The sequence below is a fragment of the Tachypleus tridentatus genome, chromosome 11, assembly GCF_004210375.1.
Source record: "Tachypleus tridentatus isolate NWPU-2018 chromosome 11, ASM421037v1, whole genome shotgun sequence".
NCBI lineage: Eukaryota > Metazoa > Arthropoda > Merostomata > Xiphosura > Limulidae > Tachypleus > Tachypleus tridentatus.
Genome location: NC_134835.1, coordinates 96302967 through 96375055, shown reverse-complemented (window position 1 = coordinate 96375055; position 72089 = coordinate 96302967). Strand labels below are relative to the sequence as shown.

General features: G+C 34.2%; 1 protein-coding gene across 5 annotated transcripts; it reads left to right on the top strand.

The window, feature by feature from the left end:
• Positions 1-21044: 21044 nt before the first annotated feature.
• Positions 21045-63997, top strand: LOC143232847 (protein Tob1-like). 5 transcript variants are annotated; one of them, XM_076468801.1, is made up of 3 exons: positions 21045-21184; positions 35557-35769; positions 61570-63997. In XM_076468801.1, exon 3 carries the CDS (start codon positions 61737-61739, stop codon positions 62997-62999), a length of 1263 nt encoding a protein of 420 aa, XP_076324916.1. In that variant the 5' UTR covers positions 21045-21184; positions 35557-35769; positions 61570-61736; the 3' UTR covers positions 63000-63997. The 5 variants fall into 5 exon arrangements, with proteins under 5 accessions (XP_076324916.1, XP_076324915.1, XP_076324914.1 ...); XM_076468800.1 differs by lacking the exons at positions 21045-21184; positions 35557-35769 and adding exons at positions 46117-46444; positions 48277-48982; XM_076468799.1 differs by lacking the exons at positions 21045-21184; positions 35557-35769 and adding an exon at positions 46117-46444.
• Positions 63998-72089: the final 8092 nt, after the last annotated feature.

The window sequence follows — 72089 nt, the reverse complement described above, 5'->3', positions numbered from 1 at the left end:
ATATTCGGCTTTTGAACATGTTATCTCATTCATTTGTGTAAAAAAATGAACAGAATAAGAAATAAGATTTATAGCACATAGTGATAGATACAGCTTAATTATCCTTTCGTTTTTAGTACACGTTTTTATGTTGTCAATTATCTTTCGGTATAATAATATAAGCATGAACCTTGGCTTTATTTTGTCACTTTACTTAAAATAATTATTTGTTTCATATAATATTTTAAGTCATTCTCATGCTTGTATCTACTTTTCTAAAAATTCTGACAAAAGCATAAAAAGGATAAATCAGACTGAATATCTTGATGGTATTAGGGATTTGTTTTGTAAAATTTATGTTGTTGTATCTAACTAAAGTTCAAACTATTAACTAAATATTTCAACACTAATAAATTGTCTAATTTGTAAAGGAAATAATTAATCAAAGTAGTTTAAATGCGACTATTCTAAAATTTCAGTTTATCATAAATTAATTATTTTATTTTTACTCATCAAGAGAAAAACTATGGCTTAATTTTTATAAGAAATAAAATTATTTTAATTTTTGAAGGGTTTTACCACTTTACATTTGTAAAATTAGTAAGATCATCACTGCTTTTCTTCAAAGACTCGACAAACTGTCGATTCCACTTCTAATATAATTCATAACTTTTACAACAATGTCTATCAAATTTTTCAATTCATCACTTTTAGACATCTGAGCATACATTTTCCTGATGCAATATGCAATAGATAGATGGCAGCGTGGGCTTCACATTATTTTCAATTAAAAGCTGCTTCAAAAGAGAAACAAATCCTAATTTCGCCCCAGTCATGGCGGGTGGACCGTCTGTTGTGACAGAAACCAGTTGTTGTTTTTTTAATTCAGATTGAATTTTTCTGACATTTCAAGAAATTTTTCAAAGATGTTTTTCCACATGTTCGATCTCGTAATCCATAAAGGCGAAACATTTCTTCCCTCACTTTAGGATCTGAAGTTACACATCGAATCCAAAATATCAACTCTGAAGTGTCACTAACATCTGTTGACTATCTAGTGCTAGAGAAAAATACAAACAGTCTTTTAGTTGTTTAAGCAATTGATTTTCTTTGTCTTTCGCTAACTCCAGCATCTGTGGACAATTGATCTTCGAATTAATTGCAAATTATTTACCTTTTGAAGAATATCATCTTTTATTTTTGAATCATAATTCTCCAACAGAGTTTCAATGACCATAATCAGTATTTCTTTTACTAATTCAGAATCAGAAAATGGCTTCTTTTTTTTTAGCTAGGATACAAACTACTTCATGGCTAGCTAACGTAACTAGTTCTATTGATAATAAAAATATTTTGGGCCTCTCTTTTTGTTCATGAAGTTGTGCTTTCAGACGGGTAATTTCATTCATACGATTTTTGCTATGAACTGGAAATTTTACATCAAATTCGTTATGAAAATTATTAAAATGTTGCTTAAGGTTGTATACTGTATTATTCCTAAAAACTTTGCTTCAAACTCCCAACTTTCATCAAATTCTTCTTGTTTCATGTTTTTCCAGTCACGCGCCATTTTCTTTTCTGCAGTAATGCCAGAATCAATTAAATTATCTTTATTATCTGAGTGTTCACCATCACCTGGATTCTTTCGTTTTCGAATTATCCACTTGCCCATATTATGGAATTAAAAACAAAATGTATTTAAACACTTAAAAGTTGCATAATAAAAATGTGTTTGCAAACACATACAAAACAATGCACAAACGATAATAAACATCTAAACCAGACCGACGTTACAAAATGGGCGGAGTTTGTGGCAGTGATGAAGCGTGCGACATTAGCAATGACGTAAGGCAGTGCAGTTGCTGATTACCAAATTTGCGATAAAAAGTAAATGATGGAAAAAGCTGATTCCTAAACTTGAGTTGACCACATGTGACCAGTGACCATGGAATTGCCCACAACTGGTATAAAACAAGCATTACATTAAATTTAATAGACGAGAATCCAACTCGCGATTGCCATCTAGTAGAGCTAAAAACATATCACCTAGATATAAAAGTTGAGGTATAAAAACAGTTCTATTACTTGATTTTATAAACTTATAATTTACATTATTTTCTCTTTCGAATATTTTTGATCTGTTATTATAAGTATTGTCATGGGACATAATATTAACTCTAAATGTACTTAGAAAGCATTTATTAAAATATATTTCTCTTTACATGTTTATGTTCACAGTTTTTGTTCAAATGCTATTTGTAGCTGTTGTTTACGAAATATCGACCTTTAGATTTATAACATCTAAGCTTCATAGTTCATAAAATAATAATATAAACAGTGTTTCTACCAAGATTATAAATGTAGTAGCCAGGTGAGTTTGATAAGTTCTGGTACTTAAGCAAAATGCATCGCCAGCAGCGGAATACAACAGGTAATGCAAATGTTATTTTACAAATGCCTGAAAATAGGAAAGGAAAATAAGATAAATTTATTACAGGACTTATTGGGATGTGATGCTATATCTGTTATCAGATAATCAATGTGATTGTATGAAGAGAGTTTACTATACTTCAACAAAATAAGAGTAACACAACAAGCGTGCACTTGGCTACCTTCATAATGATCATAAATAGGTATTCCATTTGTTTTTAATTTTCTATAATCATTGTTCCTTTGCTTTCAGAATTTATAATGATAATATAAATCATGAATTCATTACTCACTAATTTAAAGGTAATAATCAAACTTATGTTCTCGTATCTCTCTCTTTTACATCATAACTTTACCAATGTTGTCTTTCCTTCAAACCTCATCATGATAATGTAACCGGTGAAATTTGTACTCATTGGCTTGATACTGCAAAAGTAACAGATGTCATTTTAACTTTGAGACTTTATAATGGCAAGGTGGGGTAACAAATTTCGTCTTGCTATCAGTAACGTTCTTTTTCAGCGATGTCGAGAAAACCCACTTGTAGAGAAAAATATATGTGTAAAAACGGCTCGTTTGGGTTCAGAAAATAGAAAGGAACAACTAACCCCTAATTTTGTAAAGGTAAAACTATCAAAACATTTTAATAAATACACAAACATTATCCAAAATTTACAGATAAAACTACTTAAAGCCATGTTGAACACGAAATACAAAGAACTACATGACTTACAAAAACAAAAAATTAACATAGACCATCAACTGGCATGCTGCATTAAACCAGGGATTTACGGACTTATACAACGAAACATAAATCAAATTAACACTAGGAATGACAGAGACAGAAAGACCTGCCACAACAAAAAACCTAGAGAAACTAAGATGCAAACAAGAAAAAAGACACCACGCAAATCGTTGACTAACCTCATAATTAACAGATCCGACCGACAATTAAACACAGACGAGATACATCTACTTAACAAATCACTCAACTTCGCAATAGCACCTAGGTACATTCCAACCTTAGAAATCAAAACATGTTTAGAAGATTTAGCCAGGAGACTTGTGATACTTTCCACAAAAAAAAAAACAACAAGAAAACAACCAAAAACAACCAACTGAAAGAAGACAAACTTAGACAATTTTATTGACATCCAACAGCCAAACTTCCGAGGAAAATTTAAAAATTTATATTTTGAAAACACCTAAAAACAACATCTTAAACGATTTTTTCAAAGAATTTTTTCACAAAACCATCAACATAATTTCACAAAATAGAAAGCTGAAAGTCAATCTTACAAAAAGAGACATTAATTCCATAAAAACCTAAAACAAGACAAAAACATAAAAATTCCAGAAGCAGATAAAGGTAACGCTATAGTGATAATGAACACGAATGAATACGTGCAAAAAATTAAGAACATCTATCAGACACTAACAAATTTAAACCAATACACACAAACCTACCAAAGACACACGAAACACAACTAAACAAAACACTACTAAAAATAAAAAAAGCCAACACAATTTCACAAACACTTTATTCCTACCTACGTAAAACCGACTCACGCACGCCACAAATATACGGCATCCCCAAGCCTCATAAACCAGATTGTCCATTACGACCAAAAATGTCCACATGTGAATCGTTTAATTACAATCTTGGTAAATTCATAGCATGGGCATTCTCCAAATATGTAACATCAGCCAGCTCATTCAACAAAGACTATTTTAATTTCAAGTCTAATCTGAATCAACTTAATCATAAAGCTTTAATGGTCAGTCGCAATGTTATATCCCTCTTTACAGAAGTCCCAACCGCTGAAGCCTGCAAGATAGCCTTAGAACTCTATATCCGAGACCCTAACCCATCTATAGACATTCCCAGCAACCAATTAGCAACCCTCATAGAATTCACCACGATGAAGACAAACTTCATGTTCAACAACCACAACTATATACAAACAAATGGCCTAAGCATGAGCAACCTAGTATCACCAGTTCTAGCCAATATTTTTATGACACAAGTTGAAACGCAAGCAATTAACACAGCATTACATCCACCACTATACTGGTACAGATATGTAGATGACACGGTTGCGGGATTCACATCTACAGAACACACACTTAATTTTTTCAATCACATTAACGCTATACATCCCAACATCAACTTTACATGTGAACAAGAAGAAAGCAATCAAATATCATTTCTTAACCTCAAAATTACAAGAACCGACACACAATTTAAAACAGAAATCCACCGAAAAAATCACGAATACTGGACTATACATTCTTTGGGACTCAGCACAAAACAAAACCTCAACATACTAAGAAACCAAATAAACACAGCCATAAAACTATGCTCACCAGATAAAATTAACGATGAATTAGAGAAAATAAAACAATACTTCATCAACATCAATAAGTTTTCTCCACAAACCGTAGAAAACATTATACGCACACACCTAGACAGAAAGCAAAATCAACCAACTAAAGTAAATATACCTCACGAATCAAAAAATCACGAAACCATATACTGCTGCATACCATATATTCCCGACATCAGCAAAAAAATAACCAACATTTGGCAAAAACTAGTAACAAAATATGACATTCCAGTTAATACCAAATTTATTCAAAAGCCAGGCACAAAACTGAGGTCAATACTATGTAAAAACTATGATGACAATCACCACACCAACATTATTCATAAAATGCGATGTGATAACTGCCACGACTTCTATATTGGAGAAACAAGTAGAAAAATGGAAACCAGATTCAAAGAACATAAAAAAGTCACCTTCACACGTTTTCGAACACTGCAAATCAAATAAACACAATATTACCATAAAAAACACTCAAATACTAAATAAAGAAACAAACATAAACAAACGCAAAATTAAAGAAGTCTTACTTATACAACAACTTAAGCCCAAAATAAACCAATACAAACGAACACCTTTATACCTATATTAAAATTAATAAAATAAATAATATAAAATTATATATTGAAATATCTAAGCACGCCCTCTACGTTCCGACACTCAGATACACAACCCCTTTCAAACATGCGGTCAGCTTCCGGTCAGTTACCTCTTTCTTTCTTTGTGAACCTGACGATGACCGAAGGTCGAAACGTTGTTCGCTCCTCTACGTAAAATATTTTCTCAACCCAAACGAGCCGTTTTTACATATATATATATAACGTTCTTGTTGTTCTATCAGTAAATAATAATATCAATGTAACCAGTGACAACACCTCTTCTTATCTGTCTGTCTGGAGTCACAAGGTTTTATGAGAAACTCATTGAACCACTTTCAACAACAATTTGGTAGGTCACCCAACTCAGTCGAATCACCTAAAGACCAAGGTTAAAATTATAAGCAATCGAATCTACTACATTACCGCCTTAATATCGCGAATGAGGACTGCTACGTACTATAATTTATCCCGGATGAGTATCAGATTTACGATTTAAAATAACCGGAAATTGTAATTTTAATTCAGAAGTTAATTGAATGTCAATATGTAACCAGTTTATGACACTTTCCAACAAGATTGATACACACAATTTTATTTATTAACACAGATATATTTCAATATACAAACAGCAATATAATTTATAATAACGGTTGTTACAAATAGTTACTATAAATAAAAATTTATATTTCAAAGTTTTACAAACTTACTAATAATACTGAGTTTTCTATCTGATCTGGAATTGAATATTCAGAGAGAACGAATTAATTATGTGTTGATAAGCCAGTACACTTCTCTTAACGACAATATCTAATGTCCTTGTAGAAATACTAATATCCAAAATTAATTCACGGAAGTTAAAACGGTTTGTAAAGTTCAAAAGCTAGAAACGTTTCTGTGAAATATCTGTAGTTTTCCGATTAATAAGCGTTTATCACAATTATCTAGCTGCCTTCCCTCTAGTCTTACACTACTAAATTAGGGACAGCTCGGTGCAGTGGGCTAACAACCTACTCACTTGAAGAATCCGCAAGCGATTGCGGCCCTATGTTCCTTGATGAAATCTAATGGTGATAACTATCACAATTATAGTTTCTGCGGTTTATAGTATAGTGACTGTAGCTGACCAGCAATATTCTACATTCTGTCTTTTGGCGCGTCAATTTATAATCTGTAGGCGAAGTTCTAGAAAATTCAATCAGCCCAACAATATTCGAAGATACGGATATATTGTTGATTTTTACTCTTACTCTTAAAAGAGTAGCCCAAGAGTTGGCGGTGGGTGGTGATGACTAGCTGCCTTCCCTCTAGTCTTACACTACTAAATTAGGGACGGCTAGCACAGATAGCCCTCGAGTAGCTTTGTGCGAAATTCCAAAACAAAGAAACAAACAAACTCTCTTTCTCTACAAATTTATAGAACAGGCGAGACTTTCGGAACAAGCATTTAAGAATATAAGTTACATACATTTCTAAATATATATATTAATAAGTAACAAACATAAATATTAAAATAATATTAAATCCGTTGCAACAGTGTTGAAATTACTTTACAAACAACTTCAACAGTGTGTAAGTCCTGGTTGGGCCTCAGAACAATATACTATACTCTAACTTTCATATAACACATTTTACAAGTAACTAAAACAGTTTGTTCATTGTGATTGGGTTTTATAGCAATATACACTTTTATATGAAAAAGTGGAATATTTTCGACTATTATTAAATATAATACTTTTTATACTGGGAAATATTCAACGGAAGTGCCCTCTTTCGATATTAGTATACTTGTTTCGTGTGATATTTGTTGATTCTTTTTTTCTGTTTCTTGTTTTATTTTTCATCATGCTGGTGATACCAAATTGATTTAACACCCTTTCAATTTTGAAGGTGAATGGTGTATGGTAGCCTTATTTTTTGTTTTGGGTAGTAAAGTATGATAAAAGTAAAGCAGGGTGGATAGAAGAACGGGCTGGAGACGAGGAATAATTTGACAAGCATCTATATATCTGCATAAAATTCTGGGTATATACTTTCACGCTAACTGATAGGAAATGTATATATTGAACTGATATAAGATGGAAAGACGTTTCTTACTTAATTTGACTTCTTTGGGATACAGAATTCTAAAATTAAATGCTAAGTTGCGAGCTGTTGTAATTTCGTTGTGTTTTATTACGGTACCTGTTAAAGGAATATCCTTTAAATACTTCATGTATCATTGATTACGTAAAGATATCTTTACTTTTGTGTTGAATGGGGTATCTATAAGGTCAGTTATGAGGCATAATTGATACATCCCCAAAACTGCAAATGATTTTGACTCAATTGATATACACCTTTGTAAGTATAGTTTTCGTTTAAATATATGACCCCCGCTAGTACAGCGGTATGTCTCTGGATTTACAACGCTAAAATCAGGGGTTCGATTCCCCTCGGTGGGCTGAGCAGATAGCCTTTGTGGCTTTGCTAAAAGAAAAACACACACTGTTTAAATATATTGCTGTATAGCTAGTAAAGGACATATGGTTTTATGCTTATTACTGAAATGTTTTAGTAAACGTAATGATTTGGGATAAGATCTTTGAGATGATAATTTTTCGTTAAGATTATTTAGTATGTCTGAACTTAGATAGCTTACGTATTAAAGAAATTTTATGACTGGAATATTTTGACCAAAGGGCACTTTGGGCTCTTGATAAACCAAGGCATCCTGACGTTTTCATGTTTAACTAAAAATCGTTTCCACGATAAATTTACCAAATCTGACATATCTGGAAACGTTAACATTAAAAAAATATTTCTTAAAGGCACTATTGGTTATTTTCATTGATTTGTTTGAAATGTTACGTTGTTTACATTTTTATACACAAATTATAATTAATAAACATGTAATTAAACTCAAACAAAAGGCAAAACATCGTTGGCATGTATACTATCAAGTTTTAATAAAACATGAAAATAAAAACTACTCAATAGCGTCAAATCCTTCTATTTCTCTAGGTAATTAATCAATCAGATTAAGTGCACCACACAAATACCACAATTTATGCTGTTCTAGTTTAAACTGGTATATATGTTTAGTAAACATTGGTTTGTCAACACAATGTTTATGTTCGTGAGGAAAAGAAAATGTATATAAAATGATTTAAGTGTACTTAAGATACTAATTTGTTTTTAAAAATTCAAGATATTTACAAAAATAAATCGGTTATCTATATAATCCGTGATGAGAAAGCATTTATAAATGAAAATTAAGTTTCACTTCACAAAAAATATATAACATGTGATAAATCCTCTAAGGGGCAAATCATTACTTATTTCATTATAACATCATACTAAAATTACATATTATATAATAATAAAAAAATTTCATATATTATAAATTAAGCATTTCTCAGATAAAATCACAATAAATAAATTACATTAAACTAAAACGATGTGAAAACCTTGTTTGTTTGTTTTTGAATTTCGCGCAAAGCTACGCGAAGGCTATCTGTGCTAACCGTCCCTAATTTAGCAGTGTAGAAGAAAGACGGCTAGTTATCACCACCCACCGTCAACTCTTGGGCTCATATTTTACCAACGAATATTGGGATTAAGCGTAACATTATAACGCCCCCATGGTTAAAAGTGCGACTGGGATTCGAACCCGCGCCCCTCAGACTACGAGCCGAACGCCTTAACCACCTGGCCATGCCAGACCGATGCGGATGGGAGAAGATGTTCTATAAAGTACATACTCATATTTTACAATATTTCTCTCTTTAATAACGATTTTTACAGTTATTTTTATGCACGTAGTTACTATTTTACTGCTACTTATTTCTTTATTTGCTCCCCTTCCTTTTCTCTCATTTTTCTAGGGGGTTGACAGTGACCCATGGGGCAGTGATCATTTTCCTATAATTTTGAGGGAGACTGGCCATGGGTCATGCCACCCGACTCTTTTTAATGAACTGACGATTCCAAGTCCGTGTGGCGGGACGCCTTACCGTTTTTTTCACAATAACTTGGAATCCCTTAGAGCCGTGTCTCGAGTGTCACACTTTTCATTTTGAAGATTAATGCTATCACTGCACAATGTTTCTCCTACTGTTGCAATTGGGCTCGATGTCGACAACTTCCACATCTCATATCAGTAGTCGATCATGAGGTTTATTAAACGACAGGTTCAAACTAACCTAAAACGTTTGTTGAAGTGGACCAAAGTAAATGGTTTTACCTTTTCTTTCTATTAAACTATTTTCATGCACTTTTGCCTCCGACGAGGTGTTCGCCCTGATTCATATTGGTGATGTTGTTTTTCCCGTGGTCCATCAGGAAAAGTTTTTGGTACTTATCTTTGACCTTAAGGTGATCCTGACCTTTATTTCACATATCAAGCAGCTATGTGTCAAGTATACAAGGGCACTTAACAGTCTCGTGTTCTCTCTTCCACCTCTTGAGAAGTAGATCAATATTCTATGCAAAAAATCTATCATGTTCTCATTTGATCCAAACTGGACAATGGATCTACCAAGACCTAAGCCTTGAAGATGTTGGACCCTGTTCACCATTTGGGGATCTTGGCTCTGTACAGGAATTTCTGCACTTCTACAGCCAAGAGTTTGTACACTGAGTCCCACAAACCTCCTTTTCACCTCCACCACTAGCAGCTTTCTTTACAGTGTGCTTTAAAACTGCGATCCTTTCCACAGCATCCCAGCTGGGGTTGTTTCTTCCTTCATCAGTGAGCTATGTCCTTTCGGAATAGATGGTCTGCCATTTTTCCTTTTTACCTTCGTATCCAGATGCAGCTTACTGAATTAGGTCTGTACTTGGATGGCATTGCTTTCTACACTGATCAGTCCATCCCACCATGACTTATTATTATCCTCACTGTGAATTTCTCTGAGTCATCTAAGGAAGACGGATACTCCTCATTGGAAGTACCATCTTATATTTGCCATCTTTCAAACAATTTTTTTATTCCAGTTTATACGGATGGCTCGAAACGAGGTGTCTCTGTAGGCTCTGTCATGGATTGTTATGGTTCAACGATTGCTCATAAGATCCCCTCTACAGTTTTCTTGTGCATTGTCGAGTTGTGCGCTATTTCTCTTGCCGTGGATTACCTAGAAGCTATGGTGTACACCAACTGCACAATTTATACTATTTATTCTCTTAGCTCTCTATTGGCCCTGGAATCGCTTCGCGTTAGATCTCGCCTTGTTCTCGTCGATATTCAAAACGATTGACCCATTTTTCTTTATCTTCCATTTCTATCCAGTTTTTCTGGATACCAGGTCACGTCGGTGTTCGCGGAAACGAGCTTACTGACATAGCAGGTAAGCCCGTCTGCTCTGTTGCTATCACTGCCGTGACTGTCTCATATATGGACTACAGTCCTGTATTCAAAGCTTGGTTCCGTGCCACTTGACAGTCGACTTGGGGTAAACAATATGATAACAAATGTTTCTAGATCAAACTTTATGTTGGTGTTTGACTGTCTTGTTTCCTTAAGGCTCGAAATAATAAAGTTGTCCTGGCTAGTATACGCACTGGTCACAGTTTTTTAACTCATCATCTTTTTTCTTGGAATGATGCACCAATGAGTGGCCTTTGTGACATTAAAGTAACAATAGCCCTCATTTTACTGCCATGCCGTCGATGCGACATGTTTCTTTACACTGATTTACCCCTGACCAGGACATTGTCATTGGCGATGGTGACACTGTCCACCTTACTTGTGTTTTTAATTTTTTAAGAGTCATTGGCCTATTTAAGTTTTTACATGCTTTTTTGAAGTTTCTTTAATTTTACCTTGATTATTTTTTACATTTACAACGCTTTTACTTTTACATTTTGTTTTGTTTTTTACCGGTTATTTTGCGCAGATAGCCAAGCTACTTTGCGCCAATAAGCGCCAAACAACAACATGTGCATGAAATCAATTCAAAGGTTGTCAGTGTTTTCCTACAGAGCATCATACATCAATTACATGTCATTAATCTAAATTGTTTGAAATACTACAGTGTTGTTATTATAGAGATTTGCGTCTATGATAGACATTAAAACTAAAGAAACAGGATTATTAAAAATGTTAATTTAAAAAGAGTATATGTGTGTTTTCTTATAGAAAAGCCACATCAGGCTATCTGCTGAATCCACCGAGGGGAATCAAACCCCTAATTTTAGCATTGTAAGTTCACAGACTTACCGCCGTACTTTGAAAAGAAGAATATATGCTTGCTCAAGTTCTTATCTCAGTCTATGCACTCGTGTTAGTGAAATTTTCAAAATAAACAGAGAAATCTACAAGTTAATCTTGAATTACTTTTAATTCTTTAATATTTCTAATCGAATTAACCTTAATAATTTAACTATAATGAATGATTTCAAATCATTTGAAATAGTCTATGTTTGAAGTAAATTTAGCACGTTTCAAATATTTTTTCTCTAATTATTTCTTTCCTATATTTATAAAGTCATCACCTTCTTTAATTAGGGCACTCCGGTCAATGTTGTTCACCGAGACCAGTGGTTCTTAACCTGGGTTCGTTGAGTCAGTCTCAGGAGTTCGGCGGAAGTCAAAACACACACTCTGTGTATGTGTCCGTTTCGTTCACCCCACTCGTATGATTCGTGACGTTATGCTCCACTTGGCCATCATTGGCTGCGGCTGATCACGTCACATCACTTGGCCTTTAATATCTGTGCTGCAGGGAACTTCGTGCGCTTAGCAGTCGACTTGTGACTGTTGTAATGGTGCGTCATTTGTGATTTTTTTCCTAATCCTTCAATCCCTTCATACTAACTATGTCGAGCAAAAAGAAAAAGTGGTCGGACGAATACGTACAATATGGACTCACGTGTATAACGGAACATGATGGGAGTCAGCGTCCTCAATGCATGATATGCAATGCCAAGCTGAGCAATTCCAGTCTAGCACAGACAAAACTAAGAGAACACTCCCTAAAGCTGCATGGAGATGGGAAATATAAGAACACAACGCTTGCTGAATTCGAGGTAAAGAGAGCCAGTTTCGATGAAAAGGCTACTTTGCCTGTTCTCGGCTTTGTACCCATCGACAAACCGATTCTCACAGCATCGTACGAAATTGCGTACTTGATCACAAAGCAGGGCAAACCACACACTATTGGTGAAGCACTCGTAAAACCAGCTGTGTTGAAGATGGCGAATATCATGCTGGAAAAAGCTTTTGAAAATAAGTTATCACAAATTCCTCTTTCAAATGACACCATCAGCAGCAGAAAAGATGACATGAGCGATGACATCTTGGCTCAAGTAGTTGCAGATATGGTTTCAAGCCTAGCAAAATTCAGCCTTCAACTCGACGAGACCACCGACGTTTCCAATCTAAGCCAGCTTGTTGTATTCGTGCGCTATGTGAAGAACGTCGAGATAAAAGAAGTTTTTTATTTTGTAAGCCTCTTACAGCAACAACTAAGGCAGCTGACGTGAAGAAACTTGTGGATGACTTTTTCAAAGACAACGATCTTTCGTGGGATATGGTTTCTGCAGATTGTTCAGACGGAGCTCCAGTCATGCTGAGACGAAACTCAGGTTTTGGTGTGCTGGCGAAAGCCGATTCATCGCACATCATTGTAACGCACTGTGTTCTGCACAGTCATGCGTTGGCAACAAAAACTTTGACTTCAAAACTGGTAGAAGTATTAAAAATTGTAGTGGAATGTGTGAACTTTGTGCGAAATAGTGCCCTGAAGAACCGCATCTTCAAAGCGCTGTGTAATGAAATGGGCTCTGAATTCGAGGTATTTTTGTACCATTCTAACGTTCGGTGGTTATCCCGGGGAAAGGTGCTGAATCGTGTTTTTGCCTTGCGTGTGGAATTAGCCCTGTTTTAGCGAGAGCACCAACATTGTCATGCAGATTGCTTCGAAAAATCTGAGTTCATTCTCATTTTGGCTTACATGGCCGATATCTTCAATGCTCTCAATCATCTCAATCAACAGATGCAAGGCGGTGGAGTCAACATCATCGAAGCAGAAGAAAACCTGAAGGTTTTTCCAAAAAAAGCTACCGTTATGAAAACGACGAACAGAGAATGATAACTTCGCAAACTTCCCCTGCTGGACGACTGTGTAAGTAAGATCAAAGATGTATCTGAAATCGGAGACATTTCTGTACCCGTGGAACTAAGTAAGCAATTGCCATGCACTTAGATGATCTCGCAAAGTCTCTCGACGGATACTTCCCCACCAGAGAGTCATATCCAGCATGGGTGACACAACCGTTCATGTTTAGTGTTGTGACAGCAGATGTCAATGATGAATACCTCGACGAAATCATTGAACTTCAACAGAGCCAGGTTCAACAGCAGCTTTTCAGAACAACAACACTCCCAACGTTTTGGTGTCACCAAATCGTAGTGTATCCTTTTATTGCTAAGAAAGCCCTTGAGATACTCATACCGTTTGTTACAATGTATTTTTGCGATCAATCCTTTTCGAGGATGGTAGGCATAAAAACAAAGAAAAGGAATAGACTTTGTTGCGAAAATGATATGAGAGTGGCACTTGCCAAGGTGAAGCCGCGCATTTCTGAACTTGTCTCTGAAAGGCGACAGCAAAAGTCACATTGATTTGCAGTAAATATTCATTGAGTTATGTTTTTGTTTTTGTGTGAAATTCATGTTTTGTTGGTTTTGTTCTTTGAACACAGTGACATGTGTGCAACTGATGCATGGTTCATTTTGTGCACTAATAAAATATCTACTTATGTTTTGAATTTGAAAAACATCATATTTTATTTTTCCAATTCCGAAAGGCTCAGTGAATGCAAGTACGAAACTTCCGGGGTTCATTACCTCCAACAAGGTTAAGGACCACTGACCTGGACTTTCAGTTTGTTTGTTTTAAACTTCGTGCACAATTACTTGAAGACTAGCTGCATCATTCGTTCTTAATTTAGTAGTGATAAGCTAGAGAAAAGGCAGCTAATTAGCACCACCCACAGCCAACTTTTGGGCTATTATTTTATCAACGAATAAAGGGGCTTGACCATCACATAAACGCCTTCCACGGAGAAAAGGGAGAGTATGTTCGATAACGGTGATTCGAACCCGCGATCCACAGATTTCGAGTCGAATTTAAGTATGCTTTAGCGCAATGTTATATAGCAGGCTATTTACAATTTGTCCACCACTAGAAATCATGCTATGGATTTTAGCGTTTTAAGTCCGTACACCTACTGCCAATCTGTGAGGGTTTGTTTGCTTGTTTTTTTATAGCAAAGGAGAATCGAATTCCTGATTATAGCGTCGTAAATCCGTAAACTTACCTCTGTACCAGGGGGGGACATCTGGGAGGAACTTTAAAGAATCCTTTGAAGCTCCCAGTGGCACAGTGCAGACTTACAACGCCTGAAACAGAGTTTGGATACCTATGGTAGGCAGAGCAAGATAACCCATTGTGTAGCTTTTTAACTACAAACAAACAAGGAAAAGACTTTAATAAAGTATTACACGAGAGAATATATTTGTTAGTTAAATAAGCAAGAATGGTCAGTTGTTTTTTCAGTAGATTAAAAAGTAAATAAAAATAATAATTTAATGGTAGAAAGCAAAGCATGGTAATAAGTTATTATTTTTCTAAATGAGCAAATGTAACACCAGGCCTGTCTCAACCACACAGGCAATCTAAGTATTTACTGTGGGCGGCTCATTTTGCTTATTTGTTTCTTGTCACTTAATTATAGAGCGGCAGGGTTTTTGTCTCGCACCCCAGCACAGGTGCAACTCACACAGAGAAAAAAATAACAAAAAACGAATGATAATTTTATACTATCCAATGGTTTCATGCCATAAACTCAAGTTCTCATAGATGATCATGAAATAAATCTAAAATCAAAATCGTGTGCAAAATTTACATAACCTTACATTAAAACTTTTGAAAAAGTTTTCTTCATCTGACCGACTGTACATTCTATTCACACGGTAACCAGAACACTTTAAACTTCTAAATTCTATAACAACTTATCAGGCGACTTTAAAAATATAAACTACATTATATTGTAATCAAATGATCACTAAATTAAGGAGTTATGATGTGAAGACTAAAATTTTAATATTTACTGGGACAATAAATTACCTTGAGCCCACCCTGGTGAGTAGTGAAGTTCTTCAAATACTTGTTTTAATACCTCTATATCTATATAACACTAGTTTATATTAATGACTTGTATGACGTATACGATAGTAGGGTTTTTAAATTCACGAAGATGAAAAACATTTGAATAAAAGGTGTGATTTGAGCTCACACGTCTGAAACCTTCACCCTGTTACCGCTACAAAAATATATAAATCGCGCTTTTAACTTTGATACTGTATATGCGTTATAAGAGTGACGGTCGAATCCCATTATCCTGTTGAAATGGTCCACAAGTTGGCGGAAGGTGTGGTTAACTAGCTGCCTTCTCTCTCGTCTATCACTTCAAAAATATGGGTCCTCCGCTGGTAAAGCGGTAAGTCTAGGGATTTACAACGCTAAAATCAGGGGTTCCATTCCCTCGGTGGACTCAACAGATAGCCCAATGTGGCTTTGCTGTAAGAAAAACACACACACACAAATATGGATAGCTAACGGAAGTAAGCCAAGAGTAGCTTTTCGCGAAAGTCAAAAAACAGTAATTAAGTAAGTAATATCGTTATAATCCGTAACTTTCTAGTACTTTATAGAATGTTGTAATACACGCCATTGCATTTGACGCTCAAATGCCAAGTTATTTTATTGACTAAACATATGTGGTCCTAGAAAAAAAAAGAAGTTTCAAGTTGATTTTATGGTAGGGCTTTGAAATTTGGAACCATGAAGCCAGATTTGAAACCATGTGATACCACTAAATATTTTCAATATACATTATGCTGTGGATGCGTTATAAGTGTAAAACTCAAAATTTATCATGAGCAAGTGTCAAACTCACAATGTACGACAATGAATCCAAACCATTAGATTCTCTTAACAATGTTCCAGGGCTTGTACTGTTCTTAGAACTATTTCATCTATTCTCAGTTGTTTACAGTATATAAACAGTATATATATGTTTTTTGTTATTATACTCCGATACTACTAAATTATCAGGGTCAGGCGTCACTGCATTAGCCTTCTTTAAATTAAACACATCAAATCTAGGAAATTTAAGTATGGTATTTGTTGTAGACGATGTATTTGTAGTATAAATTGTTTGTTTGTTGTTTTTTGTCATCATTTTCCAGCTGTAAGTTGCATCAGTACATTGTATATAGGCCCAGCATGGCCGGGTAGATTAAAGTGTTAGACTTGTAATCCGAAGGTCGCGGGTTCGAATTCCCGTCGCACCAAACATGTTCGCCGTTTCAGCCGTGGGGGCGTTATAAAGTTACGGTCAATCCCACTATTCGTTGGTAAAAGAGTAGCCCAAAAGTTGGCGGTGGGTAGTGATGTCTAGCTACCTTCCCTCTTGTCTTACACTGCTAAATTAGGGACGGCTAGCGCAGATAGCCCTCGTGTAGCTTTGCGCGAAAGTCAAAACAAACAATATATTGTATAATTGGCCCAGCATAACCTGGTGGTCATCGCATTCAACTGGCAATCTAAGGGCTACGAATTTGAATGCCGTTTTCTGAATGTGTTCGCATTTCCAGCTATGAAGGCGTTATAATGTAGCAGTTCATGTCAATTTTCGTTGGTAAAGAGCTGGTAGTGGGTAGTGTTGAATAACAGTCTTCACTTTAAACTTAAGGATAGCTAGTACATAATTAAAAACAAATATTATATAACATGTTTACTCCTTCATTTTCATTAATACATACTAATGTAACTTAAAAAGGTCATATGTGGCCATAAACTATGAGCATTCATCACCATAACATGGTATAAGAGAAACAGGTTTCTATCATATCATGTTAAAGAGTGATGACAATAGTAGAAGAGACCTAAAACAATAATGATTTGAAGTAATAAAAAAGGTTGAGTTCATTATATTAAAAGGATTTTGGAGCCTTACCGTATCATTAGAGTTTATGTCGCCATGTACAGTAACGCACCTTAACAATAGTCTTGCAGCATAGTTTCCATTGTAAATGGCTCCATCATAAATGTGGCATGCCCAAAGTGCACCACTTCATGTTGTATTTGGTATGTGGACAACAGTTTCCGAGTGTCTGTTTCTACAGTCAGATCACACAAAAATCTACAAGGGAGTTGTTTAGAATAGTATAAATACTGTTTTCATTCTGCATCTAGTATGCGACAGTTGAACAACTATTGTAGAAGAAACTCGTGTGCAAGTATTTTTCAGATGGAGATTTTTTTTCTTTATTATGTTGTGGATACTCTTTATGTTCATGGATACTCACCTGTTACAAGATGACACACTGAGTACGACTTATTGCAAGTCTTTTCTGTTTTTAATCCACATTCCTTTGTTTTCTAAACCTGTTAAGTATGAAGGATATTCTATTATTTTCTTGAAAATTCTAAGTTTCTGATAGGAATACTTTATTAAAACCTGAATATATATATATTTTTAGACAAGGATTATTATTATTCCATTCCATTGTAGTATCTTTTTCACACTATCTTTGAAAGGCCAAAAAAATTGATAAAATATATCTCTAATACACACTGTTGTACCATGGCATGATATTAGTTCTTCGTATTACGTGACTTGACGATTGACATATTCAAAATTATTTTAATCTAAATACTCAACCAGTTTACGTGTGCTATAAATCCAGCGGTAATCTCAAGCTAAAAACTAGACATATTTTTAAAGTTAGAAAATTGGTCTACTTATAAACAACAGAAACATACTTGTAGATCAACATATCGCGTCTTAACAAAGATCTACATTGTGCAGTTTTGTAGTTGTTGTTGTTGTTAGTCTGCATTTTACAGTATTGCTCTATCAATAGTTATTTATTAGAAATGCCTCCTCCCACCCAGTGACACAGCGGCATGTCTGCGCACTACAACGCTAGAAACCAGTTTCGATACTCTTTAATTTAGCAGTGTAAGACTAGAGGGAAGGCAGCTAGTCATCACCACCCCCGCCAACTCTTGAGGTACTATTTTACCAACGAATAGTGGGATTGACCATCACTATTATAACGCCCCCACGGCTGAAAGGGCGAGCATGTTTGGTGTGACAGGAATTCAAATCCGCGAGCTACATTAGGAAAGTCAAGCTTTCAGCGAAATTCTAAAAAAAAAAATCAATGTTGCTTTTTATTAAAGGATTTTAAGAATATATTCATAACCCACAGTAGATAAAGATGTTTTTGCTTAGGTATCGCTAACTAGAAATAAAAAGTGAAGCTTTAATATAATCTAATTCACCGAAAAATATAGACATATTTGAGGATGTCACATTGTGACATTCATTGTGACTGTCACTTTCACAGTCCAAAGTTCTACAAGTTATGTTATTATACTCCGATACTACTAAATTATCAGGAATCGTGAAGAGCCACTAATAAAAAAAGCGAAAACCCATTAGTCCGACACCCTTTATTTTATTATTATATAAAACCTATCTATTTTACGTTTTTCATACATTATAGCGGCTTTAACAATCTAAAAATATCTTAGGATTTTATACCGTACATGAAAAAATACACTTTGCAAGGGTGAATGATGTTCTAATTAGTAGTCTAGGAATCTCACCAAAAGTCGGGAGGGCCAGTGTAGTTGGAATAATATACAAGTGTATTAGAGCCAATAAGCAAAGAAAAGCATTAAGGTGAAGAAATCTTTATTGTAAACAAATATTCAATAAAAGCATAAAAAATTAGTAATTTTTATTGGCTTCGCATCTCTAACGTTAAACACAGATCATTTGATCTACATGTTAATGTACAACAACTTGCACAAACCCCCTTCGTCGTCTTTGAACTGCTGCAGTTTCATACCCCAAAATATATGTCAATTTTTCAATAAATTAGATTGTTTTAAAGCTACCACTTTAATATATATTATTTTAAAGTTAATGTAATTTTATTAAAATGAGTGTTGTGGCTTCTCTTATTGGTAATTAGAAATGAGACCTTGAATAAATAAACGCTAAAAACATTTTTTCTGAAAACTAGCTTACGTCGCTTTACACATAAAATAAAGCCTTTACTGAAATATTCAAGTGGGCTTAATGGGCTGCTTATTGGTCGGAGTTTTAGTCTTTTATCCCTCTGAATCTGCAATTGCTGTAGCATGTAAATTGAGGTTTATAAGCCCATGAATTTCAATAACATGTATAAGTTGATCATACCACCTTGCTGATGTTAATTTTTGTTTTAAATTAGCATATAATTTCATAAAAACGGTTAAGTTCTATTAAATTTAAAACTAACTCCTGAATTTTAAAAAGTGCCACGTAATATAGGCTACGAAACTGTGGTCTTAAAACTTTTCTTTGATACACATTTACGTAGTATTGTAGTTCTGTTAATTTTACAAGTATGTTTCCAACCACAGTTTTAGACACAAGTTAAAACATTCTATAATCACTTTCTGTCAGTTGATTTCCTTCTTTCAAGGAATTCTAATTTCACCTACTAAACTAACCAATAAATTAAACATATAAGATGATGTGCAATACATTATTTTTGTGGATTCTTTTATTTAGTTAGCTGTTAAACCAAACCATACAAAGAAGAGTCACTGATAGGGGAGAACAATCAGAAAACTCACTTGTTGGATTGGTTGAAAAAAGTACTTATTTCTCGCTTTGTCTTGACGAAAGTAATGATCATGTAGATGTAAGTCAGCTGTTAATATTTGTAAGCATTATTCATGAAGATTTTTCAACAAAAGAGGAATTATTGAATGCATGTGCTCTTCATGGGACCACAAAAGGAAAGGATATCTTCGAGGCAGTGAAAAATTAAGTTAATAAAATTGGAGGTTTCAATAAGTGTTCAGCAATAGTGGCAGATGGCGCGCCTGCAATGATTGAAAAAATTAGGCTTTGTTGGTTTTCATTGTGTGAGAAATCAGTGAAACAAAACGAAGTTTTTAAACTTGGTGTTAAAGTTATTAACATGATAAGAGGAGGAAACAAAGCTCGTTTACATCGGCAGCTGAAGCAGGTTTTGGAGAATATGGAGGCAGAATATGGGGATTTGGCTCTTTACAACCAAGTAAGGAGGCTCGGTGCCGGAAAGTGTCATGAACAATTCTTTAGAATAAGGAAAGAAGTTCCTGCATTCCCCGATCAGTGTGTTTCATTGGATACAACACAATTTGAAGAAGAGCTCAAAATTAAGGATTTTCTGAAACAACTGACTTTTCTCACAGACATCACCACTCACCCTAACGATCTTAACCTGAAGCTCCGGGAACGGAAACAGATGGTTCAGATTTAATGGGAAACATAAATGGGTTTCGAAATAAATTAAGAATTTTCAGAATTTGTGTAGAAAACAACGACTTGGCCCACTTTCCAAGTTGTCCGCAATTAACAGAACAGTTCAAAGATGACGAGCCACTTGACTTTTCAGAATTTTGTGTAAATATTGAAGATATCATAGATGAGTTTAACGCAAGATTTGAAGAATTTGAAGTGCTAAAAAGCAGGATAGAGCTGTTCAATAATCCTCTTTGTGTTGACATAGAAAAATCAACAAGCTGACGTTCAACTTCAATTATGTGATTTGTAAGCTGTTTCATTTCTGCAAACCAGACAAGAAAAAGGACCACATCTCTTTTAAACTACTTTCAATAAATCGGTTTTCAAATCTTCGTGATTTTGGACAGAAAATGACATCAATGTTTGGTAGCACGTACATATGTGAAAGTGAGTTTCTTTCATATGCAGCATTTTTTTCATTAAATTTATTTCTTACGTAACTGAACATGTTTAAATTACATTTTCTTTTTATTTTCAGAATGAAATACATCTTTTTCACAAATATGCCCGTCCAAATATCATGTAACGTAAAGTAAGTCATATTCAGATTAACTCCTTCCCCAATGTAACTCATTTTTCCATGTTGAAAGGACATAAATTAACCCTACCATGGATCTATTTACTCTTTATTTTGTATTATGTAATACACCAACAAGCCCTAACTTGACAGAAATATAATGCCGTCTGCCACTGGACTCATGAATATAGTTGTGGCCCTCCGGCACTCTTAAGTTAGAAACCCCTGCAAGAAGTAGGTGATAAATTTATAAAATGCATTTTCCCTGTATATATACTACATAAAAAAGTAAGTTATAGAAAAGATATGAATAAATAAAAGAGGCAATATTATGAAACATTTAGTAAGAGAAGTTACATGAAACTTCATCAGAATACATACACAATCATTTAAAAATGATAATTTGCAGCAAAATATACACTGAGATACTATGTAGTTAAATATAAAGATGTTAAGACAATGTTTTATAAATATTGGTATTATCAGGAGTATGTTAAAATCATTCTTCAACATATACTGCATTGCATTTAAATCTTCTTAACCACCAAGAATAATTGAAGACCAAAACAGTCATTGACCAGAGAATTTAAGTTTAAGAAATATATTTGCAGCTTCAGCCCAGGATAATGCCAGCAGAAGAAATGCAATAGATAGAAAACAAATCCTTAATTGATTAATAGAATTAATACATAAATTCAGTGTTCAGCTTTTTCACTTAATTCATTTCCTTTATAAGTTCAATAACGGAACTGTTCTCATTATTAAATCCATTCTTATAACTTATCATAAAGTTAAAATTTTACAAATCACTGTATACAGTAACTTCAACAATTATGCTTTGTTTCTTACCATTAGTTCTAATTACACCTCATTTATTGGCAATATATTGACTACAAAATTATTAATCTTAAAATTTTATCAATAGTAAATTTTAATTTTTTAACAGTAAGCTTTTATAGAATTTCATTAAGTTCTTTCCAATAAGAAATAATCTGGGTCTTGCATTCAAATTATTTGCAGTTCATTGGTCCATATCATACAGATTTACTATTAGGATTGTGTATCTAAAAAAATACTGTAATTCTCATAGTTCTCACACACAGAACAACAATTGTACCAGTTGTAAGAACAATGGTTTGGTTTCATTTATAAAATTCTACACAAATTCAGGTTTTGAAAAAGAACACAGACAATCTGACTCAAATTGTCACACGAAATCCATGGACATACAAGGTCAAAAGCTTCTTTCAGTTCTGCCTTGGGAAGCCTCTCTAGACACAAAAAATGAAAAACCCAACTATTGGCACTGTTATAATTATGCACTCTGCCACTAACAGAGTCACTCTTACAAGTGATACTTCATTCCAATTGTTTGACCCTGATTTACTAGAACTGGTAAGGTCCCTTTAAGAGTTGGTTATAGCTTACTGCTTTAGTTTCAACAAGTAATTTTATATTATGAATTCAAAGTTTTCATAACTTGAGATAAAACATAATCTGCATCTAGAGTTGGGTGATTATTGATATTTGCTTATAGACTAGTTAACAGGCTCATTAAATGATTAATACAGTGCTAAATAAACTATACCACAAACAAGCAAAACAAACAAAAAGCAAGTTGACAGTTGGTGCTGCCTTTAGCTAAAAAAAGGAGCTCAAAAATAAGAGACATTTGCAACACAAGATGCTAGCTAGTTGCCTTCCCTTTAGTCAGCAATTCAAAATTAGTGGAAGCATCAAATAACCTCAGTAAGTTTGCTGCAACAAAGACAGAACAACCAAGTTTGATTGTAGTGGAAGTTGAATCCAAGACCCTCAAATCATGGCATCTTATTGAATAACCAAAACTGAACAAACTTCATATGAAAGTAACAAAACCTGTAAGGCTAAAATGGAATGGAGCACAGGATAGCTCATTATGTAGATTTTTTCTTAACAACAAAGGTTATAATAATATTTCAGTCACAAAAATAGTTTGGATAAGAGAAAAGAGTAATATTCAGAAATCGTAATTTCAGTTATTTAATTATTTTCATGGTAGTTGACTTAATCATAATTTCAGTTTGTTGGTTTAATCGTAAGTTTTATTAATTAATTATTTTGTATGATAATAATTGATATAATCACTACTTGTGGGTAATTGATTATATCAGTTAAAACATTTAGCTGTATCTGCAAATGAGCACACTTCTGAAACAACTCCACACACTTGGACACAGCAATATTACAATGATCCTAAACATCATGATAAACCAATATCTCACTAGAGGACCAGTCAATTCTCCATGAATCATACATAATTTTAATAACAAGTTCAAGGTGATAGTATTCTATATTATGACAATATATAAATATATCTGTGATAATAACTACAGTTCATTCAATTTTTTTTTACTCAGTGCATTTAATGCATAATTTAATTTGCCTAAAGTTCAATTCATCAAACATAATGTTGTATAGAATACTTAGAGGTAATAATATTTTTAAACCTTAAAATCGTTATACAGAAACTTGATGGAAATTTAGAAAAAAAGAAAATCAACTGGATCAGTTTCTCATATACAATTTTGCATACGTTTAGAATTTGATATCTTGCTTTGAAAAATACAGTGAAATTTCCAAAGCAAGGTTACTTTTGTTCATGGCCTTAATTTGCACTGTAATGGTGGTTTTCAACCCATTTATGACATTTTGGTCACTCTGTCATACAGTCTGAGCAATTAAGGTCAAAACAACAATAAATGTTCTTTAATTATTAAGTTCTTGCATCTTTGTTGCTTGAGAAATGATCAATCATATTTACGTCTGTCACTCACTGAATAATCTATGATAAATGAAGTGGTTACAATGAGAAAAACCACTATCTATTCCTTCTACTTCACAATTTTCTTGTCCTCATTTGATTGGGTTCTAATTTTGGATACCCCAGTTTTTGTCCACTAACTTCAACAGAAACTGCACTGTGACTGCATTGACAAGTTTCAGAATATTTGTATTTTATGTACACATATCACTCTTCCAACCTTATACTTGCAACTAAGGTATACATGATGTTTGAACACTATTCAAGTTTATATTGAATAGTACAGTAGATCTTCTATAAGGAAATTACTCTGCAAAATATAATGGGCATTTACTTAAATATTGACACAAATGGGAGAGTGAAAGGATCAAAATGAAGAATTCTTGAAAGAGTAAGCCTATGACCACTCAAGTTGAATGTTGTTTGAAAGTTATAGTGCTATATCTTTGTTGACTGGAAATGTTAGTGCTTCTGATCATTTATCAACAACCACTAATATCTAAGTTTAAGAATTTGCAAGAAATAAGAAAAAATTGTTTTTAAAAACTGATTGAAAGAGACCAAATAATGATAAGGTAAACAAAACAAGAAGCATGAAACAACATTCCTTTCAGTTTGTATATTTTGACATCACCATGTAAATGAGCAAAGCTTTCAGGTGCTCAGTACACAGAGGCAGTTCCTTTTTTCAATTGAGTTTAATTTAAGATGACTTTGTAGCTCTAAGTTTGTGATTCATAGTTCTCTAGTGGGTGGGTATTATTTTTGCAAGTTAAACTGATATATGATAATGGAAATATAAGCCACATTTCTTTCATTTAATTTTAGTAATATAATTAAGTATTACATCTTTAACCAAATACACACAATGTCAGTTCAATGGATCTACCTTGTATAGAAGAAGTAATACAGATGGCAATTCCAAAAGTACAAAGTGTATGTTCATGATATGTGATCAGCCAAGCTTAAAGTAAACAGTGCACATCTCTTATACACAAAAATTTGATGTGTTAATAAGTTTTTGTAACAAAAATATGTCTGTAAAATGACAGTCAACCTAACTTCAGAATCTGATAAGTCAAAACTGCAATGTGATGTTTATGTGAAAAATAAAAATAAATTTGTTCATCATACAGGTTGCAACCTCTACAGCCTCCTAAATGCATGATCACAGTTTCCATATTCCTATACATGTATCTAGTATTTGTTCTACTTTAACACAGATTGTTGCAAAATCAACAATGTAGGGTAACACAAAAAGCTGATAATTCTAACATCAGATATCATGTTGAATGGTATTCTGTATAGGGTCAGGGTCCACAACTTGACCTCTCACCTTTGCACATAGGTTAAAATGGATAAAAAGGGCATTAGTTTCCAGTATGATATATTTTGTCACATATATAGCTAATATTGTTTAGTGCTGCCTTGCACTCCTATGTTTTCCATGGCCATTGTGGTTCATTTGCATCTCACATGTAAATCACGATGCAACAACCATATCCACCAATAGGAGTGTAATGCACATGTGACTTTCTTTACTTAATTCTACCAAATCTCATTGGGCAGTGTTTCAGTGCAGATATTTTTTTTATTGTGATCTTTTCAAACATTTTTTCTTTGAAATTTAATATAAAGTAGGTATATATATTTATACAGTTTATTTCTGTAGTTTTATGTGATAACCTACTTTTGTTGTTGTTTTTGTCCAATTCTTCATCATTACATGATGAATTCCAAAGATTATGTTACCACTTCAGAGGTTTTACCACCAACCTTCAGCACACTTCCACAGGCCTTAGGTTGAAAAGCTTGAACAAAAAATGTTTGGCTTTCATTTTTCTGGAGATTGATTGTTATATAAGTGTACCTACTTTTACTCATATTGCTAAACTTCCTCCTGAATCAGCCACACCTGTTTATGATGACTAAGATTTTGACAGTCTTTTTCCTCCCTCTGACTGTGCCACACATTCCCAAGCCTTTTCTGCAAAATCTACTAGACCTAACTCAGTCTTTTTAGACATTATTTCTCGGGTGTGTTTCACTTTATCTATTTCTCCAATATCTTATAATCCTGTTCTTTCCTTATTACATTATTCCCATTCATTGAAGTATTTTGTTTTCCCTCCTTCAACTGACATCAGGGTTCATGCTGAGCATTTTATTTCTCAATTGCTAGAGGGTGCTCGTATGCCTCACCATCATGAGCCTCAGATCAATTTGCCTTGGCTTATTAACCTTTTCTTGGTTCTCAGCAGTTAGAATTACTTTTGTCTGTATGAGGGCTGACCCTGGAATTCATATCCATTTATCCTATGCCTGTTTTTCCACCATAATCTAACTGTTATTACTCTCCTATGGCATTTGTCCACAATATACCTCCTTTTTGAGATACTTCACTGACCTTCTGAGGGATTTTTGAAGGGTACATTCATTACCTCCACATTGCCACAATTATCCTCTTCAGCTCTCTCTCTCCCTCGCATGTGGTTTCTTTACCGTTGGGATCTCCTATTATGTCTGAGGTTTGTTTATCATCCACTTGTTTTATGGACTTGTGGATGGCTCCTTTTCCCCATTTATCCACTTTGGGGATTTTCTTGATAATTTAAAGTTGTGTGGAATCTGAATTTTTGGATCTTTCCCATTTTGCCATGGAGTTTTTTCTTGCACTAAGGTGGGTTTTTCTCCAGAACTGTGGATGACCTAGGCTGGTGTCTCAAATGCTTATCTTTATATTCCTATTTTTCATCAGTCTAAATGCTATCTTCAGTTCTTCCATCAAGGGTTTCTGTATCAGTTTTATGCCTTTCCCTTCAGGTTTAATTTAGCTCTATATGCCCTTTGTTGAGCAGTCAAAGCATATACTCGACTTACACCACTATTTGGTAAACTGGTTTCAGTTAGCTCATTCTGAATTGAAGTCGTTCACAACACACTCATTTTCTTCTGACAGAAGTAGCTCAAGTAGGTTGAATTATCAAGTTGGAGAAGTTTTTTGTGTTACCTACCTAATATCTTATCTACTTAGGTGGTGGTGTTTTTTTCAACACTCATCTCAGGCAGACCCAACCTTTACCACTTTGACTTCATTCACTGGAGTTTTCAGCTCTCTAACCTCTTGCTGCTCCCTCTCTTACTGCATATATAATTCTATTGCAGTTATGGGGGTGTGGACTTCTATGGAAGCATTTATCTCCTTTGGTCAGGCACATATGCATTCTATTCAGTGGGATTTGCATGAACATTGGGATCTTGTAACATTCCTCTGTTTCTGACATTTCTCCTTTCACCCTTATCAGTTGGGTTCATCTTTTGATACAGTTGCAATATTCATTCATGTCTATTTCTTCCCTAACTCTGTTCCAGGTGTTGTTGCACCTTACCTTTATCTTAGCATGTACTTTTAAGAAGCTAGTAGTCAATATGTGCAATTTTTATTAGATTCTGTAGGTTGGAGGAAAAGCTGGATACAATAGATTAAGAAGAGCAGAGATGGTAGAAAATGGCAGGAGAACTTTAAAAGGATTTAAGAATTTAGATGCAAGAGATACATCTGCTAACGATGACATTTAGGAATTTAAAAAGAGTACTGTTAGAGTTAAAAAGTAGTGAATTTAGTTATAATGAGCCTATTCTGTTGAACAACAAATTTAAGCTTTTGGCTTCTGCAGATGAGGAGGGAAAAAAAACAAAAGGTTCAGAGAAGGATGTGAATTATAAGGAGGTTATAGTTATAGGTGATTCATTGACAAGGCATGTGGAGAGAATACACTATGTGGTAAATAGGGAGAAAATAATCAGATTATGCCACCCAGGGACAGAGGTTGAGGATATAACAGGCAGAGAAGAAGATAAAATAAAGGAAGATAGCAGAGATGCAGTTTTTGTGGTACTTGTAGGAGCTAATAATGTAATGAAAAGTAGATCATAAGAACTAATTAATGAGTACAAATGGTTGATAAAGATATTTAAGGAAAAGTGGTCATAACTTAATTTTATCAGGGATATTCCCCAGAATACTCAGGCTGAATTCTAGGTTTAAGTTAGTATGTAAGGATGAGCAGATAGGCTCATTGGACCTGTGAGATCAGTTCATTGGAAGAAAGGAGCTATTTAGAGTGGATAGTTTAAATGTAAGTAAGGTAGGGGTTGGCTTGTTTGCTAAGGCTATTAACTCAACCGTAAGGGGTTTTTAAACTAGGACTAAACAGTGGTGAGAGCCAGGGAAAACTAAATGCAAAAAATAATAATAATAAGAGGAAGAGAAATGTTTAGCATAGGAAATGAGTGTAGAAATTTGAGGATGGGATTAATTGTTACTATAGTAATGCTAGAAGTATAAGAAATAAAATAAATGACTTAAAAGCATCATTTGAAATGGAGGATTTTGATATAATGGGAATAACTGAAATGTGTATCAAACATACCTGATTTTGATGAGAGATGTTTCTTTGAAATACAGGGTTACAGACTATTTAATATGGATACAGTATTAAAGAGGAGGGAGGATTGGTTTAGTATGTAACATACAAGTTATATCCTGTTAAAGTTGAGAATATTAAAGACAATAGCAAGGAAATTTAATCCATTTAGGTTTCTGTTAGTGGTTATTAAGGAAAAAGGCTTTTAGTAGGAATTTATTACAGACCATCAAATGATGTTGATGAAATTAGTGAGAAATTACAATGAGATTGAAATTTCAGCTGTTAATGAAGCCATAATTATGGGTGATTTTAATTTTATGTTTGTTGATACAGAAATGCTAGAGTCAAATTATGAGGGTAAAATGTTTTTGAAAACTGTTCAGAATGGCTTTCTTCACCAATTTGTCAGGAAACCTACAAAAGACAACTGTGTTTTAGATTTATCATTAACTTCAAATATAGATATGGTCAAGAGAGTAGAAATTGGGGAACATCTGGGTGCAAGTGATTATTGCTCCATTAGGTTTAATGTTTTGCTGAATATGGAAATAAGGAGTAATGATATTTTGTTTACAAATTTCAGAGAAACAAATTTTGAAGGTATGAGACAAGAATTGTCTTTTGTACAGTTTGTGCAGTGGGCCCCAGAGGTTGATGTTGCACAAGGCATCTTTGAGGTTTTATCCAGAGAGTGAGGTTGCTTGTAATTTATGATTGGAGTCTGCATCTGTGCAGTGGGATCCATTTTATGTAGTCTTATCCAGATGATGAAGCTGCCTTGGAGTTGATCCATCACATTGCATTTCACCCCTTTGACTGGGATCCCTCATCCTACCATCACATGAATGTCAGGTTGAGGTGACTGGTTTTGGATTTGGAAGTCTTTATATGTGCATTGCTTGTATTTCCTTGTCCTCACTCAGTTTGCTTTGTGATCACCAACTCTTCACAGTGTGCCTTGGAGGATGATGTTGTGCCCAACTTCTGTGCATCCCAATCTGGAAGATATTGTTAAATGAAACAATGATTCTCTCTCTTGCTCTCCACTTCAAGGAGTTTCACAGCCTGAAGATGATGTTCCACAGTGGAACACCAGTCTGAGTTTCAATTTGAAGTGACCTGCTATGTGACCTACCATCATTTGAAGATAGGGTTCTTGTATGTTTAGTTAGTTGTGGATTTGCACACAGATGTTCATTTCATAGATCAGTATGCACAGTATATACTTTTGTTTTATTGAACTTGAGGTGAAGATGGTGGGGTCCTTCCTCCTACTGTTTTCAGTTCTTTTTCAACTAATAAATTTCTTTTCAAGATGGTACCTCACCTCCTCACACAGAACAGCTTTATCCTTTGTGCATAAGCATTATGAGATTTGCATGCCACTAGCCTTGAGCTAATTTCCATCTAAAAAGCACATGTTTAAGATGAACTACATTAGAGCATAATGATATCCTTCCACTTATAGCAAGGCAGTATAACTTCCAAGCACCATAGCTTCCCTTAAGCACTTACACTTGAAATATCTTTATTCTTTTTCTTGGCATCATCTAAAATAAACGTTTTTTTTTTCAAAATTGTTAATCAAATACTTAAGATTTACTATTTAGAATTTGCTATTTACATAATTAGCATTTTTATCTTTTTTTTTTATTTTAATAAGAAAAAGTATTTTGTTGTTTCCTTGCTATCATGAATTCTCAAGTGGCAGTAACTTCCGCATTGTCTCATGATATTAACAACACTTCTAACATATGACTTGTGGCTACTGGAGAGTTTCCTGTGGATGCCGTGACAGCCATTATTCAACATATTGTTGGTTGTTTCATGCACATTGGGTATTCTCCTCTTATACCTTTGGCTGACATCCTTTCTCCCTATTTTAACACAATCAGGTTGATATTGATCTGACCAGCTATTTCTCCACCAGTGTTTGCGCTAGACACAGCTTTACCTGTGGAAGAAAATCCTACATTTTTAATCTTTTCCTCAGAATGAATAATAGTGAATTTAGTTGTAATGAGCTTTTTCTGTTGAGCAACAAATTTCAGCACGTGGGTTCTGCAGATGATGAACTATTGGAATGTAGGAAAAACAAGAGTCAGAAAAGATTGTGAATAATAAGGAAGTTATAGGTGATTTGTTGACAAGGCACATGGACAGAAAGATATGTGTGGTAAATAGGGAGAAAATAAACAGATTATGCTGCCTAGGGACACAGGTGGAGGATATAACTGACAGAGAAGGAGATGTGATACAGAGGGCTAGTAAAGATGCAGTTTTTGTGGTACATGTAGGGAAAAGAAGGTCAGAAGAGCTAATTAATAAGTATAAAGAGTTGATAAAGTAATCTAAAGAAAAAGGCCATAACTTAATTTTGTCAGGGATACTGCTCAGAATTAATAGTAGGGATGAGGTTACAAGTAGGTCACTATGGCTAAATGCTAGGCTTAGGTTAGTATGTAAAGATGAGCAGATAAGCTGATTGGACTTGTAGGATTAGTTCAGAGGAAGAAAGGAACTATTCTTTGATAGATTGTTTATCCAAAGTATTCATGATGAAACTTTGTAGAATGTATGGCAACTGCCTGTTGTGGAGACACAAGTATAGAGGATGACATTTCGAAAGTCTTCCAACTTGAAGAAGAAAAGCGGAAGATTTTCGAAACTTTGTCCTCTACACTTGTGTATCCACAACAGGCAGTTGCCGTCCATTCTATGAAGTTTCATCAAGAAAGGAACTATTTGGAATAGATGGTTTACATTTAAATAGGGCAATGTCTGGCTTGTTTGTTAAGGCTATTAACTCAGCTGTAAGAAAAGTTTTGAACTAGAACTAGACAGTGGTGAGAACCAGTAAACACAAAAGAGAATAAGGCAGATGAAGATGATAAAAGGTTAAACCCATTATTCTACATTATAATTTACACTACTTACCAACTTCTAAGTTATCATTATGAGTAAACTTAAAAGTGGAAAAAATCAGCAACATCAGTCATAATGAGACACAACACAAAATGAGCCCCCAGATACTTGTCTAGTATCTAGTATCTAAGATATTTCATAAATTTGACTAACAAGGTTATGACAAATGACAGCAAAAGGAAACTATCATGTGAAAACACTGTTGCATGCACTATACCTTTATGGACAAACCTTTAACAACACATCTTTGTCAAATGATTAGAAGATTTGGTTTGGGTATCCACACCACCTGGTAAAGAATGGAAGGATATACTTATTCATTTAGCTTTTAATTAGAAAAATCCATGCAAACCCATAAAAGTACAATGTTAAGACCCATGGATTAGAGAAATTCTGCAATTTAAGAACACTGTACGTGAAATGACATGTATAAAGTGTGCAGCTAGATATATAGCCAAGTATATTCAATCAGAAAAAATATACCTGCCATTGCTATTCTTTATTACAAAGAAACCAACACTGAACATTACATCAATTCACATGGCATAATTGATGAGACACCATATCATATAAAACTTTTAGAGAACTGTGGTAACTTTGTTGACAGAAAATTTAAGGACTCTCTTCTGATTCAGTCTAAATGCCCTTTTATTAACAGATATTACACCTAGCTTATGTAAAACTATTTTAACTCTATGTAATGTTTATTTTCATTTAATTATTTACATTTATTTAGACACATGTTTGTGTTTTTAAATTTCATACAAAGTTACACGAGGGCTATCTGCACTTAGCTGTCCCTACTTTAGCAGTGTAAGACAAGAGGGAAGGCAACTAGTCATCACCACCCTCTGCCAAATTTTAGGCTACTTTTTTACCAATGAATAGTGGGATTGACTATCATGTTATAACACCTCCATGGCTGAAAGGATGAGCATGTTTGATGTGACAGGGATTTGAACCCACTACCCTCGAATTATGAGTTGAGCTGGCATTGCTGAACCTTTATTTATATAACCAGTGATTCTAATTTATTTAATAATAGTATGTTTAACAATTTACCTTGCACCATTCTTCTATTGTTTAAAATCAGTATTGTAACCTGTGATGTTCAAAGATCCTTGATAAAGGTACAAGTTAAAACATTAGGTAAAGTAAAAACAACAACAAAAGAACATTTACCTGGAGCAATTGTTTGTCATATTTATGGAGTATGCTTTCCATCTTTAGTCAGCTATGGAAATTTAAAGTTAATAAAAATGCATATTTGATAATTAACTGAAAAAGTTATATTTAGCTCTGTTATTTATTAGTATATTTGCATATTTCTGTTTTTTATATTTGTTTTAAGGAAAATACATGATAATGTGCTGTACCAATATAATTCAGTTTTGTGTCTCAATTTTTCCTCAGCTCTCGCCTAAATAGATCACACAACATTAAATAAGAAGGTTAAATCTCTATTTGATTTTCTTAAACCTCCGGAAAGTTATGGAGAGAAATAGAGAAAAATTAATCAAATCTAATTCTATAGACAATTTAATACTTTTCATTTGCTTTTTTTATAATTTTAGACAATTAGTTAAAATTAATTTTGTTATAGTTCTGCATTCGATCCAATACACATAAACTTACAGCAGAAGTATTTTACTTGACATGATGTGTTTAGTCAAAATTAAGGATTAATTCTTTATTGCATTCTGTGCACTTGCCTCAAACTAGACTGTCAGCTCTACACCACTTATTTTACATACACATAGATTATGCAACTGCAATGTGTACTGAAGGATTAAAATGTACTAAGTTTTATAATAGCTGTTATGATAAAATTTCCTAGAGGGCTGTCATTAGACACATCCTAAGGAGCTTTATGGACTCATCCTTTTCAAAATTCCTTGATCTGCTTCTAAAAGTTCTTTCGTCTTTATCTGTGTAAATTGGTAAAATATAAAATACACATAATACAAGCCAAGTATTTTCCAGTAGTAGCAAATGTAGTGTAATATTAATGCACAGTAAAAATAATAAACATGCAGCAACCATACCTCTAAATTTTGTCGTTTTTCTTTTACATAACAAGATTATTTCTTCATTCTAGTTATGGAAATATTGATGTATTTTGAAGTGATTTTTTATAGTTGCATCACTTTCACGACTTGTTAAGAACAGGTTATGTTTGACACAATTTTTTTTTGTTCAGGTATGATAGTCAGTATTTTTATACCTCACTTAAAAATCAGAGTTTCTAAATGTTTCCTTGTAGTGCCTGTTGCTATCTCTTTCAAAATTTGAACCTAATATTATTTTCTATTGCTATTGAAACAGTTTTTGTAAATCTAGTGTACAGTTTTGTTATTTCTAATTATTTAAAACTTTATGTGTAAAAAACACTAAATTATTCTTAGGGTTGCCATATTTCAAAAGTGAAAATCTGAGACATTTTTTTACCATTGGAATGACAATGTAACAGCTCTGAAACAGTTTAAATTATCAATAATACACTTTTTACCATTTACTGTATAATGTGACATTTATTGCATTCTATTTTAAAGCTGTAAACAAACAAAATTTTTTAAACTCATACCTAAATAAAAATAATAATGAATACAAAATGTGTTTACTATATCTTTAATCTACTCAAAAGAAACATTTTGCTTCTTTGTTTTCTTATTCATGGTTGAGCAGGTCCTAAAATCTCAGTTCTTGTGGCTGTCCAATGATAGGTTAGGTTAAGAATGTGTTACAGAGAGAAAAACAGAACACAGTACCATGTGATCCATTTTCATCAGATTAATCTCCAAGTAAAGTTTAAAGGAGAGATGTATAATAACAACAATCTATACATAATCTATTTTTAGCAGATTAATCTTCAAGTAAACTTTAAAGGAGATGTGTATAATAACAACCCATACATATCAAACTTGCGTTAAGATATATCAAAGCTGGGATGATTAATGCTTCTGTATTTTCTGATTTTCAAAAAAAAGTAAGAACTGGGACAATACCAATTTTTCTGGAAAGTTGGCTAACCCTAATCATACTAATAATATATTAATAAGATTATACAAAATGTAAACTTGATAAATTGATTTAGAACAGTATTTTTCAAAGGGTATGCTACAGCACACTTGTGCATCATACATGAAATGATAGTATGCTACAAAACATTTCATTTTCTCCAACCATTTAAAAAAAGCAGTTAGAGTAAAACATAAAGAACAATTTTTATAATAACACCAAATAATAATGCAACCATAAGCCTTTATATTTATTACTGTCTCCTTTTCAGGTAATTCTTTGATATGCCAATTTTTTTTCTTCCCAGGTGGCTCAAGGATAAAGTATTGGGTTTTGATACTGATGATAGGTAGAGCATAGATATTCCATTTTGTAGCTTTGTACTTAATAGCCAAACCAAAAACCACTTTTTTTCTTTTTTGTTGTTATTGTAGTATATCAAAATTGCCTTGGGAGAAAAAGTTTTGAAAACGTTGGTTTAGCAGTTTTGTAATTGTACTAAATATGTTCAAATCTCATGCGAAGAAATAAATATATTGTGCAAAAATAAATTACCATAATTTCATTAGCATATTTCAATTTAATGTGAATACTTATGTCAATTTTATTTTGTTTTTCTAACACTATTAAACACCTTACTGTTTTGTTTTTGTATGTTTTACAATTTCACCTATCAATATATACATATAATAATTTACTACCAGTATTGCCCTCCAGTGGCTCAGTCATAAATCTGAAGACTTCTAACACTAAAATCTGTCTTTCAGTATTTATGGTGAACACAGCACAGATCCAGTTATGTAGCTTTATGCTTAACAACTAACAAAATTACTATTGCCATAGCTATGCTTGTGTTTACCACATTGTAAAGGATCAGCATCCTTTCATACATCCACTTTTAATGAACAGTTTCAGATTTCATTTTTTCCTATAATACACAAGTTTTTTGGTCTTCAGTATCCACATGATGAACTGTGATCTGTAAAATTAGTAATATATTCATTTTTTTCCTTGAAAGTTTCTCACTTTTATTCTACCAGTATAAATTTTATTTTGTTCTTCCTAGGAGCCCAATCTATTAACTGATTCATGGGTAGCAGAAAATGCTCTTTAACTTTGAGATCTAGGGTCAGGAAAATTGATCACCAATATACATCACAGAAGTGACAATACTAAAGGAGAATATCTTTACTGTACTAATTTTTCTAAAAGATCTCGTTCTGTGGCAGAAGAAAGTGGTTCATGCATTGGACAAATTATTTCTCTGAAGAGCATAGAAGTAAGTGGCTGCTCCTTTAACATATCTCTGCTAGTAAAGTTGCTCAAAAACTAGTAGAATGAAAGTATGTGTATGTATTACTATTTTTAATCATTGTATCTTTGTTATTTTTATATATTCAAACTTTCTCCACATTTGTAGTTCTTTACCTCTAGCCTGTAGAAGTTTGCTAATTAAAGATCACAATTTCACATCAATCATCAAACATTTTTTTGTACTCTGTAAAAGCAATTGCTATTTATATTTATGTTTTTCAAAAGCTAGTTGCCTTTCAGTGGCACAACTGTATGTCTGCAGACTTACAATATTAGAAACCGGGTTTCAATACCCGTGATGAGCAGAGCACAGAGAGCCCATTGTGTAGCTTTGTGCTTAATTAACTACAAACAATAAAAACAACTTTCTAATTTTAATTCAAAAAGCGGTGATAAAACAAAACATAACAGTAAAATATTTAGAGCATTATTGCTATGTTATACCATGTTTACAATAATAATGTACAAAATACTTTCTGAGTTATGAGATATTCATATAGTGTTTCGTAAAGATACTTGCTTGTAAACAATATTATGAACACTACTCTTCGCAATCTACTTGTAAGTCACTAGATGGCAGCATTCTTAAACTCAATTTTTCTATGTAACTGTTAAAACGAATGTTTGGAAAAAATATGTTTAAGTTATTATCTAAAGTGTAAAATATATTTATGTATACTTCTGTATAGAAGAAACATTGTGCATAGGGCACAGTAGGCCCATTAATTGATGTAGTAGTTATAAATATTGAGGTAGTGTTCTTTGTTCACTTTCTGATAAGTAAATATTTTAATTCGTGATAACGAGAAACTCACTTGAAGTAAAAATGTATCTCAAGACGACTGGTATGGGTATTAAAACTTTTATTGACTTGGTTTATTTTGAATTTCACGCAAAGCTACTCAAGGGCTATCTGCGCTATCCGTCCCTAATTTTGCAGTGTGAGATTAGAGGGAAGGCAGCTAGTCATTACCACCCACTGACAACTCTTGGGCTACTCTTTTACCAACGAATAGTGGGATCGACCGTCACATTATAACACCTTCACAGCTGAAAGGGCGAGCATGTTTGGTGTGATGGGGTAAAACTTTTATTACAATAAAGCAGAGAATAACGTTTGTGATAAAAGTTTTAATATCCATGCTAGCCGTCTTGAGATACAAATATTTTTATTGTTTCATTTGTTCACTTAAGTGACTTGTTTTTGTCTAAATAAATAGAGCAGTAAAAATCTAGTTGCATATTTATTATTCTTAGTTTCTACAACAATTTAATAAAAATTTGTAGAATAGGACGAACTTAGATTTCTGTACACACATCTTTAGGTTCTAGGTGAAGTCAAACTCTAAGGTAATGCATGCTTCAGATGTGAAGAACAGAAGAATTATTATAGGAAGTATGAAATTACTCGCTTTACAGCACCTGCTTGAAGACTAACACACTTTCTCAATTTCATGTTTGTATGATGTTGCCACAGTCTCAATAAAATAAATTAAATATTTATTGTACGAGATGAATTTGATAGTAATAAAAATCACTTGCACGCAGTAGAAAGTTGAACAGTGAAGATATTTCAATAATTTGTAATCTGGTTTTCTTAAGCCTGAAGATTTTATTGTAAGTTGCACGATATAGTTTTCTCTCTACCAACGATCTGACAATATATATTTCAATAATTTAACAATAATTAATAAACCCGCATAAAAGATTCGTCGATTTCTCTTATTTTTGTTTTTAATCTACCCTCTTGTGTTGCTAAACTTCTTAAAGGGAATTGTGCATTATTAATTTTCTTATATCAAGGAAATTACCTGGCGACAATCACAGTTAGAATACAGATCTTATGTTATACAGTTTAATGCTCTTCATTGCTATTTATTATATGAAGTTTTATTCTATCACTTGAGAAACTAGCGCATTAAGACGACTCTTTGATAAAGCACAGAACAGATGAATTAGATAAGTGTTTCCAGGTGACGTGGCCCGGCATGGCCTAGCGCGTAAGGCGTGCGACTCGTAATCCGAGGGTCGCGGGTTCGCGCCCGCGTCGCGCTAAACATGCTCGCCCTCCCAGCCGTGGGGGTGTATAATGTGACGGTCAATCCCACTATTCGTTGGTAAAGAGTAGCCCAAGAGTTGGCGGTTGGTGGTGATGACTAGCTGCCTTCCCTCTAGTCTTACACTGCTAAATTAGGGACGGCTAACACAGATAGCCCTCGAGTATCTTTGTGCGAAATTTCCAAACAAACAAACCAGGTGACGTGGATAATGTTTTAATTCAGGAACTGTACGTCCGTCATCTGTTTGCTAAAGGCCCGGTATGGTCAGGTGGTCAAGGTGCTTGACTCGTAATCCGAGGGCTGCGGGTTCGCATCCCTGTCACACCAAACATGCTCGCCCTTTCAGCCGTGAGGGCGTTCTAATTTGACGGTCAATCCCACTATTCGCTGGTAAAAGTAGCCCAAGAGTTGGCGGTGAGTGGTAATGACTACATTTCCGGTAGAGTGTTTTGAGTTGTTAAGTGCTTCGGTCCTGAGGAAACTGCTGCAAAAATTTAATCACTTTTTAACCGACATCACTAGTTTAGTTATACGTAACGCCAGGTTACATAAAATGATGTTTTGGCTTTTTTAATAGGCATGCATAAACATCTGTTTAGTAAGTCCTAAGTTATTACCTTTACTTTGCATTATGGAATTTTAATGAAACATTAAGAAATTAGCACTATAATTTTAATAACCTTCTGATAAACATTAGTTATTATAGTTATCGAGAGCTTCGTTGTGGTATTCTTATGAAATAACTTTAATTGATTCAGTAGCAGATGAGGTTGTATTAAGAAATTTTCATATATATGAGTATATTTTTGTAGGATTCATCTGCATATTTTGTTGGATCATTAAGTATGATGATATCATGTACATTATTCAAGTGAAATCTTCTCACATCAATATGATAAGGACGTCAGTACATCGTATGTATCTGATCATTATATCACGACTACTAAATGAAGTTTGAATTTAAAGTTTAATAAAGCAGTTTTTGAAAACTTTCTAAAATATGTTAATCGTGAATGATGAGCACTCTTTCTTTTCACTTTTGATTGGTGATATACTGTTTGTGTATAATGTAGACGTGGTGTGTCAGTCTGAACGTTACGACAACCATTGTGGCATACTTTCATACCCTTACTTTCTATTGATCGGAGATTGTTCTAGAAGCTAGAAACAGACTTACGACATATGGCTTATGTTTTGTGAGTTAAAGAAATAAGATACAAGTGTTTTATTACTGTTTATGTTCGTTCTCACCATTCTGTTGTTCTCGACCACTCACAAAGTCATATCGTTAACGACAAATGAAATATTTTAAAGCAAATTATTTAACAGTATATTTAGTAATGTTATTTTTGTAACAGAATTGCACAGTCCTGTCGCAGTTTCACTTTTATCTATGTCGTAAAGAAAGACACTCATCCTCAAATATTTGTATTGTTGTTAAAACCATTTTGATACAGTTTTTGTAAACATGAAAAATTAAAATGTACGATTATATGTGTGTATTACTCCTACATAAACGATATTCCGTTCAGGATTTTTACTCAACATAGAGATCACTACCTTAGTGCTTAAAAATACTGAATTGAATGTCGTTTATGTAGGAGTAATATATGTGAACTCAATCTTTAGCAAATAGTAAAAATATAAACGTTATAGTAATCAACGTGGTACGGAATGTTTAATATAAATATCAAAATCCCCGTAGCACCAAACATGATCACCCTTTCTGCCTTGGGGGCATTATAATGTGACGGTCAATCTTACTATTCGTTGGTAAAAGAGAAGCCCAAGAGTTGGCGGTGGGTGGTGATGACTAGCTGCCTCCCATCTAGTCTTACACTGCTAAATTAGAGACGGCTAACGCAAACAGCCGTCGTGTAGCTTTGCGCGAAATTCAAAAAACAAACAAAAAAAATATCAAATTAAGTGATGTGGTAGTGTTTGTATATAAAGCGTGTATATATATATATCATTATTACCAGCGATTTGTCTTCTGTGTTAGCGAATGTCGTATAATTACAACTATATGTCGAAATTCATGTCAGGTACTACAATTCAACTACTTTGAACTATTTTTATACTCTAAATGTAACTAACACGTGTTGTACGCTCACATCGAATGTTTTACAAAATAGCTGTTAACATGTAAATACACACAAACGTCAGTGTGACAGAAACAGCAATCTCTTCCTGAAAAAGAAGTACTTCAAGCAATATTTTTGGGTCAACACAATCAATAATCACACCATTGAGGTGTTTATCGAAAGTTGAGATAGGTTTTAAAGGAGCAACAGTAATTTTCTGGTAAGGTTTTCCAACCAATTGAAAAGTATTACAAGTTTTACAAAATTGAGAAACATCTTGCCTAATTTATGGCCAAAAGAAACATCTCATAATTTTGTAACGTTATGTTGGCACCTTAAATTACCTCCCATGGGAAGTTCATGGGCAACTTTCAATATTTTAGAATGATATGCTTTTAGAACAACGATTTGATAAACTACAGTCTAGTTCTTTTAAACTGGCACATTTGGTGGTCTCCATTTTCTCATGAGCACATTATTTTTGAAAAAGTAACCTGTGGAACTTTCTCCAGTTCATTTTCTTAGCGTACATATTTAAATAGTGAAGAGATCTGTGAATCCTTTTCTTACTCGGCTATCAGTCTGCTTGTAGCAGACAGAACTTCCCCGTCTTAATCAAGTACATCAGTCACTCACCAATAAATTGTCTGAAACAAATGTATAATATTATCCTCTGAATACATGTCTATCATTTCTTTTTTGGTTTAGATTCTTAGCCTGAGTAGGAGTCACAGCACACGAGGGAAATACGCTTGGATTCTTCATCCTTAGGTGAAACAGTGATCTACTCACTAACCATTTTGGGTTTGACAACAACTTTTCCCGCAGGCAAGTCATTTCCAAGCAATAATGACACACCCTGAATTGGCAGAGTAGGTCTTACACCATATTCCTCTTCATATCATTTATAAAAATCACCAATAAATCCTCTGAGTAATAACAGACTCACCAGTGGCAGAATTCGAATCTGAATCTGAAGGCAGTATACCTTCTAACAACAATGATTGAGTCACCCCAGTATCACGTAGAATACGTATGGGTACGGAATTATTAGTGTCACTTGTCAAAGACACAGAACCAATAGACACAAGAAGTCTAAATTCCTCCCTGACTGCACCAGTCTTGATATCAGTGGCCAAATCAACAATATCAGATGGTATGGTGAAACTACGTCCATATGTGGACACTAACGCTGTGCGTATTGTTTCCAGATAGTTAGGGCGCTTGACTCGCAATCTGAGGATCTGTGGATTCGAATCCCCGTCACACCAAACATGTTTGTCTTTTCAGCCGTGGGGGTTTGACGGTCAATCCTACCATTCGTTAGTAAAGGAGTAGTCCAAGAGTTGGCGGTGGGTGGTGATGATTAGCTGCTTTCCCTCTAGTCTTACACTACTAAATTAGGTACGACTAGTATAGATAGCCCTCGTATAGCTTTGAGCGAAATTCAAAAGAAAAACAACAACAGTTCTCTTCTTTCTTTTTCAAACCTCAACAATCGGACATAACATGACCAAGGTTTTTGCAACAATTTCGCGCAAAGCTACACGAGGACTATTTGCGGTAGCCGTCCTTAATTTAGCAGTGTAAGACTAGAGGGAAGATAGCTAGTCATCACCACTACCGCCAACTCTTGGGCTACTCTTTTACTAACGAATAGTGAGATTGACCGCCACTTTATAACGCCTCTACGGCTAAAAGGGCGAGGATGTTTGGTATAGCATGGATTCGAACTCGCGACTCTGAGATTATGAGTCGAGCGCCCTAAGCGCCTGGCCATGCCAGGCCTTTCGATAGAGAGATGACATTGCTCGCTAATTACTTTATTTACTACTTAAAGACTGAAAATAGAGGTTTAACTTCTAAGGTTCTAATGATCGTAAGCACTGCCAAATGTTTTAATAGTTTTCCACTTGCTTTTATTGTTTTCTTATTTCTGTGCGATTTTTCCGTACCTCTAAGCCAAAACTAAGTTTCAAAGATACAAAACGCAATGACAGTAAAGATAAAACTTGCTTTGTTATCTGTAAGACCTTTATATCTCTCTAACCTCTCAGTAGCACAGCGGTATGTATATGGACTAACAACGCTACATAATGGGTTTTGATGCCCCTGATGGGCAGAGCACAGATAGCCCTTTGTGTTGCTGTGTACTTAACTTCAAACAAACAAGCGAACATAAATAAACTTTCGTGAAAATATACTTCGAAATATTAAGAATATAGTTAGTATTGTTAAGGGAAAATTAAATCACTTGTAAACACTATGTTTTATAATAATGTTATTATAAATACAGAAACTAGTAACATCTTTTACAAAGTTAGTATAAAAAAGTTTTAAAATTAAGTAATGCACTTACCACCATTAATCCGTATAACTACAAAACGTACAAACCACAAGCATACAACCACTACGTATTAAAAAACAAGAAGCTTCCTTTGCACATTTGTAAATGCAATTCAGGTTCTGTATATTATTAAATAAGTTCAAGCATTGTTACTATTTATTTAGATTTTAAATCTTGCTTTCTAAGCATTTATTATGCTATTCATTCAGATTTTGGAATGCTAACTTCAGAAACAAGTTTGTCACAGCAAACACTGCAAAGTTGTGTTTTAAAAAATCCATTTCATATTGCGTTATGGTTTTCTCCCTGTTCTCTTCCAAGTAACTACATTACCACAATTAAGTACGTTCCGCACTTTGAGACTGTTGGTGTGGTCCCGGCATGGTCAGGTGGTTAAGGCACTCGACTTGTAATCTGAGGGACGCGGGCTCGAATTCCCGTCACACCAAACATACTCGCCCTTTCAGCCATAAGGGCGCTATAATGTTACGGTCAATCCCACTATTCGTTGTTAAAAAAGTAGCCCAAGAGTGGGCGGTGGGTGGTGATGATTAGCTGCCTTCCCTCTAGTCTTACACTGCTAAATTAGGGATGGCTAGTGCAGATAGGCCTCGTCTAGTTTTGCGCGAAATTTAAAAAAAAAACTGTAATCTTAGGAGAGAACGAGGGCAGTGAGTTTCCATGCAGAGGCACCAAAGCAAGATATCATGAAAGTCTCTAAGTTTCATAGTTATTGTCATAAGACGGTCTTTGTTCCCAAGTATTAGTAGATGTGACTATAATGTTGTCTGAGAGTATGTCAATGCCACACCAACAGATATCTTTACGCAGCCCTCCACTGACTCAGCGATATGTCTGAAGATTTATTACGCAAAACTTAGTTTCGTTACCAGGGCATGGCACAGCCTATACAACAACATTGTATAGCTTTGTTATAATTAACAAACAAACCTTTTTACTGTAAATTTTCTAGTTGTAATATTTAAGCATAGCGTTTTTCAAAAATATTATTTACATTTTATAAACTGTTACTCGAATTCTAAAATAATAGTATTAAAGATATTCTTGCATACAGTTGTTCAGTATTGATACAGTAACAATATATATATTTTTAATATAGGTTGATCCAATTACACAGAATTCTAACTAGCACCTGCATGTTAGGTAAAATACGTGGGTATTTTATTATTTTTAATCGGTTATGTCATCAAAGGTGAGACTGTTCGGTGACAGTATTCTAACTCTCGACACGCAAAGTAAGAGTTAATCACTTTTAACTACCGAGCTACGCCAGACCACGTGATACGAATAAAATACTTTTCTGCTCTATTCTTAATGTACTATACCGAGGTTAGCTACGAGAGTTTTAGTCAGTAATTAATAAGTTTTTGTCTCCGGGATCATAATAATGGTTATAAAAACTATTTTGATTGTGGAAAAGTAAACAATTTATGTCATTTTACCAGTAATCATTTGTGTTTGAGAATAAAGATTGAAACATTATGTTCTTTATATCAAATTAAAACCAGTTCACGAATACCATATGGAAAATACTTGTTTCATTTGCAAGCAACAGTGTAATACAAATCATTCATATTTTAGATTTCCAAACAGAAAATTCTGATATTTCTACAGCAAACCTGAAAAAATTTAAAAGGCACTCTTTAATTTCCCGGGAAACAATTTCAAAAACAAAAAAGCGTTGCATATAAAAGACATACCAATAAAACTTGGGCACAAACTACGACGCTGGAAGAGTTAATGGACGCAATTGGTCACAAATTGTCCACCTGTAAAAAATATTTGTGCAGTTGAAAATTCATCTATATAAGTAAGTTTAAAGAGGATAAAAATCGAATAAACATATTTAAAATTATGGCATTCCCTTCCAGAGTTGATAAATAAATGTGTTTACTAGAATGTTCCTAATCTTTTATTCATTAGTTACTAGGCCTGAATATATGAGGAAAATAAAAGGTCATGTGTTAAAAATTATGAAGTTAAAAATATCATCATGCAGTCACAAAATAAAAAAAAATCCTTAGGGAAAGCTCTGGACTGAAAAACAAAACATATTGGTATAATCTCGTACGTTCGAGATACTATCACTCATCCCTTTGAACTCTTTCCCCCCATAACAGAACTATTTTGAAATGCTTCACTGACATGTGAAGCTTTTAGGCGAGTACTAATCTAAATTATAATTGATTTTAGTTATGAAAAGGCATAAAAAGACTGTAAGTTATTTATTCCAATATTTATTGACATAGCAATACAACTTAATGCGTACAAGACAATCCCATTTTTGTCTTCCATACAAAACTTCTGGTTTAATTTGTTTTGAATTTTGCGCAAAGCTACGTTCCTAATTTAGCAGTTGAATACTGGAGGGAAGGTAGATAGTCATCACCACCGTCTGCCAAATCTTGGGCAATTCTTTTATCAACGAATAGTGGGATTGACCGTACATAATAATGAACTTACGGCTGAAATGGCGAGCATGTTTGGTTGGATGGGGAGTTGAACCCACGACCCTCACGTTGCAAATCAAATGCCCTAACCATCCGATCATGCTTGGGTCTGCTTTAATTTACCTTACAAAGAAAAACAGAAAAACAATGAGCTTATGATTTAATTACCTGAACGTTTGATCCACAAGAAATATTCATGTCTATGAAATACACCCCATTCAAACCTCAAATAGTCTTTAAATCTTTTATTATTATACTTTAAAAATATTTTTGCTCTATTTAAAACATGTTGGTATGTATGATAAATTATAAAGGCAATTTTTGTAACCAATAATCATAAAATTGTATTCACCAAACATCATTCATTTTGAGAATAATGTACGTTGAAAAATTACAGGGAAGGCAGCTATAGTGGTTCTGCTTTTTCTTTAGCTGTTATACTTTTTTAGGCTGTAGACTGCTGTAGTTTTAGCACATCTTATATGTGGAGCCATGGCTTGTGGTAATTATAGTGTATTAAAAATTGTTAATTAGATACCCTTTGTTAATGATACTTTTTACTATAATCTTCTTAACATTTCCAATAATGGAGTCAACTTAAGATACTGAGGTTAGTCCAAAATCCTATTAAAACCAATAATTCACACCGTTATTATGTTCAACAATTATTCAAAATATCATAATCAGTAATATTTATTGAAGCTAATTTTAAAAGAAAACGTAATAGGCTGCCACTTAGAAAACACCAATTGTTTGTGTGTTAAGATTAAGCTTTTCTTACCATTTGTTTTAAGCGAAGTTAACAAATTTGTTGCAAGTCATATGTTTCATATTAAAAACACTTATGAAATTAGTATGTTATAGAAGGATCAGTAAAAGAAAAAAAAAAGTAAAAAGTAACTATAGGAGAAACACGGAACAAATGTGTGTGTGTTTTCTTATAGCAAAGCCACATCGGGCTATCTGCTGAATCCACCGAGGGGAATCGAATCCCTGATTTTAGCGTTTTGCGTCAGTAGACTTACCGCTGTACCCGAGAGGGGGAGGACAAATATGCAACGTGTTTGTAAAACGTTGCCGTTAATTCGGAGGTTACAATTATTTGAGTTGTTTCAACTGATTTTATTCTTTATAGCTTAAGAAATACGGTAATATATATCTTTCTAAAAGTATTGGACATGAACGCTTTAATAATAATTTTTAAATAAGACTATTATTTTTTATGCTTTAGGTTGGCAAAAATACATCACATTTATTCTACATTACAGTAAGAATCCTTGCTACAAGTTATCTTCAGCTGTTTTTAGCCTGTATATTTTTTCGATAAAAAAGGCAACACACCAATTTGTTTTTAAAAGTTATTTCGAGCGAAATACGTCGCGGTTGGGAAGAGTTACGCTGACAATCGAACATTCTGGTCAGCTAACGCATGCCTGCTGCGTGGTGATGAGGCACGTGGTATGTGGGTAGAATATTGAACAACATAAACCTTCACGTGACACTAAATATGAAATTATCCATTTAAGTCACTTTGGAAAATCATTGTGAAATCGATATACTTGTTCAACTTATAAACCAGTTTTCTCATAATTCCCACTAAAGAAAAATGTGACACGAAGAGTTTATTTTAGTTGCGGAATAGAAGAAAGTAGAAGCAAGCAGTACAACTTTCTTACAGGTAAAATGAATGGTTTCGCGTATGGATACACAAGTGATAAGGCTGAAATGTAATTTAATCATCTACGAAGTTATGTTGCAGTAGAAACGTAATCTACTAGCTTGTGGGAATATGATATTCAATGTGTTTTTGTTTGTTTTTTTCTTTAATTTTCTATGTTTCATTTCTTGTTAAATAACGAATCCTTCTCGCATAAAACTTTCATAATCTGTCAGAAATAGGCGGTCTGTAACAGGTGAGTTGAAACACTAATGTTTATTTTAATTAATTGTGAAAATGTTAAACACCTTCGTAAAAAGCCTGTTGAAGCTGAAGAGAATCTACTACGTGTTAAAGTCCATATGGAACATAGTTAATTTCCCTCTATTATGGTACATTAAGTTGCTTTTATTTAAAATGTTTTGTTTTTGTAAAATTTGTTATATCTTTGTGTACTTTAAATTTTTCAATCAAATTTAAGTGAAGAAACCCAACATGTTTGGTATACGCTAATTTAATTTGTAGTGTTGTTTTTCATTGCTGTCAGATGAATATATCGATAATCGTACTTCCTACATATCTAAACTATTTCTGAATACGAATGAATATATAATTGAATAAAGCAGTAAGTATTAAACGAGAAAGACATCATTGTTGAAATACTTTAGTTTAAAATATACAAGAAGTTTTTGTCAAAATCCTATTATTATAGAAAATTACTTTTAGTACTTCGATTACGTAGGTAAATTAGTTTTAGTGAGATAATGAAAGATGTTAATGAGAAATGTTTCCATCAAGATATTTCATGTACCATTATTTCTGGTTTTATCATATCCCATAGATATGTTCATATAAAATACTTTAAAGATAAAGACTGAAAAATATTTCATGTTAATGCTACTAAGCACACTAATACATGACACATTTAAGTATGGTACAATGAAAGATCACCCCATAGTAATACTATATTTTTATAATGCAGCTAGAACACAACTCTTAGTGGTTTATAAAACTGTTGTAATAAACTCTGTAGTACTTCTAAAGAGGATATTAAAATACCTTAAGATTTGAGCGTACAATTACATTTCATTTAATCGCCTTTGGTAGCATTCGCGTTTATCATTTTTATGGTACGTTTGCGTGCTCAGATACAACAACAATTAGTAACGTTTTATAGCATTTTAAACGTTTATGAAATGACTTAAATATCGTGTTCTGACGTGAAGATAGAAAACCACCACGTGCCAGAAGAATAAAAACATCAAAAAATTGTTATCGGGCAAGTAGGATTAAGTACAAATCAAAATTCACTTTATGTAGTTGGATTCTCTTAAGTACTAACGTTTCTGAAGTCTGAGTCCTAAGCTATTCAGTTTATTTTTCAAAATTCAAGGTGTAGTATTTACATGGGTTTCTGTTTAAACACTTTCGTTCTGTCCAACGTGCTTACGCTTAGTTACGTTAATAAAACCTTTACTTTTTGTCCAGCTCTAAATATGGAAATTATCTATGATACATAAAAGGGTGATGTATGTAAAAGAACGTTCATAATAATAGTTGTCCTAGGAATTTATCTAAGGTGTATGGATATGCTAAAGTGTAATGTTAATATAGGAGTGAAATAACCGGGTTGAGAAACAAATACTGTAGATGTGTGCACAGCCGGTTGATGACGTAAGAGAAATGTAAGTTTATTACCTCAACGGTATCATTGCACGTTATGTAGCTGAATGTGAACTAATGGTCAATGCTTGTTTGTTACGTGTTTTTTTGTTCTTTACAACAGTTAATTTGTCTGTTTCATGGATCAGTAGGAAAGTCCCTATTGTTTTTTATTTTTATAATTTATCCAGTTAGATACACACATTAAGACTCGTGTAGTGAACGTTTACGAAATGTCTACAGGTATCGGCTTCCTAACCTGGAAAGAAAAGGTGTAGATTGCTTTAAGAAACTTTAATACGAGTGTAGAAGTTTTAAGTTAATTTTGTTACAAAGGTTATGTCTGGTTTTGTGCACAAGTCGTTCAGTTTTACTTACTCCACTACTTGAGTACTGTGTACATGTGCATAGTTTAAAAATAGCTGTGAATTTTCTCACAGCGATAAAGGAACACTGAATTGATAGATTCACTTGCATCTCAACATCAATTATCGGAGAACGGAATACTTGAACTATTTGTTCCCCTTCTAAGTCGCTAAGCAACATTATATGAACACTACGAAAATAGTCATTGTTGCTTCGGTACTGTTTGTGAACTGCAATATTTCCTGTTTATCTACGGTTCCAGGTGATTTGCCTACATTGGCACAGTTCATAGGCATGTCAGTGTTTGGTTTTTGGTGTTCAGCCACAAAGCAGCGAAATAACATGAAAGGCACTATCATTGTGGTCTCTGTGTTTAATATAACAGACAAATGTATCTAACAAAATTATGAAAGATATAATAAGTACAGGAAAAACTGTAAACGTATGTACGTCAAAGATAAATGCTGTGAAAACAACACCCAAAAGAAAGGGGACGTTGAGAATGCAGACATGGATGAATAGAAATCGTGGGTATGTATATGTATAGAGGTCGCAAAAGGAGTGTGCGTTAAGAGTTTTATGAATAAAACTTGTGACACTGGGTGTATTTGTGTGTATCTGGCAAAAAATTCTCCCTTGCTTCAAATAGTTTTTAAGATGTAATAATTTTAAATATGGGAGTTTATTTATAATCTTTATAACAAACATATATCTCTTATTTTGTCTGTTTTTTAAGGCCACTTAATGTTTACAATAGATAATTTTGAGTACCTTATGCTTATTCATGAAGTTGTACAATAAACGAGTTTATTCCGTCAGATTTGTTTTGTCTTGATTATATTATTATAAACATTGTTTTTAGTTCAGATGTTTGTATTGTTTGGCCAGAGGGGGGCCGAGTGTGTGTTTTAACGTTTGGATTTTTTTTCAAAGCGTTAGAACAACTTGAGCCAGTTATAGTGACCGAGGAGTTAGGCTAGAATTGGTGAATGAGTGTCAGCCAGTTAACAAATTAATTAGTACATTAATTAACCAGTTTATCAGTTGCTGTTATCAGACAATTAATTCGCTGTTTATTTCAGATTTGTATTTGCGATAAAGTATAAGATATATTAAGCTTAAGTGGAATTTCAGTTTATACAATATTTATGAAGTTATGGCTGTCATTAGTTATATGAAACAGTTAAACTTGTACCAGTTGTATAAATTGTAGCCGAAATAAAACGTTTTCGTTATCATCATGTATACTGGAATTTGCATTTTTTTGAACCGTGTTATCCGAAAGTATTCACCCAAACATATAAACCATTTCAACAATATAATACAGCAAATTACAAATTAACAGTGGGTCTTATTCCTTCAATAAATATTCAGTAACAACCTGTTAAATTCACAATTTAAGTAAGATAACTAAATTTCCCAAGGCATAATATTCAAACTTCTATCAAAGTGTAGTTTGGAAAGAGATTTTAATACGTTTGTCATGTTGCATGGTTTATGGACTTTATCGTTGGTTGCTTTAGTGATTACTGTAATCGTCATTCTTCTCGATCTTAATATTAGTTTTAAGGTTTCACTCAGTGTAAAAAATACGTAGGACAGCGGATCTCTTTTATAGGCCCCAATTTTTTGTAGTGCCCAAAAACTTATAGGATATTTAATAATTCTGAATTCACAATAGATTGACTAAAAATGTTAGTATTTGCATGTTTTTAAGAATTTTTTTTCTCCTACCACCGTTTCTAATGTGCTTTCTCCATGATTTCGTTAAATGTTTGCACTTGATTTGTTTAATAGTTGTAAAAGATTCGGTAAGAAACCATTTAAAGCAAACTCGATAACATTTAACCAGGACAATATGCAATGGTCTCATTGCTTGCTGCATACTGATTTTAAGGTTTACATAACCAAGGTTTTAGTTGTCATAAGGTGATACTTTTAGAGCAGCAGTTATTTATTCAAAACGTACTAAATTGTAAAAAGTTTTATTTACTACACAACTTAATGTATCGCCAAAAAATTCTTTGTTTAGTCATCAGAACTGAAAGTGAGCGTAACTGCATGGAGTGCACTATCCATCTTGTTACATGTAGCCGCCCTCTTCTTGTAGGATCATTTCTACACCACCATGTTTATAAGTCTGGTCTTTTCGTTTGTATACGTGTATACTTTTCTACTGAGAAAAAACAACTGATACTTTGCTCTTCTAGTAGTACTATGAATAAAACCCATTATAGTTAACGTAAGTTTTATATAGTTTAGACTTTAAACTATATAAAGATGAACTCGTGTAAAGAAAAACTGTTCGGAACACCTGTGTCTTAGGGGGAGTTGTGTGCTGAATACCATAGTTTATTAAGCTCAGAATATCTTTGTGTAGTTTAATTATGACGTGTTTTTAATGAACCTAAACTTTGGTTGAGATTTACTGAGCAGTTTTTAACTTACACGTTCGTTAAAAACTGTAACAAAAGTCATTTTGTTGGACAATAAAGCATGTATACAGAATTGTTAATGATTTCGATTAACCTCCCCTAAATCCACAAGCTGACGACCCCCCCCCCAAGAAAGGAAGAAAGCCGGGTAGAAAAGAACAAATTCCCAACATTTTAAAACAACGATACAGTAAAAAGGAAATAGCGGAAAACGAATAAAAAACCGAAACTAGCTCTTGTTGTCCCGAGTCCAAATGTAGAAAATTGAGATTCCAGAAGTTACAATTGTCAAACTTTGACTTGTACTCACATGCTTACCATTTAAACTTAATTGTGTTTTGTATGAAACATACTTTTAAATGGGAAAAATCGCTTCCGTTTCCAAACGTGTTAGTCAGCGCAAATTCTCAGGTTCTGTAAGCTTAACCACATTGTGAACACATTGCAGAAAAGTATTCACCCTAGGCCAAAATTCTGAATGGTAAGTCCCAAATGATAGAAAAGTTAATTTTTTACCACTCGCTTTATGTATTTTCTTCAGAAGAAAAACTTTTATACTTAAGCATAATATTCCAAGAAAAAAATTATTCTGGCCTATCGGTAGTAATGAGTCTGAGAAAGTGTGGAGTAACCAGAAATAAGTCTACTTCTTGGATGAGTTAACTAAATACAGCGAGAAACAACTGGCAAAATGTTTAAAATTTTCTATCAAATATTAAATGATACTGTATAGAAGGAACAATTATTGCAGGCTCTACCATTATGGATGTTCTAAGAAAATGAATTGTGCTTATACAAAACAGAAAAAGGACACATTTGATTTTTTTTAAAACGCGATGTTGGTGGCATTAGATAATGAATGGAAGGTCTTGAACTATAGAAGAAGAAATTCAATTATGAGAACCCTTATTTAAGAAAACAAAGTTCCTTCTCACGAAATCTAAAATCTGTTATACTTAAGATATCAGCTTAACGGAAACGAAGACTTCATAACACGAATGTTTTTGAAAAATAATACAAGTTAAACGTGTGCTACAACAGTATCTTTCCTAAGATTACTGGGTATTGATGCATAAAACACGAATTTCCTGTTAGCAATAATATTTTAATTGTGTTTCTCTGTGATCAAAAATAGGTATAACTTGGAGCAATAGATAAGTTTTTTTTATCGGATTAATTGAAAGTTAGTATTTATTTTAATAAAAATATTAAATTAGGGGAGGAGAGGATCCTGGTGGTTGAGGGGCCAAAACACTATTTCACCACATTGGGCTTGAGTTCCTGTATACGGGCAGTCTTGGGGTGGCTCCCCTTGGGTCAATAGGCTGGTCCACTTGGGCTAGGGTTAACCAAGTACCGGTGTTCCCAACAGGTGTTGTGGACATTATATCTGATGCTGGTGTTTGGGTATAGTGCTCACGAAACCCTGACATTGCTGCAATGTCCTTGTTTGGCATTGTAGTGCGTCCCCTCGTAGGGATCCATGGTAGGTGGGGTTAGTGGGTGCCGAAATATTCGTTTTTTATTATGGATCCTCCAAATTAAAACTTAAATAAAATAGTGAAAAACAGTCCATAGGTAAATGACCACATCTTGAAGATTCTGACCAGCAATCTTTAACACCTGTATCTCATTTTCTTATACTACAATTTCTTTCAGACAAACCTTTAGGGTAGATGTCTCCCTTTTTCATTCAGAATGGACTAGAAGGACTTGCTGGCTCTCCAAAGTCAGTAAAGAAGCTTCGCTCTAGTGACATATTGATGGAAATATCCACATCTCAACATAATGAACTCCTCTTGCATTCAAAGGCGATTGGTTGCACCTCATGCTACTTTGAATTCATGACAAGGAGTTATTGTTGAAAGGTATTTGGAGAAATCCCAGAGTCAGTCGCTTGTTTTTTCATCCAAGGAGTTCCTGCAGTGAGACGCATCTCCATTCACAAAGATGGAATTATGATGCCTATCGCTGTCCTCATTCTGACATTTACATCACCATGTACACCTGCTACCATCAAGGCAGGTTATCTTAACTGCAAGGTTCGGTCATATATTTAAACCCCTCTCAGATGTTTTCCAATGTCAGCAGTTCGGTCACATGTTGTGGTTTCGTGACATGTGCTCGATGTGATGGCAAGAATCACGATGCCTATAAGTGTGAAACGGACTCTATTTGCGTCAATTGCAATGACTCTGACCCGTCCTACTTTCGTTCTCGCCCTAAACGGTTGAAAGAAAAGAGGTGCAGCGTTTGAAAACAGTTCATTACATTACTTACCCTGATGCTGAAAAGTTGCTGTTCACCACTTCATCTCGGACGTATGCTGCTGCACTTCATTCCATTACTATAGTGGGAATGCAGATGGATCTCTCTGTGCCTCGAAAAGAATCGTTATCAAACCAAATGAAAAGTCTTTTGAAAAGTTAATGAATCAATGTCAACACCCATCTCTGTTCCTAACATTCATTCCAGCAAATCCCAAGATCCACTTCCTTTGGTTCCAGGTACGGGCATTTCTTCGGGTACATCTTCTTCTCCTATTCTCAGATCCAAAACGTTCACGTTCTCAGTCGCTGGAATCCTCTTCCAATGGCAAAAACCTGCCCAATCGACCCAGAGCAGGATCGATGGTGCTCGATAGACCTCTCTCGAATAAAGACAAAGAAAAAAGACGTGGTCGCAAACAGAATGGCTATCTACCCAATTCATCTACACATAAAGAAAAATGGCCACCTTGATACAATGTAGCTGTCGAGGTTTACGTTCTAGTCTGGATGACATCAAAACACTGATTGCTTCCTACCATCCTGTATGTCTTTCCTTACAGGAAACATTTCTTAAAGCTACTGATACGATCAGCTTTCGGCGGTTTTCTTTGTACAGAAATGACAAGCTGTGTGATGGATGAGTGCATGGAGGGGTGGCACTGTTGGTTGATCAGCATGTGCCCACCCTGTCTTTGCCACTCAACACACCCTTGGAGGCCATAGCCATCTGTGTATCCTTGGGTCGTACCATCGCTGATGATCAATCAGACCTTGATGCTTTCATTGAACATTTGCCGTCTCCCTTTTTAATCCTGGGGAAAGTGCTGATATTGATGGGGAGGGGTCTCTCTGAAGAGCGTATGCTCCCTGATCACAACTATACTTATACTTTCCCTGTTCTTACACCTATTTTCATGCATCTGGTCTGTCCTTGATTGCTGTTGATCTCTATTTACTCGCCTTCACTATTCTCTTACTTTTCATGGAGAGTTGACAATAATTCACGAGGCAGTGATCATTTTCATATAATTTTGAGAGAGACTGGTCGTGGTCGATTACACCCAACCCGCATACCCAGGCGGAAGCTGGATCAAGCAAATTGGCCCCCTTTCACTGCTTTTGCAGAACTTAATTCTGTCATCGTCTGTAAGCCATCAATAGACGACTGTGTGGCAGCAGTAACTGACTGTATTATACAGGCAGTTGCTCAATGTATTCTTAAAACCTCGACACGTTTCCGCGATATCCCTCGTCCGTGGTGGAATCCTACCTGTCAGATTACACGGAATAATCAAAAACAGGCCTGGGATATTTTTCGTAGGTATCCCACACTTTTGCACCGCATTGCAATGCTCAGTAGGTAAGACGTAAAAGCCAAAAGGCCTCTTGGATTAAGTTCACAGCCAGCATATCTTCTACCACCAGTTCCAAAGTCATACGGGACAAGATTCCAAAGGTCAGTGGGCAATATAATTCTGTCCCCCTCTCGATACTACTCTCTGATGGCCAGGACGTAGCTGATACCCGGAGCATCACCGATACTCTAGGTGAAAACTTTTGCCGGGTATCTAGCACTTCTGATTCTTCCTCCCCTTTCTTAGCCATCAAGACTCTTTCCTTTCGAGCTGATTTTCTCTATGACTATAATAGTTCCTTTACACTGGTGGAACTCAAACTGGCCCTTCATCGGTCTGGCAGTACATTGGTTGGACCTGATGAGTACACTATGAAATGCTGCACCATCTATCTCCTGCTTCTCTTGCAATTCTTCTGATTGTTTTTAACCAAATCTGGCAGGAAAATGATACCTGGCGCCAGGCTATTGTGCTGTCTTTCTCTAAGCCTTGGAAGGATCCCAAGATTCCTTCAAACTACCATCTAATTGCTTTGACGAGCTGTCTCTGTAAGACCTTAGAAAGGGTGGTTAATATTCGTCTTGTTTGGTTTCTTGAATCAAACAACCTCCTCTCGCCCTTCCAGTGTGGATTCCGCTGAGAGCGATCCACCATGGACCACCCGATTCGACTTAACATCAATCAGAAAAGCCTTATGATACAACATGGAGGTATGGCATTTTGCGAGACCTCCATATATATGGGTTACGTGGGCATTTGCCCATTTTTATTAAAAAATGTTAATGGACAGGCGATTCTAAGTTCCTGTGGATTCGTCATTTTCCCGTTCTTTTCTACAGGAACTTGGAGTACCTCAGGGCTGTGTTTTGAGTGTCACACTTTTCAGCATAAAAATTAATACCATCACTAAACAACACCCTCTTACTGTTGCAAACGGGCTCTGTGTCGACGGTTTTCACATCTCATGTCAGTCGTCGAACATGAAGTATATTGAGCAGCAGGTACAGACGGCACTCAATTCTTTACTGATGTGGACCACAGCAAACGGCTTTAACTTCTCTCTCTCTCTCTCTAAAACCATTTGCAAGTACTTTTGTCGCCAACGAGGTATTTACCCTGATCCTGAACTCCATATCAGTGAAGTTGTGCTGCCTGTGGTCCCTCAGACTACGTTCTTCGGGATTATAATTGATCATAAGCTGACTTTTATACCACACATCAAGTAGTTACGGGTCAAATGTACAAGAGCACTGAACATCCTCTGTGTCCTCTCTTCCACCACTTTGGGAGCGGATCAATGTTCTATGCTAAAGATATATCGTGATCTTATTCGATCGAAACTCGACTGTGGATCGCTGGTCTATGGCTCTGCTAGGACCTCGGCCTTAAAATGCTGGATTCTGTACATTATCAAGGACTTCGGCTCTGCAACGAGGCTTTCCACACTTCCCCAGTTCAGATCTTATACATAGGTCTCGTGAATCTTCTTTGCACCTCTGTCGTTTCCAACTGTTTTTACTATATGCTTCGAAACTTCGTTCCTTAACAAAGCATCCCACCTGGGGTTGTATTTTCCTTGCTTGGTGGGCCATACTTTTCCAGAACAGATGATCCGCCATTGCTCCTTTACGCCTTTCGTATCCATGTGTAATTGGATGAATTGGGTCTCTCCTTGGATAACATTGTTGTATCCACTGGTCAGCCCATCTCACCATGGTTTATTACAGTCCCTAAACTAAACTAAACTAACGTGGCAGGGGTTCAGTTTAGAGCGAGAGAAATCAGAAGAGTTCTCTCTCCAACCGGGGTGTTCAGGAACGTTGTGGTTCCTCTTCGTCCCCTTTCGTGGATTGTTATTAAGATTAAGTGGTAGTTTTTATTATTATTATTATTTTATTTAATAAATTAATTATTGTTATTATTCTTGACTTTTTTGGGTGGAGGATGTCTCTCTAAATGTTGTTTTGGGTGGACGCAAAGGCAGCAGTGGAAAGAAAGGCCGAGACCTGTCCCGAAAGGAAGAAGTTGGGCAGATGTGAACATGAATATAATTCATTTAAATCCAGATCAAATCAAACGGCACGATTCAGGGTCTGGCAAAAGAGTTGCCTGGGCTGGGATCTATTACAGTCCCTAAATGTGACCTATCTTTAAGTCATCTGAGAATAACAGACACTCCCGATTGGAAATACTGTCTGTTATTTGCTGAACATTTTTCAGCAAATAATCCTTCCATTCCTATTTATACAGATGTTTCAAAACCATGGTTTGTTGGGGTTCGGTGGTTGCGCGCAGAATCCCCTCTACAGCTTCTGTGTTCACTGCTGAACTGTACGCCATTTCTCTTGCCCTGAATCACATAGAAGCTAAGCAGTACTCAAACAGCACTATTTATACTGACTGGCTTAGTTCTCTACTGGCCCTGGAATCATTTCATGTTAGTTCACACCCTGCTCTCGCTGATGTTCAAAACCAACTGGCCCATTTCTCTTTAATTTCTACTTCTATCCAGTTTTTCTGGATACCAGGCCACGTTGGTATTTGCGGGAATGAGATCGCTGACACCGCAGCTATATCCGTTTGCTCTGGCACTATCACTGCTGTGCCTGTTCCTTATATGGAGTGTGGTCCTGTATTGAAAGCTCGGCTCCGTGCCAGTTGGCAGTGGACTTGAAGTGAGCAACGTGAAAACAAGCTTTTCCAAATAAAACCCTATATTGGACTTTGACCATCTTGCTTCCGTAAGGATCAGAAGGAGGAAGTTATTCTAACTAGACTACGCATTGGTCACAGTTTTGTAATTCGTCGTTCTCTTTTTATCTGGGACTGATGCACCAATATGTTTTCTGTGTAACACTTAGGTCACAATAAGCCACATTTTACTGTCTTGCCGTCGTTAAGAGTCATAACGACGGCACCATTTTAAACGTCTTCTGTCCCAAGGTTTATCAGTAACGTTAGACAGTGTTATTGTCGTTGGTGACATTGTCTACCTTAGAAATGTTTTTAGTTTTTTAAAGGCCATTAATCTTTTAAATACTATTGAAATTTTTTATCTATATATTAGACCTTTTTTAATGTGATTCCCTTTTAAGAATCAAAGTACATCTAGTTGGATTTGAAATTAGAAAATGGTTGTAACATCAAATAAGTCGAAACCAGAATTGGAAGGGCTAACTTCAGGTGACAAACGCTGCTGTTTATACTTACCTGTTAGTCTCCCTGGCGAGTTATGATAATTACATTTATACTACAGAAAGTCCTTTACAACTTGTATTACTGTATTCTTTGATAGATTGTTTGAAGACATAAGGCGAAGTATTTTCGGAAATCGTCCTCTACACTGGTGTCTCCACAACAGGCAGTTGCCGTCCATTTTTCAAAGTTTCATCTTGTATTACTGTAGTTTTTCTCTTATCGCTGTAGACTAGATGTAAAAATTGGATATAATGTTATTTATGTCTTAATTCAAAAATTAAATTTTGTTTTGTTTTACCTTAATTTCCTTTTATGAATTTTTATAATTTTGCTTTAATTTGAAATTTTTAACGGATGTTTGGCTCAGATAGCCTACTTGCTTTGCGCCATAAAACACCAAACTAACCAACCAACTTTTACAGGAAGCAAAAACAATGTCTTCTATTTGGAACTGCATATCAGCAATCTGTTGTAAGTGTATACATAACAGAAGTTTCTAATGCGGATGGAAATTAAAAAGATCTGTGAATTTTGCTATGGTACCAGGTTGTAGACAAATGAACTTCTTGTATAACAGAAAGGGTACAGCTAGTTCTTCCGAAGTCTTTGCATATTAAAGATAGATACGTCATTGTATGTGATATGAGTAAATTACGGCTGATTCTGTGAATCTTACTTCTGAACATGCAATTAATTGTTTTTCCACCTTTTGACCTTTTGGATATCAAAGACAAAGAGGTTTGTCTTAGAAGATGTAATTAAAAATCTAGTTAGGCTGCCATGTTAACTTTATTTTAAAAAAGGTAAGGGAGAATTAATTAGTATTTACGTAATTCACTATTATTGCCTAATTTGTTTAATACACACAGTTTGGCAGACACAAACACGTAAATGAAAAGGCCACAAGTGGACTTCCGTGAACGTAAACTGCAGATACTGATGGATCAGAAAGCACTTTAATAATTATTTAAAATACTGTTTTGATAATTTAAAAAGATGTTAATTTAGTTTAAAAATGAGTATTTTGGCATTTTACGTTTATGTATATCAATCAACAATTACTCATTTCATTTTGTGTCTGTTTGTAACGTTTTCATTTTTACTTAGACTGGAGGTGCGCGTTCATTCAGTGAGTAAACATTATTTTAGTTAGTGCGAAAAACTAAATCACTGATTTTTATGGTTGGTTTTGCTTAACTTCATGTTGTTTTACGATCATCAGGTACTGTTTATGACTCGCATTAGTTCGCATGACAAAGACAAAATATCTAACTTGATTTAAATTATGGACTCGGATTTCACGTTTACGATTTTCTTTAAGAAGCCAGAGAGAATTTAGCGAAGTTTTTGAACGTCACCGACTCCCAAACGAAAACAATAACGTGTACGCAATTTCACAAGGAGAAAATTCAGTGACGCAATGGTATATCTGAATATATTCATTCTATTTTGTAAACGTGTTCCTGTAAGTAACATTCTGATGATGACTACTGGCACATGTTCCATGTAGAAATAAAAGCTATGCGGAATGTGTAGTTTGATCTTTTTATCGTTACCAGAAAAAGAGTCTTATAGAATGATGGGGTAAAGCCAAACTTTGTATGTGCTCACCATGTGATTAGAAGCTTTACAACAGAGAACATTAGAAAACCTTGTTGTCAAAATTTCAATAATAATAATAATATTTGAGTAAATTATTAAAGTAAATGAGCAACAACTTTGTGTGTGTTTTTTCCTTATCAGTGATGCATATTTTACTGAAGAGAGAGATTGCAGTGATAAGATAAAGTTAAGCCTTTAAAATTTTCGTATTTGGTAGTGCAAAAAGTGAATGGAAAAGAAACCAATTCGAAAATTCCTAGCCTGAATCAACAATACACTTTAGCGACACACTGGACCCTTTTTGGGTTTAAATTGCAAATTGCTAGTGGGTTTTATCTCAGAGAGGACGCCCTTGTAAAAAGTGACTATTAAATATATTCACTCTCAAAAGGTAGTCAATGACTAAAGTTCTAGAGTGTTGTGATTTCCCCTAAAGGATTAAATTTACAGTTAGAAATGAAAAAAATGTATCGCCAGGATTTCTGTCTAAAATCTCAATACTTTTAATGACAACTGAAATCTACTTGAAACTTTAACCAAATACTATATTATAAGAGTTGCTTCTCACAATGGTCATTAAGTGAATATTGCTGGCACATGTACGTAAATTTTGTACGAAACAATGAAAAGTACAGTACTTAGCTTCACCGTTTCTTAGCGTAGAAATACCTTAAAGTTCTTTTAAGGTAACATGACTCTCAGGAAGTGCTATTGTTAACTGTAAAAAAGCGCAACCTTAATTAGTATTATATTACTTTACATTTAAAGCTAGCTCGGAGAGTTACGGTTCAAATATGACATTAATGCATCTAAATGTCGTACCTCAAAAAGTCTCAGATAATTACAAGGTCGCAAAGTTTGAACAACAGTTTCATGTTCAGAAATAAGGCAAATATGCATAGCAATGTTACTGTGCGGTAAGCGAATTTCCAATAACGCAGCATTTCTTGTAAGGTCCTTCAATAGAGAAGAGACGTTTCCCACAACAAGACGAGGCCATTATATTTTAGAAAAAATAATTAGGGCATCGATTCGGTCTCGGCGTCACGTGCTCAGAGGATGCTAAGAAAAGCTACACGTACGTCAATCTGTTTTTAAAAACTTTAGCTCTGTGCCTTGGAAACTTGCGATTTTAATAAAGGTCCATAGCATAGTCATAGAATCCTAATTTATTTAAAATTTTACAATAACGAATATTAGCATCTACTTAATGTAAAACTGTTAAATTGTTTACTTTTTACGTTATAACAATAAGGTTTTGTGATGTACAATTATGTAATCGAAAGAAGCGTATTAAGTATCAAAATGTTGTACATGTATTTAACTTTGAAGAAGATATAAATCAGTGCTGTGTTCAGGTTTGGAATTAGTCTTGGTTATGAACTATGAATAACACATGATAAAAGTTTAGAAAAGTATTCTATATTAGTCGTGTGCTCTTGTTAAGCACAAAAACTTCTAAATAGTTGTCTTGAAATAATGCTTATTTTGTTTCCTAGATTGAAACGATCTTTTATTCTATAAACTCTAAAATTTTGTTTGAAAAACGTTTAGAACCCGAAAACGAACATTCCGTAACGACAACTTCGGTTAAAAGAAACCTTTAAGCTGGCTGCAATATTTTATACTTTGCTATATTTTAAGAATGGTTAAAAGTGAGAAAAGTTGACTTTTCTCTCTAAACAGTTTGGTATGTTTTTGTGCAGAAATACCGAAAAGTACTAACTATTAAATGATTTAGCATTGAGTATTCAAACATTGTCTGGTGATAAGAAACAAGTTTGTCAACTGCGTGTAGGGCCAGTTTGTTTAATAAATTCTTTTCTTGTACAAGTAACTGTTGTTCGTTAATTTATAATTGAGACACTTAGCTAATTGTTTTCGGGCAGTTTTCGATGACTCTAAACGTTGCTTATAAACAACCAAGATAATTCGTTTGACAGTCTTGTAATTCTTATCAAAGATGATATACCTATTGTTACAGCTTTTGTTCCTTTTGTTTTCTTATACAACACTATGATTCTTATATTAATCACTGTAATCAAGATATTTTATGTTCTACAGAAGAAAAGGATACAGGGAAAAGTAAATTGTCAAACAGTCTTTTCTGACTACATAGTCGAGTTCATATACTTTAAACAAGTATTATCAGTTTATAAAACATCCTGATTTATTAGTTTTGTGTAATTTAAAAATGTCAAGTTTTTGTATTTAATCTTTGTTCTGGCTCTAAACTTTATTCTTGTTTTTACATACAGAGTTCCCACGATATTGACACGCGTTAATTCGAACAGAAACTTCGAAACCGAGAGAAGCTGTTCTTTTGTACCAGACTTTATTGCCGAGGTGTTGTAGCGTTAGGAGCAGTGTTGTTACTTCTGGCAGCTTCAGTTCTTGCTTTGATAACGACCGAAACAACCCGAGTATGCACGTCGAGGTTCAAGTAGCGCTGAATTTCCTAATCTCCTTTCTTTACAACAAGTTACCGAGGAGGAGGGTGAATCAGTTTGGAGAAGAGTTAGAAAAAGCTCTACTTCAGAAATTCCAAGGTCATTGGTACCCTGAAAAACCTATGCAAGGGTCAGCTTATCGCTGTTTAAGGACAACACTTCCTCTTGATCCTGTGTTCGAGAAAGCATCCATAGAGTGTGGAATGGACTTACAGGACATTCAAGAAAACTTACCAAAGGAACTTAGTGTCTGGATTGATCCTGGAGAGGTGTCGTACCGTCTGGAGGAAAAGGAGCCCATCAAAGGACTTTACAGTATATCTGACGTCTTTGAAGAAAGCGGCGAATGTGAAATCTCGCACAACCCTGAAGCTCAGTCTTTTAAACTAATAAACAGTGTGGCGTCTCAGCTAGGAGGAATCTGTTTAAACTGTGCACCTGCTAAAGCCAAAAGTTTGTGCGGTAGTTCTCCTTCTCCTACGTACAAATCCACTAGCCCCGTAAATGATTTCATACCCAAGACGGTAACTCCTTTTACATTTACTACTGCTACGTTTGCTCAGACAAAGTTTGGATCAACCAAGCTGAAAAATATTAGTGAAAGGTCTCACCGTCTCTCCCCGACTGAGTTGGGAAGTTCTATAAAGCAGCGATTCATGATGCAACAAGTTCAGCAACTAGGACATCAACAGCTAGCCTCTTCTTCTCTTCCCCAGTCAACAATCATGACATCAGCCATCTTTGCTGCTGAAGGAAACTGTGGTGTCGGCGTCTCCCGCCGGCCAAGATCTCTGTCACCTAATCCCCAGCCTCAACTTGATCCCAATTTTTTCCTTATAGCCCCTCTCCAGCAACCTCAGTTTACTACAAACACGACTCACTTCTTGTGTTCCACATCAAGTACGTTTGTTCCATCTGGAATGTTTGATGTTACCTTGAAAAGTTATACGAGCGACCTTATCTCTTCCTCTAACCTCAGCTCAGCTGTATCCACCCCTCCTGTTACTGGTACCACGAAGATGACATACCAGTGTTTAGCTAGTCCGACTAGTATGACAGCTGCGAACAGCAGGTTTTCTTCATTGTTTGAAAAGTCTTATGGAAGTAACGGCGACTCCTTGGGAGATTTGAATATAAACCTGCCACCAGCAGACTCTACGACATTCCGGATGGATACACTCAGTGTGGGTGGGGTATCCTACACCAACCAGTATCAACACTTGTTGATGGCAAAATGAAAATTACACATCTCTGGATAAAGGATATCTGTCTTCATTTGGTTGTCGGAAGTAAAGATGTACGACATTTTGTGAAAACACTTTCAATTTTTTTAGTGTTATCTCAGTCGGTGTGTACTAATAGAAACAACTGCTAGTAATTATCTTGTTATTGGTTGTATTTGGAGTTCGAAATTAAATTTTTCCCCCGGTATGAATTTAGAAAGTCGTGATTTTAACAAGGCTTGAGATTTTTTAAATAAACGTAGGATAAGATTGTTGTTTAATTGTAACTTTAAAAAGCAATAGGTTTCATTTTGTATTCTTATAGGCGAAAGAAATATAAATTGCATAAAATAAAGATTTGGAATCGTTTGTTTTTTATCCTAAGGAATATAGGTTTTCTAGTACAACAGAAAGTGCTAATATGGGATTATTGTCTGATTTTTTTTCTGACGTTTTTATTAGTGTTGTAGTTTAACAAAATTCTGCCAGCTTTATTTATGAAATTTACTTTAAGAAATTATATTTATATAATTCACCAGGTCTGTGGTAATACATACAGAGTTAATAAATTGTTGCTCGAGTTACTAATTAATTAATAAAAGGCACTCGTTATTCTAGTATTAATCTACTGATGTTGCCGTATTCTAGTAAATATTTCGGATTGCAGTGGGGGTCGAAGTTCGCATATGTTTGGGTGGAATCGAAACTAAATTATGAAAACCAGATGCTTAATAATATAATATTTTGAATACCTTTTTGTTTAGCTGAATACTTAGGCTCGTAATATATTATGTATGTTTGTAAGGAATTTATTTCGTGTACTAAATACACGTTTGAGATTGATGTTCAAAAGTTTTCTCGCCACCGGTGATCTCGAATTGAGTAGCGGGTATATTTTCTTACCTAGTAATTTGAATTATGTAATAATCATCCCTATCTGTATAGTATATATGTTAAGAGAGCAGACTATATTTAATTATTATTTCTAATAAATGATGTTTCGGGATATTAAAGGTGGTTTATCTTTTCTACTTGAAAAACCCAGCTTACCTTTTTATAACTATGTCGAACGTCAACAACAAATTTGATTCACAAGAACAATTGTTGTGATTAATATTATTATTATTATCACATTATTAGTGTGAATATTTTATAATATACACAGTTTGGAATTTTTCTTGTGGGTGTAACAGATATGTACTTTTTTTTTTTTACTCGTGTACGTTGTCATAAACATAGATTGAGTGAGTGCTTAAGGTTACATGTATCATAATTATTGTACACCTTCTCGTCTCGCATCTACTCGTATTTCATTGTGCTTGGTCGTTCCTATAAGTATGCCCTTGCTATAGGTTTTCGTTTTCATATCTTGTTACATTTTTAAGTTTGTAATAAATGTTTGAGCATTTTTCTTAACGAATACAGTTGTTCAGTGTTTATTATTATTATTTTCTATATGTCAATAAGCCAAATAAATTCTTAAATACAAACTTTGGATTGAGTAGGACACTCGTTCTCGTAAGTTTTGGGCCGATTAGTAACATTCACATGCTTTTAAACAGACTGTAAGAGACAGTTACCTGGTTTAATTAAAGAATTGCTCCAACTTTGTTTTATGAACAACAAGTAATCGCATAACTTTTCATGTGAAACTCGCACGTAGAGAAATTGATACTTGTTACTGATACTTCATTTCAGTATAAATTATTAATAGTTGGAATGATAATTATCCTATTCATACTCTCTACCTACTTTTTCCATAAATTAGTTTTACTGTGTAATACTTGAATAATCGCGAAAGTTGTTAATGGAATCTTGTAAAATGTATAGCTTTTTAAGTGCTTTATTTTATAAAATTATAAGGACCATTATCCATGAAACTACCCAAAGTTAATATGTTTAGAACCAAAAAATATCAATTCTGTTAAACTTTTGAGAAATGAGCATTTCTTCAGTATGATATTGAACATTATACGTATGAACATCTGTAGTATAAAAATATTAATTCACATATAAGTTGTTAGTACAGTTTGTATTTTGTGTTAAGTTTGGACCCAAGGTCTATTATAAGCTATGAAATTCTAATCCGAGATGCTAACACAAAATATTTGTTTATCGTACTTCAAGGAATATGAGTAAAGAGGGTCATTCACGATTTATTGTAAAAGACACTACTAGACCTTGCCGTTCCTCCTTCTGTCACTGTCCTTCTATAGTGCAATATGCACAAAGGTCAATGTTGTCGCCCCTCCTCTTTGCATGCTTTTCGAAATACAAGGAACTTGTACAGACTAGGACGTCTGAAGGCCCGTATCAGTAATCGAACGACACACGAGTCTAAGAGAAATGTCTAGGAATAGTATGGCATGAGTTCCTTTAGTACGTACATGTTGTGGAGTTATTGGGAAATTTTGTTGGACATAAAATTGAAGCCGTATCTTCTTGGGCCATTGTTTTATCGAGTTATTTCTGCTGGCAAATTACTTTTTTCACTGCTTATGGTAAACGACTTGCAACCAGTCGCAGAGTAGCCTTTCTTTCTGTTTTATGTATTTATTATAAATATTATTTTAAATTGGTAACTTAATACAGAAATTTTGAACTAGCCTTGAACTTCTTAAGCTGCCTGAACCTCATGAACTCGTAAGATACTACTGGGATTGCGACTGAAAATGTCAATAACTGTGAGTAATCACACACACACACACACACACACACGTACAAAATAACTATCATATTTAGTTAAATATGTACTGTGTGGATATGCGTAAAGAAGCAACTTCATCGGCAACATCTAAAAATTTTGACCTACGTTAATAACATGTTAACAAGACAAAGTAATATTTATTGTTCGTAAAATTATTCCATGCGAGTGTTTATACCGGAGCACGAAGTTCTAATTATTTATTCAATGCTCATGTCTTCAGAAACGTGTTTTCCACGTTTACTTAATGAGTAAAAATTAATTTCTTCGTATTGGCACTTAACATTGTGTCATCGAATGGTTTTAACTTCGGGAGCCGTTTTAAAAGGATACAAAAATTTGTATCACGTTGTTGAATTCCTTCGTTTTAGATTGCCTAAAACTAATTTTATTTGCTACTAGTTATAAATTCTTTCCTTTGTAAAGCAATAATTCTTACAATAGCAAATAAAATACTTCTTAAAGTATGCTAAAAAACCTTTATAATGCCACTTACTGGTACTTGCATACAAGTATGATATCTTGGGCAACCACGTTAAGCTAATTTCTTTCAAGAAGAATTTTATGTTAGTGTATTCTTTTACACTTGTAACAGCTTCGCATTTATTGTGTTATTTTTATGTGTAGTGGAATATATTACACTTTAAAAGAGATAGTGTCAGAAATATCACAGAACACTATTTATGAATGCCAGAGGAAATTACATTAATTTTAAACGAAACAATTTCTTGTTTCGCACTATTTACAAACTAAGAAAAAAGATTTCTAGTTCAGTTTATAATACAGTAGAATATAATATGAGAAACATTGTAAAAGTTTAAAGAAAATTAATAAATGAAAAAGAGACTATCTATTTCATTTTATATCCACATGTGTATTTTCCTTATTTGCATAAAACATGCCCCCCAGTGGCTCAGCGGTATGTCTGCGGACTTACAACGCTAAAAACCCGATTTCGATACCCGTGGTGGGTAGAGTACAGATAGCCCATTGTGTAGCTTTGTGCTTAATTCAAAACAACAACAGCATGAAACATAATGAGCCATCATGTTCAGAATGTTAAGCTGAATCGATTGGCGTCGTGATTAAGAATCCCAAATTAAAGACTTCGACAAGCTATTTTTATCCATAAAAACTGAGACAAAATGAGAACAACAGTATTAATAACGAAACCTTTGTGTAAATATCATCTTAAACCTCGTGCAATTTGACTGTAAATACTGAAGTGCTATTTGTACTTCATCATGCGTATATTTTAAATAAACTTTATGTCACTAAGCCCATGACTTGTATTTGTTTTACTGTATGATATTACTACTCTGTAAAGAGGGGTTTTCCACCACATTTTGACGCTGGCAGAGAACTTTTGTTTGTTGTTATAATTGACAAAATAATAAATATGAGTTTACATATCCTCTGTATACTTTTAGAAAGACCTTTGACATAGGAAAATTTGAATGTATCTGTAATTTGTTTCCTTTTTATTCTTAGAAATGATTTTTAATCAAGTGTTCACTGTATTGATATGTTTCATCATTGTTCTTGATATGTTCTGTATTACGAAATCTGTTCATTTTAGAAACTAAATGACTTAAGATGCCCATTTTTACACTATAAATAAAACCAATCCGAGTTAGAAATTAAAGAAAGCTTACAAAATTAGCATTTTGTACGTGATATTCTAAGTAATAACAACGAGAACGAAACGCTAATTGTCTTGGAGGACCTTCGTAATAACAGAATATCCTATTTAAGAAATAAAAATAAGAACGAAACGCTACTTATCTTATAAGTGCCTTGTGGTTATAGAGTTAGCATATTCTAGGTGATAAACCCGAAATAATTATAGTACAACCGATAACACTAATTGTCTTAGAAGTGATTTATGGTTGCAGTTATAAAATATAAAGTCCTCTGTTTTACAAATATTGTTGGTTGGTTTGTTGAATTTCGCGCAAAGCTACACAAAGGCTATCTGCGCTAGCCGTTTCTAATTTAGCAGTGTAAGACTAGAGGGAAAGCAACTACTCACCATCACCCACCGCCTATTCTTTTACCAACAAATAATGGGATTGACCGTCACATTAGAACGCTCACACGGCTGAAAGGTCAAGCATGTTTGGGCGACGGAGATTTGAACCTGCGACCCTCAGATTACGAGTCGAGCTGACTATGCCGGGCCTACAAACATTGATTGCACTTACTATGATAGAATTTTTATGTGGAGTGTTATTTTTCTAGAAAAAGGTATACGGCTCTGTACATTAGAGTAAGGAATAATATTTTCTTTACAGTGTCTACTATTTTGCAATAAGCATCAACATTAGGAGTTTGATACATGGTAATATGTTTCCAGGAATTAGTGCATTCTGTTCTCTGGTATCATATCGGATGCTGTTCTAAATCAATTCAGCTTGCTCAGCACGATAGGGTTCTACCTTCAATTTATATGATCTACGTTCAGCAATAATATTCGACATTACAGAAAACGACAGCATTACATTTTATTACTGAGAGTAATGAAATGAAAAAGTTATTTGCTTGTATTGAGCACTAAGTTGCCACTACCTGTGTTTGTTTGTTTAATATTCCAATTTTTAGTTTTTTACTTGAGACTCTTAAGAAATATTTTCGTTGTAAACACCGCACATACAAATATACGATTTTATCCAGACTACATCCATATGTAACTTATCCATGTTGTAATTGGTTTCTATGCACTGAGAACTGAAGCAGTAATAGCAAAAGAAAAACTACTTTACTGGGTGTTTATACTCTCAAATAATCATTTCATATACTACTTTTCTGATAAAAATATTCAATTTTTAGATTAACAAAATTTGTTTGTTTATAAATTTTTTACGCATTCTTATGCTTTCAGCCTGTGGTCAGTCTGCTACGTAATATTCCATAGAATGTATTTGCATCTTTTGAAAACGAACATCACATGAACTTACTGTCTAGCATAATAGTAAATTAAAAACATAAAAGCACTAATGTGATGATCGTTCTGCATGAAAAAGGAAGTGTGAAGTTCGTTTAATACTAAATATTTTCATAAAAATTTATCCAATAATACTTCCCTCAAGATGCAGCGTCTTCTCTTGATTACCGAACTAAACAACTACTAAATTCTAAAGGATATTACTGTTCTGCGTTCATGTTTAATTTTCTAGTAGTTATAACAATATTTTGATGATCCAATACAATTACAACCGTTTCGTTTTTTTTTTTACACTGCAGATTATTAAAATAAGCTAATAGTAAAATCAATTTAATAATCCCCTATACGCGCTAAGGTTAGATGAGTTACCTATGTTACCAGTTACTTCAAAGTAACAAAAATATTTTATGTCAGTAAACGAAGCAATTTCAAGTTATTTGTTGTTTTGAACTCTAAAATGACAGAAAACTTCATTTTGTTACGTATGCGCAAATTACAGAAGCAAGTGTTTTTAAGTATTATCTCTTTAACGTTTTTTGTTTTTTTTTCATTTATAAAGATTATTTCTTAATTGTTTACACTCAGGAGGAATTTACTATAACAGTCGCAACAAAACCTGCATTCTAGATCTAAAAATGAAAGTCTAGATAGTTTTACAACTTACGTATAATTAAGATAATTACATTTATGTCAGTCTCTTTCATGTCAAATGTTTATGTAATTCTTATTGCTTAATAATCTATTTATTGCTATCGTTCATCTTGAAAATTATCTTTTGCATGTGTTTCAGTACAAGTATGAAACACAATTTAGTTAATAATATTTTCAGATGTAAATCAGCAAACAGAAATGTACAGTTAAACATCGTTAATTAGAAACATGAGTTTGTAAATTGCTTGAAACGTTAACATTTTATTTTTTTATGGTTTAGTAAAATATATTTATAAACAAGAAGCCCACAGTGGCACAGTGATATGTCTTTGGGCTTGCAATAATAGAAACCGGGTTTCGATACCAGTGGTGGGCAGAACACGGATAGCCATTACTTAACAAAAATCAAATAAAGTATAGAAGTATACATTTTGTAAAAAACAATAGTTCATAAAGATACTTTGAGAGTTTTAGTTGTTTTAGCTTAGCTCCCCGATAGGTCGGCGGTTAAGGACTTGCAACACCGCAAAAATCCATGGTTTTAGTCCCCGCGGTCGATAGAGTGCACATAATCTTTGGTGTAGCTTCGAACTAAAAGCCAGTAACACCACCTTTTAACTTAATATAAATGCACTTCTGATTTTACACAGATTAAACAACAAATGTAAAGTACTTTAATACAAATCTCAGGATAAATGTTAGAACCAGTATTTTGTCCAAGACATTCTAATTTGAAATTCCAACAAATATTGTTTTGAAATCTTCAGGATTAGTTGTTGTTGTTTTGGTTTGGCAGTATACGATGAAAATCCCAAAATTCAAATAATCTTTTAATGACTTAGCGACACAAGTAAATTCAGTTTGAAATTTAATATTCCACCAGAACATGCTATGTGATGGGGCGCGCGGTTGCAATAATGCGTGACAATTATTGTCCGGGAAACTGCCTTGCTCATAGACCGTCTTCAATGAAATGACAAAAACGAACAGAAACGTGATATTTTCCCAATGGAATGACTTTTTTTTTTCTACATGAGCATTCCTAAGTTTCAGTAGAATTTTTATTATCGTTCTATGTGTGTTACAAACAAACCAAATAATGTAGCCAGAAAAATCTATCAATGGAATTTGTATGAAAATAGATGATTCCAAGAAAATTCTTTTCTGATGTATCTTCACCAGCGTTTCTTGTTCTTAGAAATAGTTGAAACACTCAATATTTAATTAATTACTGTCAAGAGGATATTTTGTCTTTGTTCGGTTAATATTATTTTCTTTATATGCTAAATAGGTACAATAATTTTCAGTTACTCGTCCACTTTTATTCAGTGCTTTGAATTTTCCTGAATAGTTGTCAAATACGTCAAAGTAAACGGAAAGTTGTAAACACATTCTAGCAGTTGCTACAAACTTAACAACATGTAACGGGAACTTTTATTTTGCGGCACCGTTAAAATCAAGAAAATGGTCTGCCAGTGTTACAGTCTAAGATACAAAATGTAAAGAAAGATCTTTTATGTGTAACAGTTTAAAAGTCAATGGAATTTTGTCGATTGTAATGGCTCGAACTAAGGAACTCAAAGGAAACTCTTATAATTTGTATTATTGGTTGTAAAGGTCTGAGCTAATAAGTCAAAATTATATTTTATTATTTGTAATGCCCTGAGTATGAATTGAATATAGTGAATTTAGTAGTGAATTGTGTATTTGTTTTTTTTAATATCTAGGTTTACAAATTTAGAAGAACCTTTATTAGTCGTAATGGCTTTTAGATTGAAAAGTGTGAAAGAAGTTCTAAAAGTTGTAAGAGCGTGAGATAGTAAATTGAAACGTATTTTATTTTCGTTGTAACACCCTGTATGTGGAAAAAAAAGTAGTCCAACTGATGCAATTAGTTTGAAAGATCGCAAAGTCAAAGAAGAAGTACTACTGATTATAACAGTCTTATGAAAAGGAAATGTAACTGTAGTGGTCTATTGGGATAAGAAGCTAAAATGGTGTTTTATAACTATAACAGCGTTGGAAGCGACCTCGAAATGAAGTTTCCTTGACTGTAATAGTTTAGAATGAGAAATTAAAAAGAAGTTGTTTTGGTTTTATCGACATAGAATGGTGAGAAATATAATTTATATCAATTAAAATAGCTTAAGATAGGAGGTCGAATAAACGTTCTGTCACTTTAAAGGCCTGAGCTTTCATTGGCTGTAACAGGCTAAGCCAAGAAGTCTAAAATGACCATCTGTAATTACCTGTGTTGATAAATGAAAATAGTTTCTATTAATTATAAGATTATAATAAGAAAATCAGTGAATCTGGAGATTCGCATTCTAGGTACAGTTCAATTTCTAAATGCTTGTCCGTTCTGCAGTTACTTTCAATCAAATTGACGGACGACTTCGAATATAAGGGTTCATGGTTTGCCATCCGTTGTCATTAGAATCTCTTCGCTCTTTGGATCATCGGTGCATTATAAAAATAACGGCCAAATCCTAATATTCTATTAAACAAAAGCAGCCTAAAAGTTCGTGGTGGGTGATATTTATTATCTGTCTTCTCTCTAATCTATCAGTTCAAACTTAGGGAGAGATATATGCAGATAATCCTCTTGTAATTTGTGAACTATTGAAACAAAAAAACCACTTATTCCTTATTGTGCAGAATAAGACTAGACGCAAATGGATTACTGTGTGTTAAAAAGCGTTTAAACACCATTCCGAGAAGCTCAATAATGTTGCACTCCTCTGTAACCCATCTAATCTCCAGAATGCTGACATTGCAACATCTGTTTATCATTTAATAACATATC

Excerpts from the sequence above, each read along its gene's own strand:
- LOC143232847 (XM_076468801.1), top strand. The coding sequence starts at position 61,737 with ATGCACGTCGAGGTTCAAGTAGCGCTGAATTTCCTAATCTCCTTTCTT.